The sequence below is a fragment of the Aethalodelphis obliquidens genome, unplaced genomic scaffold (genome assembly GCF_003676395.1).
Source record: "Aethalodelphis obliquidens isolate GAN/ISIS:26980383/991018 unplaced genomic scaffold, ASM367639v1 scaffold77, whole genome shotgun sequence".
In the NCBI taxonomy this organism is placed as follows: domain Eukaryota; kingdom Metazoa; phylum Chordata; class Mammalia; order Artiodactyla; family Delphinidae; genus Aethalodelphis; species Aethalodelphis obliquidens.
In genome coordinates this window covers 1328654-1400742 of record NW_020838021.1, presented here as the reverse complement: position 1 = coordinate 1400742, position 72089 = coordinate 1328654, and positions in this window count along the sequence as shown.

Here is a 72089-nt window from a genome sequence, read left to right as displayed (position 1 = left end):
TATTTGAAGGCTAGTACAATAATTAAGAAGAGAGACAATAGTGATCTGGACCACTTCAGTAGAGGTGTAGGTGATGAGAAGTATTCAAATTCTGGGTATATTTTGAAGGTAGAGCCAAGAGGACTTTCTAATGGTTTGAGATGTCAATTGGAGGTCTCATGTCTATTCACAGATCTGGAAAACCCAGGAGGAGAACAATACTAGAATTATAGTAACACTAGAATAAGGATCATAGCTCACACATAGCATTTACTACCTACCAGGTACTATTCTAAGTGCTGTATGTGCATAAATTCATTGAATCCTTGTAACAACCATATGAGATAAGTACTACTTTAGCCCCAATTTTACAGATAAGGAAATTGAGGCATAAATGATCTCCAAAAGGTCACACAGCTAGTATATGGTACAGACAGAATTCGAATCCAAGCAGTCTGGTTTCAGAGTCCACGCTCTTCAACTCTATGATAAGAGCTAGAGGCCAGAGGAGTGAATGGTTTCCCAGCATGAGCCTAAGAAGGGATTCTGACCGACCTTGTCATGCCTGGGAAACTGGTAGACTACTTACTTGAGGGCCTGAGAAACTTTCTAGGAGAGAATTTTTCCTAAGGAAAGAAGTAGCCAGACACAACCAACTTAGCAGAGAAGCAAAGAGTAGATGAATCTGAGTACAGCAGGTGTATTTCTCGACCCAGTCTATATTTCATTCATGTTTGAGATTTATGGAGAACAAGTCAAAACTGAAATCTTTTGCCAAGATCTCTGTACGATGTTGGGGCATCAGCACCGGTACCAAGGTATGCCTGTAACATAGTGGAGCACAGAGGGGAGTGGGAGGATAGGTTTCACCTTGCCAATGAAACACAATGCATCAGACGTCTTGGGTGTTCTGGTTTATCAGTTGTGACAGAAGACAGTGCTACCCGGCAGACATAGCAATACCTGGCAGAGGGGACAGTGCTTTATAGACATGAGGATACACGATGCATATTTAGTGATAATTGGTGGTAGGCGGCAATGAGCAATGGCAAACTTATTCAAGACTACAGATAAAAACCCTGGGGAACTCCCAACAAGATCGTAGGTGTGACTTTGGATGGGATATGGAGATTCTATGTCATTGACTTGCCAAGAATTAGTGAAATCTGTGCTATTTTTGATGCAACTCAAATGTACCCATAGTCTATTGTTAGAAATAAAAATCAATAAAATGATTAAAATGTTCATAGAGAACAATGCTTACCAACCAGGGTGTATCAATATCATCTGGATGAGCTGAACTGTATATTTTCAAAACATCAAGTCTAAGAACCACCCATGAATATTCTTATTTAATAGGTATGTTCTAGCAAACTGTATTTTGAGAAACTCCTGCTATGATTCTGTGAAATGTCTCTAGATAAAAACCAGTGATATAGAACAGGTGTTATCAACCATTTTTTGGAAAGGACTAGATAGTAAATATTTGGCTTTGTGGGCCATAATCTCTGTTGCAATTGCTCAACTACACTGTTGTAGTGGGAAAGCAGCCAAAGCCGATACATAAACAAAAGAATGACTGTATTCCAATAAAACTTTATTTACAAAAACAGGTGCCCACCCCATGGGCCGTAGTTTGTTTGCTGAGCTCTGCAATAGATGAATGATGATTAAATTAGTGGCAGGTCCTGCATGCCAAATTGACCAATGCTGCTTAGATACAACAGACAATTAGAATTCACTGGAAGTATTGGGCAGAGGAAAGTGACCGCACGAAGATAGCCCGAATGACATTGTTGATATTTTTTCTCCATCATGAGTCTGAAAGGAAAGACTCACATATTCCCAGAAGTTTAGAACGAAGCTTCCTGGCCACATTCCCAATGTGAAACTCTAGGAAAATAGCTTTGGGACCAATAAACTTGTAGTGAACCAAGTTGTAGTGAACACAGTGTTCCAAGACAGGAGGCGCACAGATAATACAAACTGGTTCAAGAAGAGTTTCAATAATTCAGCAAGTGTCATCTCTCCAATGGGTTATAAAGGGAAATGTGGGTTGTCTTGGAGGTCCCTTAACTTTGAGGATGATGTTAGGAAGGGCAGGCAGGTCTACCCCCAAGACATCTTTTGCTTTGGGGTCCCAGTTTTTGTAATGCTAGACTGGATGAAACCCAAGTGGGACTTCTTTTCAGGCTCTTATACAGGAATTCTGATATGGATTGAAAAGCTTCGCTACTGACAGAGTCTGGCTAAATTTTCAGTTCTGAAACAATGATAAAATCCTCTAAGGCCCATTCCAGCTCTAAAATTCTATGATTCCATTATTCATTCTCCTTTCACATCCATCTTAAGGGACCTCTTCATATATCAACAGAAAGCCATCAAGCTGCAGTACAACTGGGAAGCATAACTGAGGAAATGGCTCTCTGCAAACTCCTCTTTTCCTTGAGAAGAAAGAGCCAGGCGCATGGCTAGGCCTTCACTGGGCTGCTTCATTGTTGTTTTGGGGTTTTTCTCCCCCCTTCACATAAGCGCTTAAAGAATGTAAGGGATTACATAAAGTTAAGATCCAAATTTATTATTAAGTCGATGACTGGGGCCCATATCGGAGGTCTGTGAGCTACTCACCTCTGGGGAAAACACCCCCCTTTGCATAATAAACCCCGCATCTCCCAATCCTATTTCCTAATGTGTCCCCTTGCTAATTGAAATAATCACAAATGCATCGTTTCTAACTATCATCTCCCGGTTCAGGCTGATGAACAACTGTCAGTGGTTGGGGGAAGGGGCAACAAGCACTTTAATGACTTTCTTCAAAAGGAAACTTTGTTTGAAGAGTAATTGCGTTTCCCTCCCCTCCCAGCTACTACTTTTCTTCTTTTAAATCTTAATGTCTCATCTGGATGAGCACCTTATCACTAGCCAACAGGGGAAGGCGGTGTTTGTATTTGTATTTGCATTTATATGGCATTTTCATACAGTTTATGTCACACTGCTGACAGGGCACTGAATCACAGGCCTGTAGCACCCTCTCTACATGCATCAGGGGAGCAGTCATCTCCCACATGCCCTACAGCAGCACGCTAATTAATCTTTCTAAATTTTAATTCATAAGGAAGATGCTATGGCCAGGGAAGCATGGAAGAGCGTGTACGTTTAGTTGTCTGTTTCGCCCAACATTCAGGAAGTTAGAAATACTAGCAGAGCGTCACACAAGGAACCACGTTTCCTTACAATCTGTCCTTTGCTGACATGGTTACTGGCTGAATCCCAGGCTGGATGGGTTATTGAAGCTTTTATATTACTTTAGACATTTGCCTTTTAGAAGCTGGTAGCAGAGGAGGGGGGAAGCATATGGATCTGGGATACAATTACTATAGACTCATCCAAAGAATTGAGTTTGGGTATCACATCTGTTCCTCTTTAGAAACGGCTCTCATTCAACAGATATTCATGCCCGTTTTTAAAAAAACAGGTTTAAGGCTCTTTGTCATCAGTAAGATGCTAATGGTAATGGAAGGTCATTGTGGAATTCGTTCTATGGAAAGTTGGGTCCATCGAAGAACTCTGAGGTGGGCATTAATAACTTGTTGCTCCACAGACATAGAGAATGGACTTGAGGACACAGGGAGGGGGAAGGGTAAACTGGGACAAAGTGAGAGAGTAACATTGACATATATACACTACAAAATGTAAAATAGTTAGCTAGTGGGAAGCAGCCACATAGCACAGGGAGATCAGCTCGGTGCTTTGTGTCCACCTAGAGGGGTGGGATAGGGAGGGTGGGAGGGAGACGCAAGAGGGAGGGGATATGGGGATATATGTATACGTATAGCTGATTCACTTTGTTATAAAGCAGAAACTAACACACCATTGTAAAGCAATTATACTCCAATAAAGATGTTTAAAAAAATAAAAATAAATAAATAACTTGTTGCTCAAGACAGAGGTAGTTACAGTATGAGATCAACTTCCCTAATCTCAGAGAGCTGCATTCCGTCACAGACTATGCCAAGTGCCCTGCCAGGGGTTAAACACTGAGATGGCTTGCCCAGGCAAACTGTGATGCAACATTTACTATGTACTTATACAGGCTAAATGGTCAGCAAGCCTGAAACACAAGAAATATGAACATACAGAAGCCCCATTCCCCACAACGTCGACTCGCTCCTGGCTTTCATAGGAGAGGTAGCCTGGGAATTCTTTTGAAATTGCCAACAAGATACAGCCTTGCAGTAATTAAGGAACAACTGAACTTGATCTTTATGGCAGGTCCCATAGGTTTTCACTATCCAGAAAGGACAGAATGTTACAGCATTTAGTGAAATGAAGAATTAGCTGCACATGGTGTAAACATAAAGCCCACTTGTGACCTCTATTACTCCCTCCACTGCCTTGCTGCAGATGTCCTGCCTAGAGGCTCTATTAAGGGTGCTGGAGTTAAACACAGCCTAGGTCTGGATCCTGAGGGGTGAGGCCAAGAAACTCCTCTGGCTGGTACACTTGTAACTCTCAGGACCAGGGCATAGATAAAAATGATCTGCAGAACCTGCAGATGTCATTTAAATTAGGGTCCATGATAGGAAAACAAATGGTTGGGTGAGATGACGGGGGCTTGCGTGGTATTCTGAATTCCTCAGTCTTTACTTTTAGCCAATTAAAATTAATTCCTTCGGCCTCACAGCCCGGAAATCCCAGGTTCCCAGACATGTCAAGTTGTGGTTCAATTTCAAGACAGAGGCAATTCCTCAAGAAACCCCAGCCCGACACAATCAAATAAGCCTTGTCAAAGTCCACCAGATCACAAACCCCGCACTTAATCACATCAGCTTCTTTAGTTCAAACTAGACAGACTCCCATCAGGAGATGCAAGCCCCCAGTCAGTGCAGCCCGTTACTCAACCATCTGAGCTGCAGCCCTCCAGATCCCAGCCCCTCCTCATGACCAGCCGAAGACCGGAATGCTCCTGCAACCACAGCACCGCGTCAGGAACCCGGACCAGACAGTCAATGAGATCGAGAAAGCCGGAGAGGCCACAAGTCAAAGCAAAGGTAAATTTTGTGACAGGGGAAGGGGAGCTCAGAGAAAGGTATGGCTCAGTGAGACCCCTTTAAAAACCATCCTCCAGAGTCTCACGCTAATTAGCACATTGGCACACTTAACCTCAATAGCACTGGTCCTTCCTCACATCTCCAACATCTGCCACTCCCTCAAATCATTTGGTTTAGTGAACCAAGGCCTTCCTCTGCGACGGCATTATGTTACACAGCGGCTTATTATAACTCCAATTCAAATGGACAACTCAAGAGTCTTTTCCCATAGCTTGCTAAAATACAGAGGTAAAGAAGTTGAGGTCATGTTCAACACAGTGGTGTGACAGTATGTGCATGATGGGTTCTGGCAGTAAACAAGTGTTTAAACCCTGTCTCTTGAACAATTCTCCTATATCTCTGAGCCTGTTTCTCCATGTGCAAAATGGAGATAATAATAGAAAGCAATTTATGTAAACTTCTTTCAAGTTTATCTTGAAATAGTAAATGGGACATACATTTTAGGTAGGTAGATGACAGCGAGAACACAGCACAGTGCTTGGTACACAGAATGCATTCTACAAATGCTAGTTTTCCTTTTCTGCTGTATCAAATAACCATCCCTAGGTAGAACCTAACAAAATCTCACATCCTATTAATATTGGATAAACAATGATATCTCCTCTTAGAAGGTACGGAAGTATTATACTTGTGAATCCATAGTATATCTGTTCATCGTCTGTCTCTCCTAAAACTCTATATATTACGTGAGAGCAGGCACTTCGTTTTGTTCACTTCTGTGTCCCCTATTCCTAGAGCAGAGAGTGAAAGTCCAAAAATGCCCAATGTGTTTAGTAAATTATAAATCCAGTTGCTGTCATCCCTCTCTTTACACAAAACCTATCTTCATGAAAACCTGTGTGTAAATTAAAATATGTATTAAATGTTTCTTAATATGTTGGAAACTCCCTATGGTAAAGCCTTTCCATTTATCCAATATTGACTGTGCACCTGTGACATGCCAGGCGCTGTGCTAGGCATAGGAAGTAGTAGTGAAAAAAGACATGTATTCCTTGCCCTCATGGAGTTTAAAATGTAGTGGAAAATCTACACTTTAAAAAATAATCCTGAGTAGTATGAGTGTCTATTTGGAATATTTTAATCACTGTATATTATGTTTACTTTAAATAAAGCCAATCCACATTAAAATGATCACAACCAATGATGGATAATGCCTGCCTTTGACATCTGGGTCTCAGTTAACTAGTCCTGATTCATTCAGTCCAACGTCCAGTATGTTTGAAAGAGCCTTCCTGATGCATATAAACTCTCACTGCCCCTTTATACCTGGGAATCCCCGTGCTGCATTATTCACTCCCTGTGTTTTCTCCAGTCTCACAAAGAGATGTAGTCCTCCATTCAACGCACACAGCTCCACCCGTGCCTGTATTAGTTTCATATTACTGCAGCAACAAGTTATCAATATTACAAACTTAGTGGCTTAAACAATACAAAATTATTGGCTTACTATTCTGGAGGTCAGAAGTCCAGCACTGGTCTCTCCAGGCTAAAATCAAAGCGTTGGCAGGGCTATATTCCACTGTAAAGGCTCCAGAGGAAAAGCCATTTCCTTGTCTTTTCCAGCTTCGGGAGGCCACCTGCATGCCTTGGTTCCTTCCTCCATTTTCCTGACCCCCTTCCTCCATTTCCAAAGCCAACATGGTAGCATCTTCACGTCTTCTTCTGATCCTAACATTCTTCCTTCCTCATCAGGTCTCCTCCCTCTCACTCTTTTAAGGCACCTTGTGATTATACTGGGCCCACTCAGATAACAGGATAGTCTTCATCTCAGGCTCCTCCACTTAATCACACATGGACAGTCTTTTTCACCAAGTAAGGTAACACATTCACAGGCTCCAGAGATTAGGATGTGGACCTCTTGTTTCTTACCTTTGATATTTGAATGTAAAAGTGCTCGTATCAAAAAAAAAGTACTCATATCTTCACTCATTAAAAATAACCCTTCCTTGGGCCATTCTATCCCTTGAGTCCTATTTCTCATATACTTCAAATTACCAATCATCTTGGAAGAAAAAGCTATACTTGCTGTTTCTAATTCCTCAACCTCAATTCCCTTTTTTCTTCTCCCTAGTTCTCATGCTACTTCTTTTTCATTTCTTCTTCAGCTTTTCATTGATGTTTATCTTCTACAAACATGAGCAGAGACCGAGGCTGAGTCCTAGGTTCTCTCCTCTTCTCTCTATATATTGATACTTATTCCCAGACAGGCTATATTATATACCAAGGCTTCACCTAGCCACCTTGATTCACGCACTAAGCAAATATTAATTGAATACCTACTCTGTGCTACTTACTTTTCTTGACATTAGATGGAGATAGTCTCGAAGTGTTCACTTCAGCTCTAATATGTTATGAATCAACTCACTTCTCTCCATCCACACTGTCACTGCCATCACTTGGCCTATGAAAACATCCTTCCGTCTAGTTTCCCACCATTTTCCTTTGCCCTAATCAAGTCCATTCGGTATCCATCACCCAAAGTGACTTTTCCAAAATGAAATGATGATTCAACTTTCCAGCTATACAATGGAATATTACTCAGCCATAAAAAGAAACGAAACTGAGTTATTTGTAATGAGGTGGATGGACCTAGAGTCTGTCATACAGAGTGAAGTCAGTCAGAAAGAGAAAGACAAATGCCGTATGCTAACACATATATATGGAATCTAAGAAAAATAAATGTCATGAAGAACCTAGGGGTAAAACGGGAATAAAGACAATAAAATGTTAAAATAAAGACAATAAAGATGTTAAAAAAAAAACTTTTTAAAGGTTTCCCATCATCCTCAGGATAATCTTCAGACCCCTTAGTACGGGAAAAAAAAAAAAAAAAAAAGCCTTTCACATTCTGGGCCCTGCAATTCTTTTCAGCTTATTTTATCACCTTTCTCTACCCTTGTAGTCTATGCTCCAACCTTGCCAAATTAATTTCTATTCTCTAAAAGAGCTCAAAGCCTTTGCACATTCTCTTCCCCTTAACTCCAACATACCTTTCTTCTCTCTCTGTCTCTCTCTCTCTCACAGACACACCTAGCTAACTCCTCATCCTTTAGAGCTTCTCCTAGAGGTTACTTTGTTTAGAAGCCTTCCCTGAATACCCAAGTATAGGTTAGGTACCCCTCTTCTATTTTTTTCCTATTAACGGCAATAATAACACATGTTTAGCATGAAAATGTGTGTATATTTTCTCTCTCCCTCCCTAGTTGCACGCTCCTTGAGAGCAGAGTGTGTGTTTTAACCATCATTGTATGCCCAGCAGCTAGCACTATGCCTAGTAAAGTAGGGTGGATACTCAGTGAAGATCTGTTGAATGAATGAATGAGTGAATGAAATTATGACACAGAACAAAGACCTCACTAGAATGTCGGAATAGAACAAGAGAATATTTCCAACCGCCCCATCTCTTCTTCCTGCACCATTATGAGGTCATTTCTATCTTTGTCTCTCAGAGTCAACCCTAGGATTCAAGACAGACAGAGATTTCTATCAGTACTATGTCAAGTGGGAAATCCTATAGGAACCCACCTTGGCACACCTCATACCGCAGATCCCCAAATTTTCATTATCATTAGGTCATTACATGTTGTTGAGACAGGAGTTCCAATTCCAATTTCACTTTTAATTGCACCAGGGTAGAGAATCTGTCAAATCATCTGTAGTTGTGGACACTGTCATGAGAACTGATTTACCCCAGGATCACAGCAGATAAAACAGAGCTCCTGTAGGATGAAACTTCAGCCACTACAATTTTACATGAGGCTATGGGGTAGCAAGTGCTAAATATTGAGACCTGGGAGGAGGACAGAGCTTAGGAAAGATAGCACCTACAGTAGCCAGGAGGATTCGGAAGGTATCAGGTTCTTGAGATGAGCCTGGGAAGTGAAATGCTGCTTCAAGGGAAAGAACTGAGCACCAAATCCAAATGCAGCTTTGGCCTTGGTTCGAAGGCGAGAGAGAAAAGGTGCTGATCAAAAATACTCTTTGGAGATTTCTAAAAATGCTATTTAATGGAGGGTGTATTTGAACAAAATAGAGTATTCTGAGTTCAATTTAGCCTTCAGAATTAATCTTTCCACAACTCTAGAGATTAAATAATTATTTGAATCCAGATTTATTAAATAATACAAATTCAGCTCATTGGTAATGAAAATAATCATAAGTCACCAGAGGAAGTTGAGAGATCTGACCTTTTAATTAAAGGTCAGCAGTCTCTAGCAACAGTGTGCGAAAATCATAAAGGCAACATGACCTTTAAATATCTTCACGAAGGATGTAAATGGGATAACTTGTGTGTGTGTGTGTGCGCGTGCGCGTGTGTGTGTATACATATAATGTACTATCCCATTAAAGATGCACTGATCCCCCCAAATGTGAAAAAATCAGCATGGTTCTCAATACTGTTAAAGTAAAAGAGGAAATTGAACATCTATTTTTGCTTAAGATTTTCTACAAAATGGCCTGTGCATAAAGGTCAGTTATTTATATCATCCTCGTAAACAGTAGGCAAATTTCCAACATAAAATATCCACCCAGTTTTAAATATATATGTTAAATAATGTTGCCCTTGTTTATTCCATGTAAATCAAGATGAAAATCAAGTGGCTATCTTATTTAGAATTCATGTGGGCACAAGGAGCAAAAAGACAAACCTGCCAAGTCAAAAAAGGGTTTGGGAATTTATTAGAAGAAAACAGGAGTATGTCAAAGACCCTAGGTTAGGGAGCATAGGTAGGTTTCATGAGCACCTAGAACCAGGAACCGCATAGCTGATCAGAACACAGATTCCTTTTATCTCTTATTCTTTGGAGACGAATGGTATCTTGTCTCTTTTAATCTCTCTCTCTCTCTCCCTACCTCTCTCTCTCTCTCTGTGTCTGAGTCAGCTCAGGCTGCTATTAGACTGGGCAGCTTAAGCAACACTTATTTCTCACAGTTCCGGAGGTAGTGAAGTCCAAGATCAAGGTACTGGCAGAAATGGTTCCTAGTGAGGGCCCTCTTCCTCACTTGCAGACGTCTGCCTTCTCACTGTGTCCTCACACAGTGGAGAGGGCAAGCGAGCTCTGGTCTTGTTCTCTTCTTATAAGGATACTAATCCCATCATAGGAGTCCACCCTCAGGACTTCACCTAAACTTAATTATCTCTCAAAGGTTCGACTTCCAAATTCCATAACATTGGAGATTAGGAGATCAACATATGAATTTGGGGGGCAACACAAACATTCAGTCCATAACACAAACTCTGTCTCTCTCCTTCTCTACTATCTCCTTCTCTCCCTCTCTCTCTTCCTCCCGGCTTTCTCCCCTCCACGTGCACATAGCCAAAACAAGTCTACTCCAGCCTCAGCCTCATATGATGTCCCAGTTTGAGTGGTGTCCTAAAGAGATGAGTTAGAATCTTTGGTCCTGATTCCAACTTCCCAAGAAAGAAAAATCAATTTAACTTAATCAGCCTGTACTCTAGACACGTTAGTAGGTCTCATGTAGGGTGTCAGCCAGGCCATATACCATTCTTTGAAAACTGTTCTCCTAGAGATGGGCACCTGCAGCTTGGTTTCTATTATCCCTTGGACTCAGCTGGCTGGAAAAGATCTGGCCATCTGAGCCAAAGGACACACTGTAACATTTAAAGTTATAGTTACCATCTATAAGCATATTGCCTAGAAGAAAATAATCAATCTTTCCCAAAAATGACATTAACCTGTTAATCTGGAGTCATGATCATTTAATTACAAAGCATTCGTTTCATTCCAGGATACAACAAAATAGAATGCCAGTCACAGAGCTGAGAAAAAGCAAACTTTGCAAGACACTAATTCAAAACTCTATATCTGACTGAAGCAAGAGATGGTCGACCTTAACTATAAGAGGAAAAGCATCTGCATCACTTAGACAAAAACGGTAAGATTTTTTTCCATGTTGACTAGGAGAAGTGACACCTGCTACACTTGGTGATATTACACTTATCTAGCACCCTTCTCTGAAAGGTCAGAGGTGTGATTCAGGCATCATTTAACTAATCCTTAAAATAACTCTCCCTGAAAGAAAAGAAACAGCATCCACTTGCCTAACATTAAACATAGAAATCATACCTGGCGTGCTATTGAAATTCTACACAATAATCCAATTACTATCATCATACCAGTTTAAAGAACTCTGTTTTCTGGCGTGGTCAAGGGACATGTTTAATCTAAGATTCTACTTGATAATTACCATTCTGCCTGCGACAACTTTCAAAGCAGGAGAAGAGAAAATATATTCTATACTGAAACAAAACTGAAGAGGGTTAGAACTTTCTTTTGATGATTCAGGAGGCACTTCATGAAGTCACAGGGTCTCAGGGCTCATGTTATGAGCATCAGTTTCCTTTGAATAGCAATGGGGGAAAGGGAGCAGTTCATGGAGAGCTATCGGTGATGGGAGGCCAGGCAAATCGGCTTTTACTTACACAATGAAATACAGCCATTGAAATATTATGTACGTATTTTTAACCTGTTTTGCAGGACGCTGCATTCTTTGGGATTCTGTTCCAAACTAGATAGTATACAGCAATTTGGAAATCCCCAGAGGTTAAAGAATCAGGGGCTATAAAGAAAAATGTGTGCCTTGTAAGCAGTGTTCCCAGTAATTTGTTTAAGTTGTGAGCAGACAGCCATGCCAAATCAGCAACAAACTATGAAGACTGAGCAAACGTATAGAGAGATCACTGCTGTAATCCAATAAAACATGCAACAAAGTTGTCATTTAATGCACATTAAATGACCTACATAATTATTACTATGCTATGTGCAAACTCATATGTTTTTTGAAACATATATGCATTGAATATTAACTCTGCAAATGCCACACTAAATGTTATGAGTACAAAGATAAATAAGATGCCATCCCAGTCCTCCAGGAGCGAAGTCCAGAGGGAGAAGACAAAGTGATAAAATGATTTAGAAGTACTGTGGTACAAATGCACCACGTGTTTTGAAAGTGCAATATGCTCTGGGGAATGAGGAGTCAATTCTCTCTGGAGGAAGTGATACACGACTTGATTCTTAATGCAGAAGGAGGAGTGCACTAGTAAACGGATGGGAGGGGAGTCAACAGACTCTACAAGGAAAGACAGTGGCAGCGAAAGCACTGTTGAATGGATGTGAGGAAAAGGCAAGCAGCTCATCACTGCTGGTGTATTAAGTGCGAAGTAGGAATAAGGCCTGAAAATTAGGAAGAGCCAGATGAAGAAAGCACGAACAAACAGAGCGAGGACAATGCCTTCATCAATTTTCTTTGTAATTTTAGTGCTTTAGCCTCATTGTGGACATTTTATACTGACCCCATTTAATCACCATCCTCGCTACACAAACTAAAGAAAACCCAAGTCTCAGAATTTAGCCCTTAACTTCTGAGCTTACCCTGCAACCAACTGGTCTTCCCTGCTTTGCTTCAGAACCAATTCTCCAATTCTCCGTGCTTCACCCACTAACAGACAAAGTGCCTGGCTTCTCTCATGCCCTAGGCCCAAACCTTAGGGGATCCAGTCAAATAACCTGGGTGCAGGATGTCCCGAGGCACCTGGTACTCTGGACCATAAGATTTTGAATTGCTTTCTAGGCCTCGGGGATTGGAAATGAAGATGACCACAGTTGTGGAAGGAATTTTCCCCAACATCTAAGAATCCTAGGGCAGAGCAATGAGAGAGGATAAGGCCAGTGTTAATAAAGTCATAAAATATAACAGTAATGATGACAGACAGCTTGGCATGATAATAGCATTTACTGAGCTCATGAAACACTCTGCTAGGGGATAGATAGATACCATCTGGCTTAATTTGATGATGCAGTTATTGTCTCCATTACACGGAAGATGAAACTAAGGCCCTGAGAGGTTATATAAGTCACTCAAGGTTTCACAATTAGTATACTCTGGCAACATTCAAATCCAGGACATTCTAACTTCAAAGGTGAAGCATTCTAAAACATAGCAGTCCAGCAAGTCGAGGGAAAAAGACAAGTGTAGGAACTGATTCATTCTTTAACCTGGGCCCCTACATATAAAGGAGCCACCTCCAGGGACAGCAAGAGAGGTGTTTAAATCTTTCGGGGACAAAGGAAAAAGAAAAGCCTCCCTAGCTCCCAAATACCCTTAATTCCTTACCTCCCTCCCACCCTTTAACTGTAACGAAGACAAAAGATTTGCTCTACTGCTAAAGACTTAAAATTTACGGTATTTGGAGACAGAAAGGGTTTGCATCCCAGCTCCCCTTCAAACTAGCTGTGAAACTGTAGGCAAACTTTCTGCGCCATGGTTTTATTATCTGTAAACTGGACGCTATAATAACCACCTCATCTTCCAGGTATATGGTGAGATTCAAATTACACCATGCAAGGAAAGCATCTATTACAATGAGTTTGGCTTAGAAGATCATCAACAATTCGGAAAAATATATTCAGTCAGGTTCTCCCTCAGTCTCAAAACCCTCACTCCTTTGTCTTTCACACATGTGTTTCAACCAAACTCCAAAATTAAATTGTTTATAAAGGGGATTCAAACCTTATTTAGTCTTTTCCTACTCCTGGGGAACTAAGCATTGCTGGGGAAAGCTATGCATATCATGATGGGGTATTTTACATGAACCCCCGCTGTCCAAACCTGACTGCCTTTTCAGAGCCTATGAACAATGCTTTTATTTTCACCAGTCCAGCCTACTTGGAGAACTTTTCAATGTACCTAGACCAAAGATATTCCACGTTTCTCAACTCCCCCAAGCCTTAAACTTCCAACAGATGATCTCTTCCATCCACTTTTCTGAGGGGAAAAAACCATTTCATATGAATTCTTTCAGCTCTCAGTGATCCAACCACAAAAGTTGTGTATACTTTTATCTTAATTTCCTTTCATTCTTACTTGTTGTTTCAAAGGAAAAAGTGTCCACTTCTTTGGAGACTAATCTCTGAATCTATCCCTTTCAGCTCTCTGGCTTCCTCTAATACCTTAGTCTGTGAGTTCACCCCTTCCGCCTCTTTCATTTTCAGTCTTTTTTCTTTGCATGGATTCCTTCTCTTTGGCCTGCAAACCTATTCAAATCTTCCTTTAATTGGAATATTCCAGCATCCAGTAAAATGTCTAGGAAACAGACAATCAATGGATATATACTAAAGGCATCAAACCTCTTGTGAAAAATCCTTTCCATGAAAAAACTACCCTATAGCTCTCATTTTCTGCACTCCAAAACTTAGTTAAAAGAGTAGTTTATACCCATTTCTGCTTCCTTATTAGCCAATTCCAATTCACTACTCAAATTGCTCTAATCTGATTTCTGCCCTCACCTCTCCAGATACTGCTCTCACCAAATTACCAATAAATGATCTTTTTATCACTATGTCTAGTGCCATTCCCAGGTTCAATTCTATTCAACTTCAGACCATATCTGTCGGCTTTTTTTTTTTTCATCTTTATTGGAGTATAATTGCTTTACAATGGTGTGTTAGTTTCTGCTTTATAACAAAGTGAATTAGTTATACATATACATATGTTCCCATATCTCCTCCCTCTTGCATCTCCCTCCCACCCTCCCTATCCCACCCCTCTACGTGGTCACAAAGCACCGAGCTGATCTCCCTGTGCTATGCGGCTGCTTCCCACTAGCTATCTATTTTACATTTGGTAGTGTATATATGTCCATGCCACTCTCTCACTTCATCCCAGCTTACCCTTCCCCCTCCCCGTGTCCTCAAGTCCATTCTCTAGTAGGTCTGTGTCTTCATTCCCGTATTACCCTAGATTCTTCATGACATGTTTTTTCCTTAGATTCCATATATATGTGTTAGCATACGGTATTTGTCTTTCTCTTTCTGACTGACTTCACTCTGTATGACAGACTCTAGGTCCATCCACCTCACTACAAATAACTCAATTTCAGTTCTTTTTATGGTTGAGTAATATTCCATTGTATATATGTGCCACATCTTCTTTATCCATTCATCCGATGATGGATACCCAGGTTGTTTCCATGTCCTGGCTATTGTAAATAGAGCTTCAATTAACATTTTGGTACATGACTCTTTTTGAATTTTGGTTTTCTCAGGGTATATATCCAGTAGTGGGATTGCTGGGTCATATGGTAGTTCAATTTGTAGTTTTTTAAGGAACCTCCATACTGTTCTCCATAGTGGCTGTACCAATTCACATTCCCACCAGCACTGCAAAGGTGTTCTCTTTTCTGCACACCTTCTCCAGCACTTACTGTTTCTAGATTTCTTGATGATGGCCATTCTGACTGGTGTGAGATGATATCTCATTGTACTTTTGATTTGCATTTCTCTAATGCTTAATGATGTTGAGCATTCTTTCATGTGTTTCCTGACAATCTGTATATCTCCTTTGGAGAAATGTTTATTTAGGTCTTCTGCCCATTTTTGGATTGGGTTGTTTGTTTTTTTGTTATTGTGCTGCATGAGCTGCTTATAAATTTTGGAGATTAATCCTCTGTAAGTTGCTTCATTTGCAAATATTTTCTCCCATTCTGAGGGTTGTCTTTTCAGCTTGTTTATGGTTTCCTTTGCTGTGCAAAAGCTTTGAAGTTTCATTAGGGCCCATTTGTTTATTTTTGTTTTAATTTCCATTTCTCTAGGAGGTGGGTCAAAAAGGATCTTGCTGTGATTTATATCAAAGAGTGTTCTGCCTATGTTTTCCTCTAAGATTTTGATAGTTTCTGGCCTTACATTTAGGTCTTTAATCCATTTTGAGCTTATTTTTCTGTATGGTGTTAGGGAGTGTTCTAATCTCATACTTTTACATGTACCTGTCCAGTTTTCCCAGCACCACTTATTAAAGAGGCTGTCCTTTCTCCACTGTACATTCCTGCCACCTTTATCAAAGATAAGGTGACCATATGTGCGTGGGTTTATCTCTGGGGTTTCTATCCTGTTCCATTGATCTATCTTTCTGTTTTTCTGCCAGTACCATACTGTCTTGATTACTGTAGCTTTGTAGTATACTCTGAAGTCAGGCAGCCTGATTCCTCCAGCTCCGTTTTTCGTTCTCAAGATTGTCTTGGCTATTCAGGGTCTTTTGTGTTTCCATACAAATTGTGAAATTTTTGGTTCTAGTTCTGTGAAAAATGCCAGTGGTAGTTTGATAGGGATTGCACTGAATCTGTAGATTGCTTTGGGTAGTAGAGTCATTTTCACAATGTTGATTCTTCCAATCCAAGAACATGGTATATCTCTCCATCTATTTGTATCATCTTTAATTTCTTTCATCAGTGTCTTATAATTTTCTGCATACAGGTCTTTTGTCTCCTTAGGTAGGTTTATTCCTAGATATTTTATTCTTTCTGTTACAATGGTAAATGGGAGTGTTTTCTTGATTTCACTTTCAGATTTTTCATCATTAGTGTATAGGAATGCCAGAGATTTCTGGGCATTAATTTTGTATCCTGCTACTTTACCAAATTCATTGATTAGCTCTAGTAGTTTTCTGGTAGCATCTTTAGGATTCTCTATGTATAGTATCATGTCATCTGCAAACAGTGACAGCTTTACTTCTTCTTTTCCGATTTAAATTCCTTCTATTTCCTTTTTTTCTCTGATTGCTGTGGCTAAAACTTCCACAACTATGTTGAATAAGAGGGGGGAGAGTGGGCAACCTTGTCTTGTTCCGGATCTTAGTGGAAATGCTTTTAATTTTTCACCATTGAGGACGATGTTGGCTGTGGGTTTGTCATATATGGCCTTTATTATGTTGAGGAAAGTGCCCTCTATGCCTACTTTCTGCAGGGTTTTTATCATAAATGGGTGTTGAATTTTGTCAAAAGCTTTCTCTGCATCTATTGAGATGATCATATGGTTTTTCTCCTTCAAATTGTTAATGTGGTGTATCATGTTGATTGATTTGCATATACTGAAGAATCCTTGCATTTCTGGAATAAACCCCACTTGATCATGGTGTATGATCTTTTAAATGTGCTGTTGGATTCTGTTTGCTAGAATTTTGTTGAGGATTTTTGCATCTATGTTCATCAGTGATATTGGCCTGTAGTTTTGTTTCTTTGTGACATCCTTGTCTGGTTTTCATATCAGGGTGATGGTGGCCTTGTAGAATGAGTTTGGGAGTGTTTCTCCCTCTGCTATATTTTGGAAGAGTTTGAGAAGGACAGGTGTTAGCTCTTCTCTAAATGTTTGATAGAATTCGCCTGTGAAGCCATCTGGTCCTGGGCTTTTGTTTGTTGGAAAATTTTTAATCACAGTTTGAATTTCAGTGCTTGTGATGGGTCTGTTCATATTTTCTATTTCTTCCTGATTCAGTCTTGGCAGGTGTGCATTTCTAAGAATTTGTCCATTTCTTCCAGGTTGTCCATTTTATTGGCATAGAGGTGCTTGTAGTAATCTCTCATGATCTTTTGTATTTCTGCAGTGTCAGTTGTTACTTCTCCTTTTTCATTTCTAATTCTATTGATTTCAGTCTTCTCCCTTTTTTTCTTGATGAGTCTGGCTAATGGTTTATCGATTTTGTTTACCTTCTCAAAGAACCAGCTTTTAGTTTTATTGATCTTTGCTATCGTTGCCTTCATTTCTTTTTCATTTATTTCTGATCTGATTTTTATGATTTCTTTCCTTCTGCTAACTTTGGGTTTTTTTTGTTCTTCTTTCTCTAATTGCTTTAGGTGCAAGGTTAGGTTGTTTATTCGAGATGTTTCCTGTTTCTTAAGGTAGGATTGTATTGCTATAAACTTCCCTCTTAGAATTGCTTTTGCCGCATCCCATAGGTTTTGGGTCGTCGCGTCTCCACTGTCATTTGTTTCTAGGTATTTTTTTATTTCCTCTTTGATTTCTTCAGTGATCACTTCATTATTAAGTAGTGTATTGTTCAGCCTCCATGTGTTTGTATTTTTTACAGATCTTTTCCTGTAATTGATATCTAGTCTCATGGCGTTGTGGTCAGAAAAGATACTTGATACAATTTCAATTTTCTTAAATTTACCAAGGCTTCATTTGTGACCCAAGATATGATCTATCCTGGAGAACGATCCATGAGCATTTGAGGAAAATGTGTATTCTGTTGGTTCTGGATGGAATGTCCTATAAATATCAGTTAAGTCCATCTTGTTTAATGTATCATTTAAAGCTTGTGTTTCCTTATTTATTTTCATTTTGGATGATCTGTCCATTGGTGAAAGTGGGGTTTGAAAGTCCCCTACTATGAATGTGTTACTGTCGATTTCCCCTTTTATGGCTGTTAGTATTTGCCTTATGTATTGAGGTGCTCCTACGTTGGGTGCATAAATATTTACAATTGTTATATCTTCTTGGATTGATCCCTTGATCATTATGTAATGTCCTTCTTTGTCTCTTCTAATAGTCTTTATTTTAAAGTCTATTTTGTCTGATATGAGAATTGCTACTCCAGCTTTCTCTTGGTTGCCATTTGCATGGAATATCTTTTTCCATCCCCTTACTTTCAGTCTGTATGTGTCTCTAGGTCTGAAGTGGGTCTCTTGTAGACAGCATATATATGGGTCTTCTTTTTGTATTCATTGAGGCAGTCTGTGTCTTTTGGTGGGAGCATTTAGTCAATTTACATTTAAGGTAATTATCGATATGTATGTTCCTATTCCCATTTTCTTAATTGTTTTGGGTTCGTTATTGTAGGTCTTTTCGTTCTCTTGTGTTTCTTGTCTAGAGAAGTTCCTTTAGCATTTGTTGTAAAGCTGGTTTGGTGGTGCTGAACTCTCTCAGCTTTTGCTTGTCTGTAAAGGTTTTAATTTCTCCATCAAATCTGAATGAGATCCTTGCTGGGTAGAATAATCTTGGTTGTACGTTTTTCTCCTTCATCACTTTAAATATGTCCTACCAGTTCCTACTGGCTTGCAGAGTTTCTGCTGAAAGATCAGCTGTTAACCTTATGGAGATTCCCTTGTGTGTTGTTTGGTTTTTTTTCCTGCTGATTTTAGTATGTTTTCCTTGTATTCAATTTTTGACAGTTTGATTAATCGGTGTCTTGGGGTGTTTCTCCTTGGATTTATCCTGTATGGGACTCTCTGTGCTTCCTGGACTTGATTAACTATTTCCTTTCCCATATTAGGGAAGTTTTCAACTATAATCTCTTCAAATGTTTTCTCAGTCCCTTTCTTTTTCTCTTCTTCTTCTGGAACCCCTATAATTCGAATGTTGGTGCGTTTAATGTTGTCCCAGAGGTCTCTGAGACTGTCCTCAGTTCTTTTCATTCGTTTTTCTTTATTCTGCTCTGCAGTAGTTATTTCTACTATTTTATCTTACAGGTCACTTATCCATCTTCTGCCTCAGTTATTCTGCTATTGATCCCATCTAGAGTATTTTTAATTTCATTTATTGTGTTGTTCATCATTGTTAGTTTCATCTTTAGTTCTTCTAGGTCCTTGTTAAATGTTTCTTGCATTTTCTCTATTCTATTTCCAAGATTTTGGATCATCTTTACTATCATTATTCTGAATTCTTTTTCAGGTAGACTGCCTATTTCCTCTTCATTTGTTAGGTCTGGTGGGTTTTTATCTTGCTCCTTCATCTGCCGTGTGGTTTTCTGTCTTCTCATTTTGCTTATCTTACTGTGTTTGGGGTCTCCTTTTTGCAGGCTGCAGGTTCGTAGTTCCCGTTTTTTTGTGTGTCTGTCCCCAGTGGCTAAAGTAGGTTCAGTGGGTTGTGTAGGCTTTGTGGTGGAGGGGACTAGTGCCTGTGTTCTGGTGGATGAGGGTGGATCTTGTCTTTCTGGTGGGCAGGTCCATGTCTGGTGGTGTGTTTTGGGGTGTCTGTGGACTTATTATGATTTTAGGCAGCCTCTCTGCTAATGGGTGGGGTTGTGTTCCTGTCTTGCTAGTTGTTTGGCATAGCATGTCCAGCACTGTAGCTTGCTGTTCGTTGAGTGAAGCTGGGTGCTGGTGTTGAGATGGAGATCTCTGGGAGATTTTCGCCGTTTGATATTATGTGGAGCTGGGAGGTCTCTTGTGGACCAGTGTCCTGAAGTTGGCTCTCCCACCTCAGCGGCACAGCACTGACTCCTGGCTGCAGCACCAACAGCCTTTCATCCACATGGCTCAGAATAAAAGGGAGAAAAAGAATAGGAAAGAAAAGAAAGGAAAGAAAGAAAGAGGATAAAATAAAGTAAGATAAAATAAAATAAAGTTATTAAAATAGAAAATATTTATTAAGGAAAGAAATTTTTTAAAGGAAGAAAAACGGACAGATAGAACCCGAGGACAAATGGTGAAAGCAAAGCTATACAGACAAAATCTCACACGAAGCATACACATACACACTCACAAAAAGAGGAAAAGGGGAAAAAATCCTAAATCTTGCTCTCAAAGTCCACCTCCTCAATTTGGGATGATTCTTTGTCTATTCATGTATTCCACAGATGCAGGTACAGCAAGTTGATTGTGGAGCTTTAATCCGCTGCTCCTGAGGCTGCTGGGAGAGATTTCCCTTTCTCTTCTTTGTTCTCACAGTTCCCGGGGCTCAGCTTTGGATTTGGCCCCGCCTCTGCGTGTAGGTCGCTGGAGGGCATTTGGTTTTTGCTCAGACAGGACGGGGTTAAACGAGCCGCTGATTTGGGGGCTGTGGCTCACTCAGGCCGGGGGCGGGGGGCACGATGCGGGGCGGGCCTGCGGCGGCAGAGGCCAGCGTGATGCTGCACCAGCCTGCGGCGCGCCGTCCATTCTCCCAGAGGAGTTGTCCCTGGATCCCGGGAGCCTGGCAGTGGCGGGCTGCACAGGCTCCCCGGAAGGGGGGTGTGGAGAGTGACCTGTGCTCGCACACAGGTTTCTTGGTGGCGGCAGCAGCAGCCTTAGCGTCTTATGCCTGTCTCTGGGGTCCGCGCTTTTAGCCGCGGCTCGCGCCCGTCTCTGGAGCTCCTTTAAGCAGCGCTCTTAATCCCCTCTCCTCTCGCACCAGGAAACAAAGAGGGAAGAAAAAGTCTCTTGCCTCTTCGGCAGCTCCAGACTTTTCCCTGGACTCCCTCCCGGCTAGCCGTGGTGCAGTAACCCGCTGCAGGCTTTGTTCACAAGCTCTTCTTAAGTAGTCATATATTTTGTGTTTTTTCCTTTGAACTTCAATTTCAATTTCACTTTTCCAAAGAATTCTGTTATTGCACAGGGAACTCTACTCAGTGCTCTGTGGTGACCTGCTAGTTTTGGAGAGTCTCCTGCAGAGGCGGAGGTGGCTGTCGCTCACCATGGGGACAAGGACACTGGCAGCAGAAGTTCTGGGAAGTGCTCCCTGGCATGAGCCCTCCCAGAGTCTCATCTGTCTGCTTTTATCCTCTGTGAAAAGTAGTCTTCCCCATTGGCTTCTGTGATATTCATTCATTCATTTGGCAAGCATTTCCTGAGCAATTATTATGTTGAGACAGAATAATGAATACAACAAAACTCCTGTCCTCAAGGGACAGATGGCCCAGTAAGTACACACTTATCTCATTATCACGTATCTTTGACTATCCTTGCTCTAATATCCATCGTGAGCTCTCCTCCCTCCTATTTCCTGAATACAGCAGTTCCACAAGGAAATGTCCTCAGTCTTCTCTTCTCACACTAGACCCTTGTTTTTAGTGATGCCACCAGTCCTGTAATTGGTCACATCTATGATAATGTTTCCAAAATCCGTATTTTTTACTCTGAATTTTCTCCTGCGAATCATACTACATGCATTTCCAGCTGCCTCCTGAATACCTCCATCTGAAAATACAAGTAACAACTAAGCCCAACATTCCCGATCTGATCTCATCACCTATCTCCTCCAACAGACTGCTCCAGTGCTTCCAAATCTGGTTTATAACTTACTTTTCTCCCAGATGATCGGGATTGACATTATGGTATCATCTTTAAATCCTCCCTCCCCTTCATGTACCAATTCTAGTTAGTCCCTAAGATGTTGTAGATCTCCTTCCTTCTGTCTTTTTATCTCTTCCACCTTTTCATCTTCTCTGCCAGTAGACTGGTTTAGGGCATCATCACATATCACCTAAACAATTACAGTCACTTCTTAACTGTTTCCCATCCTTCAGTCTCCCTGACTTCAACCTGAAATTCATAGTCCCATGAGACTGACCTTCCTAAATTAGAGCTCCTCTCTTCAAAAATGACTGATCAATCACTGTTCTGTAAAGAAAGAAATCATTAAACTATTCTCCCTAATAATCAAATGTCTGGTATCACTTCAAATAACATGTTTTTCGTGTACTCTACATTCTGGCTGCAGGAAACTCATCATCGTTCTTGGAACATGTCCTACATTTTGCTTTTAGTGGACCTTTCCCTTGCAGTTCCTTCTGCTCATAATGCCCATCTCCAATATCCACATTTGTTCGGTAATATACTTTCAAGTCCCAATTAAAAACCTAAGAATAACCCACTTCTCACATATTCTTGTTATATTTTGAATTTTGTTTATAGCATATTTTATAGTCTTGTCTGTGAGTTGTCTTAGAGCCTGCCTTTCATCTCTTCTATTTCAATATGAAGTCGTTAATTTCTTGAGGCTGGGACCATGACGCACTAGCCTTTATATCCGCCACATCTAGCCCAGTTGGCACCTCATGGGCAGTAGATGCTCAATAGCCATTGATTGGAAAGGAAGTGAACTACAAACAACACCTGGCAGAAAAGTCATCATCACACGAATGCAGTGAAAGTAAAGTGATCAAATTACTTCCTGGTTAATTAAGGGAGGAAGGTAGAAAGCTGCAGGGTACTGAGAACCTGAAGGAGAAGAGTACTTCAAGGGGCAAAGGGAGCAAAACAGGAAGGCTGAAGCTTCCAAGAAAAACTTGACTGACTGCAGAGTTTTGACCCCTGCCCTGGCTCTCCTTATCTTCCCTTCACCCGAGAAAAAAAGAATTAGTGTACCAAGTTCGCCTGCTGTCCTGAACAGGAAAGCACATGCATATCTTAAACTGATATTTAGACCCAACTTGAATCCATATCCCTCGGTTCTTCCAAATCATAATTTATGCTACTAACCACCAGGGTGAATTATGAAGGTTTGCTCATGATTATAAAGTGACTTCAGTTCCTTGGAAACATTAGCCATAATATTGTGTCCAAATGTATATAATGTTTTAGAATACAGCCATATTCCTGAATTGTCCTGGGCAAATCAAACTTACATAAATTGGATCATACTTTAACTCTACTAGCCGCCACCACAGCACCCTGTCTGCCATCCTCAAAGCTACTCTATGCTATAGGATTTAGAGACAGTACAACTCTGCACTCTGCCCGAGAGAGAAGGCTCCTCTCTCTGCCCAGATAAAATACACACCATTCCCATCTTCTAACTTACAACTTAGAGAACCCTGAGTGGTCTCCCCTGCCCTCTTATCACATTAGCAAAACATCAGAAAAGATCAAGCACATGGTATAGTATTGTTAAAGAGTAGCAAACTTCTGCCTCAGCGCATGAGATCCAACTGGAACCTTTATACATATTTGCATTTATCCATTTAACAAATATTCATCTAGTACCTAAAGTGAGCCTAGCTCTCTGCTAAGCAGTGGGGGTACTGGCTAGACATGGTCCTTGCCTCATGGATTTAATTACTTGTAAATAAAATAACTCTTGTATTTAAAGCAGATGAACTTATTCTTATGTCTTTGTATTATTCATAGAATAACGATTTATTTATTTAACATTAAACAAATGCCCACTATGTACCAAGCACTGGACAAAGGGACATTTTACTTTTTGGAAGGGAGACAAAATAGATAACTCAAGCTCTCAAGAACTACCTATCACTCCAGTTTTTCATTCCCCACTCCAGCTAGCAGCTTTCAATTATTCTACCTCAATACCTAGACTTAGAAAATAGGCTGTCCCTTCATAGAAAATATATCAAAGGTCACAGGCTGACTCAAGGCTCTGTGTCATATCTCTGGTGGTTTGAATTTTTTCTTTTACCTGACTCACTTGTTTGAATGTCTCTGATTCCTGGCTCCTAACTGATTGGCTAACATTCCACCATCTGCTTTCCTCTGTTCTTCTAACTCCTGAAGATCACCTAATATCCAAGTATTTTCCCAGGCTATGACCCCGCCCCCTTGGTTTATCTCTCTGATGGTTTCCATTAACTTGGCTCTTGTGTGATTGGCCTCCTATCCAGAAATTGTCCAGTTCTTCTCTTCTCCAGCCCTGGCTTTTTCACCTAGTGCTGACCTATAGTTTTCCTTGAATTCTGATACCAACTTGACCCTGATCCCCTTAAGAAAGGACCCTGGCTCCTTTCTTGGTGCACCCAATCTGCCACTACTCTTTCACTTGTTTCATCCTTTTTTGTCTAGGTTCAGGTGGCCACCTACTTAAAGCAGTTCAAGGAACTCTGAAGGCTTTCTAAGGGCTCTCAGTGCTATTCTTCTCTGTATAACGCACCCACCCATCCAGCCATTTTAAAGCTATGATTCAAAAGCAAGGAGCTATCCCTGAAAGTTTACTTATAAGGCACTCTGCAGTAGCAAGGTTCTCTATCATTAACACGTTTATCAGTTTAAGCCTAGATCCTTGTTATGGTCAAATTTGTATATTTTCCTAGAACTATAAAATACTAGCTCGATTTACATAAGGATCCTAGGATTTATTAGAGGCTTGTAGATGGTAACCTTGTCACATCCCCTACATAAAATTTAAGATAAACGTCTAGAAGGAGGTGACCAAAAGAATACTACAACTCCTAAGGCCAAATAAGAACTCATCCAAAGCAAAGGGAGATTTGAGTATTCGCGAGTGCTGTCTCAAGGCACTGTCACACTCTCTTGAGAATCAAGCAGAGTCCTGAGTTGTGGCTCATACAAGACTTCTCAGGACAGCTCTAAAGTATGGCAGTTGGACAGCCTTCAAGTTCTAGCAATTAAAGAATACAGTCCACTGAAGAACAGACATGCAGCGGCGTGCAACACAAAGTTAACTATTTCAGTCACATCACCATCCACAGCGACAGCAGGCCCAGGAATACAGCAGGGCGCTCCCAAGAGAGACTAGAGTAGCCTCTAGACAGGTCTGGAATGAAAGCATGGACTGAACTTCCCAGAGACGCTCCTGAAGACTTGGATTCGGGTGTTCGAGGACCAGAGCTTTCTCCCCAATAAAGAGGATGTTGTGCTACAGGGAAGCGACATTCTGTCATTAGGTATCCTGTAGGGGAGGTGAATCAGGCCACAGACACTTGGTATGGATATAACGGGCATGACATGATGTCCCTAAGCTCCAGAGGGAAGACACAGGATAATGGGAAATGCCAGTACGCCAAAGGTACCAAAGGAAGAAATCCAGTAAAGTAGGAGGAAGAGAACCCATATATAATTTCCAGTTGGGAGGTAGACTTCCCAATGATGATCAGATTGGTAGGACCATTAATACACTCGGTCCTCAGAGAGAAATAGAGGTAACTCACTTTCCCATCTAAAACAAACATCTTGTAACATACCCACCAAATCTCTGAAAATTACAAAGCAATAAGCCGTTTAGTCAGTGAAGTTAAAATAATGTGAAAATCTTTCCAATGGCGGTCATCAACAAGCCTTTTGCCTCCCTTTAGCAAGTCAAGATTCTGTAATATTGACAAGGGGAGCTAAGGGAGGGAGACTGCAGTAAGGGAAAGAAAGAAAACGATTTCTGCTCCCAAGTCTCTGCCTGCCAACTTGATCCACCTAACCCTGAAGTCAAAGAAAGCATTTCTAAACACTTTCCCACTTTTGTTTCCCCTCCCCAGTCTCCCAGAGGCTCTCCAGTCTCAAACGGGAGATAATCTTCAGATCAATGAGGGCTGATGTCAAACTCTTAATAAGCCATGTTTTCCCAGCTGGGGGTAAATTCCACTTGCCTGGAAGTAAAACTTCCTAATTAGAAATGTCAAGTCTCTGTTTAACTAGCAAGGAAGGAACTAGGAGTGGGAAGTACTAGGCTATAAAAATTTTTAAATTAACTCTTCCTTCACTCTGAATTTCAAAACTTTGAGCAGTGAAACCTGTAGAGTTAAACTCTGGGTTGATTTTCATTCATTTTCTGCTTGATGGAAATGAGGGCTACGGGAACGGGGGATGACAGAAGAATGGTAGTTAGGAAAACTCCTAAATAATTGACTCTTGAGTAGCTTGAGAAGTCAGTGAAAAGTCCTCTGTCCCAGAATAATGCTAATCCAAGTCCTTACTGCATTGACTTTAAATCTCTAAATTTCTCATTTCCCTGCGTAAAGGCATGGAAGTCCCATCAAAAAGGTAGAAAAATATCTGGGAATAGCAATGAGCTGTCATTATCTGACATTAAAACCTTGCTCCAAATGAATTTTCATAGTAGCCAAGGAGGGTGTGGAGGAAATGAATGACATTTTTCCAAAGAAGACATACAGATGGCCAATAGGCACATGAAGATGCTCAACATCATTAATCATCAAAGAAATGCAAATTCAAGCCACAATGAGATATCACCTCACACCTGTCAGAATGGCTATTGTCAAAAAGAACACAAATAACAAATGTTGACAAGGATGTGGAGAAAAGGGAACCCTCATACACCGTTGGTGGGAATGTAAAGTGGTACAGCCACTGTAGAAAACAGTATGGAGGTTTCTCAAAAAGCCAAAAACAGAACTACCATATGACCCAGGAATTCCACTCCTGGCTATATATCCAAAAAAAACAAAAACACTAAGTCGAAAAAGTACATGCACCTCAATGTTCATAGCAGCATTATTTACAATAGCCAAGTTATGGAAGCAACCTAAGCGTCCTTCAACAGATGAGTGGATAAAGATGTGGTGTGTGTGTGTGTGTGTGTGTGTGTGTGTGTGTGTGTGTGTGTGTGTTGGAATACTACTCAGTCATAAAAAAGAAGGAAATTTTGCCATTTGCAGTAACATGGATGGACTTGGAGGGCATTATGCTAAGTCAAATAAGTCAGAGAAAGACAAATACTCTATGATGCCACTTTTATGTGGAATCTGAAAAATACAACAAACTAGTGACTGTAAAGAAAAAGAGGCAGACACAGATACAGAGAAAAAACTAGTGATTACCAGTGGGGCCAGTGGAGAGGGGCAGTATAGGGGTGGGGGAGTGGCAGGTACCGACCACTGGGTGTAAGATAGGCTCAAGGATGTATTGTACGACATGGGGAATAGAGCCAATATTTTGTAATAACTATAAATGGAATGTAACCTCTAAAAGTTGACTAAAATTTTTTGAAAAATAAATAAAAGAAAAAAATAATGTCACCTTCAAAAAATCTCATCTCATCTCATTCTTTGGGTGGGAGGAAATACTGGCAGTGAGTGACACAAGTTGATCCTATCACCCTATATCATGCCCAGTTCAAAAAGGGTGTGTGGAGCTAGCAACTTGCCTGTTAGCTTGTATAGTTCCCAGGATGGCTAAGAAAGAGCTGGTGGCATTTCTCAAATTCAGAAAGTAGGGAACTTCTCTCGTCCCTGTGCATCTCACTTCTCCAAATGCTTTGGAGCCCATGTCAGAGTGTGATTTTTTTAATGAGTTCCATTACCAGCTGGTTTTTACCATCTCAGCTGTTTGCTCATGCGGCATTGGAAACAATAGGTCATTTTTCCCAAAAAGCTACAGAAAGTTTCTCTCTCATATTTTTGTTTTCCAGAAATAAAGGAGAGCTTGCCAGGTGGCATGTCCAGGTTCAAACTGGGAGCTGGGTAACATTTATCATAATTCGCCCTGCCCCCAGCGCCAGTCTAGAGCAGCTATCCTGTTGAGTTTCCGGCTGAGGTAGGCAAGCCAAGCAGAAGAGGAGGCCACCAGCCTCCTATGCCAGGTCCACCTCATCTGCTAAGAAATATGGAAACCTACAAGATGTTCAATGCATGACAGGAACCTCATTCACCACTGCTTTGGTTGAATGGGGCACCATGACCAGCTCCCTCAAATCAGAAAGAGGGAATGCTTCAGAAGCAAAATGGCTAGTTGCTTTCTTCCTTTAATGTGACTGTAGCAACACTGTCCCTGAATATGGCTTCTTCTTTTAAAAGGTGTTTAGGTAAATTAGGAGCTCAGGTGGAGGTGTTAGCACTACTGGTTCTTTTTTTTTTTTTTTTTTTTGCGGTACGCGGGCCTCTCACTGCTGTGGCCTCTCCCATTGCGGAGCACAGGCTCCAGGCGTGCAGGCTCTGCGGCCATGGCTCACGGGCCCAGCCGCTCCACGGCATGTGGGATCATCCCGGACCGGGGCACGAACCCGCGTCCCCTGCATCGGCAGGCGGACTCCCAACCACTGCGCCACCAGGGAAGCCCCACTACTGGTTCTTTTTAAATGAGTGACACATGGATTTTGCTGGGTGGTGGGGGTGAGTGCGGAGGACATTCAGCACGGCAGGAGCTAGGTGACAATTATACCACGTGTTCAATGGTAGGGATTTGACTCTCTCCTGTTACGTATTTTTTCTTCAGTGTGTACACTGTTGTTGGCTCAGAGTTGCAAGCTTTGACTTGCCTGGCTGAACCATGAGAAGTCACGGAGAGAATCTGAAGTTGTTCTTCCCGAGTTACTGATAAAGTTCGGAGGATGGCCTCCCAAATATCAGAAAATGTTTCCAGAGATTGCATGTGTCAATGTGGGTCAGTAAGCCAGTGCTACACCCTCAGAACCACATCTGGCTGCTGCCTCAGGTGAGGTGTATGTTGACCTACACATCTGGCAGGAAGGCCGTGCGAACCCTAAGGACACTATCACGTGACCTCAAGAAATGGGAGTCTAGTATCTTATTCCAAGACCTAGGGATATTTTACATATAGACTAAAAGGAGGACATTATGAACTAGCTGATGCTGTTATGTGGCTTCCCATACTCACCTACGGAGGGCTTTTCAAATGCACAGAAGTCACGAAGGAAAAAAAAAAAAGCCTGTAATCAATGGGCAGCAGAGGCCAGGAACTTAAGTGTGATTGAGGGCTCAGAATCTTGGCTTCATTGGACCCTAGGGCTGGACTCTGGATTTAGGCAACAACACTGAGTGCTGAGAATGAAATTCATTTCTCTTAGAGGAATTTAGTCCCCACTTGCGGTCAGCAATAGCTTTGGAGAAAAATTTGAGGCAAGCCTCTCTACAACAGCTACCTTGGCCCATCTTCAACAAAGGAAAAGTGACTTTGCACGCTTGTAGGTGACAGAGCTCTGCAAATGACTCTGCCCAAGGCTGGGTTTGTGACAGCAGAAGTGCTATGGCTGGCTTGATTTATTCCAATATTTGGCTAGCTGCTGGCCAGGAGACAAATGTCCTACCTTCTATGTCCTTAACTTCACCTAAGCCCTCACAGAAGTAGAGGGCAAGGAAGGCAAAGCTCTTAGCCAGAGTCAGGTAGTCTATTTTTTTTTAAACAAATACTGAATATTTGAGTTATTTGGGTTTTAGAAGAGGGCTTCTTCACTAGTTTTGCTATCTGACACCAAACATTGGTTGTTTTAGCATCCCCTCATGCTAGACTAAAAAGAAAATTTCCTAGAAGTGTCTTGCATTTTCCCACACTTATCAAAATAAACTAGCAATCAAACGGCTGCCACGTGCACATCCCTGTGCTTGGAGACAGCTGGTTTGCTATGCTAAGAATTACAAAGGCTTTTTGGCCTCAGACCCCTGTACGTGATTCAGATCAAAATCTCCACGGGGACCTTTCTATGATGAATGGTCCCAAATAGCCGAAATAAATGTTTTACTTATATTTAGATGTGTACTGATTGCTGAAAGTTGTGTGAAACTGTAAGTGGTAAATGTTGAAGCATTTGAGAGGGAAGTAAATACACACTGTGTGATTCTGTTCAATGATATGCTGTGCACCTGTACTGTCAAAATGATCGCGCTTGTCAGCTGGAAACACGTAACTGTAGGCTAAGGGGCATGTCAGCTGCATTTAGTCCCTGGAACTTTAAGAAATTTGTTTTAACTTTAATTTACTTTTTAATGATGATCTAGGGGCTGAATGAAGCACGTGGGCTGGGAATTGCTCAGCACAGGATGTGATAATTCAATTTCAAATGACTTTTTACCCATTTCTAAAAAACCTATACTAGACTCTCTCCCTATTCTCTAGAATATGACTTTTTATTATTGTAATATAAACATTTCTCTGTAATTTTATATTTTGTATCTATTAAAGGGTTACAAAGGGACTGGAAAGTTTATTTCAAAAATACTAGCAGGGGCTTCCCTGGTGGCAGTGGTTGAGAGTCCGCCTGCCGATGCAGGGGATGCAGGTTCGTGCCCCGGTCCGGGAGGATCCCACATGCCGCGGAGCAGCTGGTCCCGTGAGCCATGGCCGCTGAGCCTGCGCATCCGGAGCCTGTGCTCCGCAACGGGAGAGGCCACAACAGTGAGAGGGTTTGTGATAGCAGAAGTGCTGCTCTGTGTACCCAGAGATGGGACCACACTCTGCAGTTAGTAATGTTTGTCTTTGACTCTATCTCCTTTTTCCAGATATCCCACTGTAGCCAGTCCTATAGGGTACTGTTCTCAGCAAAGTATTGGTTGATACTGGTTGAAAGCATATTCCTCTAAACACTGTTAACATTTTCATAAGAAACTATGAAATGAATCTCTAATGGTGAAATGTCAAGGAATATGACAAACAGTAAATCTTGGTCTTCATCCTGTTCTAGTAGTTGTGAAATCATGTCCACCAGGCTGCAAAGTATTCTACTTACTCAAAGGTTAAGTGTATGCACAGTCATGCCTTGCCTTACACTCAGAATCTGACTAAGAATACAAGTTACACAGACAAATTCCTATCAACATAGTGATGATATTATGAGATAGATTGAGAAGTTTCCAAACACAGAATTATTACCCACAAAATTCATATATTGGGTTGGCCAAAAAGTTCGTTCTGGATGGTCCATAAGACGTTACGGAACATCCCAAACGAACTTTTTGGCCAACCCAATACTATATTGCATGAAGCTCTAAAACAATAAAAAAAAAAAAAAGTCCAACTGCTACCTCAAGTTCTCAAACTTTACTGTGTTCAGTATCACAGTATCATCTGGACGGCTTATTAAAACACAGATTTCGTTATTTAAAACTTTTTTAAAGATAGCTGGACTCTACTTTGATAATTTTTGATTCAGTAGGTCTGTGGTAGGGCCACAAAACTTGGATTTCTAGCAAGCTTTCCGATAATGCTGGTGCTATACAAGCCGGGCACTACGCTTTGAGAACAACGACCTTTACACAAGGTCTCTCGAAGAAAGGTAATGCATGCCTTCATTTCTTCCTTATTGTTACTGAATTTATCAACTGACTTTCATAACCAGAGGAGCTTAGGACAGCACACAAATATCTGGTAGAAAATGAATGTAGAGAGGGAGAGGATGATTTAGGGAATTGACAGGAGGGAGAGGAAAGGAGAGGCTGAAGTGTTACAAATTTCATTTATACCAAAATTCTTCCGAGGATCAACCTGGTCCAATACAGCCAGATTCCTTAGAATAGGATTGTCTCATAGTACATCAAGTTGAGCAAACATCCCTTGAATGTCTACTATGTGCCAGACATGGTAGGATTGCGTTGAAAAAAATTTGTCCTTCTACCTCACTTCGGAAAGAGAAGCACAGCAGAGAAATGTTTTCATTTAAGTGCAGGATGTAAGTAATGTACAATATTAAGATGACATTGTGTTAGCCATTCACAATTCATGCCATTTAGGGGTTAAATAAGTGAATTAATGCAGACAAAAGAAAGAAATAACTCCTGTTTTTTTGGCTGCAAGTGTTCCCCGCCAGAGCAAAAACAATATTTCTTTGGTGCTTGTGGTAGGATAGGATAGTGTATGCTGCAATAACAAATAATCTTCGACTCTCATTGCTTTCAGTGACAAAGGTTTATTTATGTTTCACTCATGCAGAATGTGCTCTAAGTCCAGGTGACTCTCCAAGGTAGCTGTTTTCTATGTGATGGCTTATTATTAGACCTCTATATCAACACCTGCCTCTACAGTCTTGTCAACAGTGGAAGACAGGGTTGGAAAGCCAGCAACTAAATGCAACCATGCTGAAGTGCTACATGTCACATCTGCTCATATATCATTGCCTAAAGACAATCTTCCCGTGTGTCCAAGAGTGGAGGGAAACCAGAATCTCAGAAACTTCCCTATAGCAAAAAAGATGCAAAGGAACTTTGACACTGGTGTGTAAAACCTGCCCTTGAACCTAATAACAACACTCAAGCTTCTAGAGAGATGATGATTCAGGAACAGAATGATATTAAAAGTACTTAGGCTTTTGGCCCCAAGTGAAAAATTAAAGGATCACCACTTATTTGCCTCACATTAATTGGGAACTCTGATCCAGAATTCTTTCTTTTTCTTCCATAAACATCTACCCTCCCCCCTAAAATAAAGAATAAATATCAAATTTCAGAAAGAACAAAGGAACTTCTCTTACCCTCAAAGGTGATATCAAAGAAAATAATAAGGTGGAAGACAAGCTCCTGGGTGTGAATTTTATTAAAGATGCAAGAAATTCTTGCATAAAGAATGTACTTTCTTTAGTAACGTTTCAAATGTACAAATACAAGCATATGCACATGCGTGCGTGCGCACAGACACAAACACTCACACAGCCCTACATACTTGGCATAGCTTACTGGCTTTAACAACTCTAAGAGGGAAAATGGGAAAATTACTATTACAGAGATAGATGATTTCTCCTTGCCAGGAAGCCTTTCATTAAAAGGTTCTAAATTCGTCATAAACTACTGAGGCCATGACTCAAGCCAGAATATCTGTAAGAGAGGCTGTTTTCATTCATTCCCTCTGTGTCATGCTCAATTTCCATTCCTGAAATTCTATGATTGCACATATACTCAGGACCCAACACTCCCCATTGCAACCAAGAGTAAAGTACTGGTTAAAGCCAGTCTGCTCCATTAAGCCGAATCAATTCAGTAAACATCTGCTGAGTGTGTACTATGTACAGGGCACTGTGCAAAGTGGTATGGGAAATTCAATGTAGGTAGGATTTCCCTCAACCTAGAATTCTCACTGTCTGAAATAAGCTGTTAAGAAGACCAGTCCCCTAATGCTTGGTAGGGCCAATCAGTGCTTTAGATCAGAGTTCAGAACAAGGGAGGATGCACATCTAGCAGCTTCAGTCAAGAAGGACTTTGGAAAGACATAAGGACTGCACCGTGTCTCCATCAATGGATCTGCCATGGTTAGGGACAAAGGAAGGAAGTGGACAGCCTATGCTCAGGGAAGAGTATGGAGAAAGTCACTGAAAGGGAAAACTCAAAGTTGGCCAAATGGGTAGAAGAGATTGGTGATGATTAAAGGAGATTGAGCTGCTTTTTTAAAAAAAAAAAAAAAAAAACCTTCCTTAATCAAAATCTCTGGAGATATGGGCTTCCCTGGTGGCACAGTGGTTGAGTGTCCACCTGCCGATGCAGGGGACATGGGTTCGTGCCCCGGTCCGGGAAGATCCCACATGCCACGGAGCGGCTGGGCCCGTGAGCCATGGCCACTGAGCCTGCGCGTCCGGAGCCTGTGCTCCGCAACGGGAGAGGCCACAACAGTGAGAGGCCCGCGTACCGCCAAAAAAAAAAATCTCTGGAGATAAAGAAGGGTGTCAGGAATTTGCCTTTTTGAAAACACCCTACACACACCAGTTAATCCCAATCCAAACCGAAGTTGGTGACCACTTCCCTGCACTATTTGTATATTTGCCCTTACTAATGTCTCTTTCTGGATTACCCTTTCCCCTCATCTCTGTCCATCCCTCAAGGTCCATCTTAATTGCAGCCTCTTTCAAAAAGCCTTCTTTGATGTTCCCCACCACAATAGGTAGACTAGTCCTCTCCCACTGCCTTGTGGTGGGAGTTACAGGGAAACAAGAGAGCTGAGGTGTAAGGGAGTGTTGAGGGCGCTAGAAAGAGATAGATTTCCAGGGAAGGAACAAAGATTTGCACTTGGAGTATTATTCATTTGTGTTGAGGTTGCTACATGAGTGTAAAGTAGAGGCTTAATCAGAAACAAAGTAAAGCTGTCCAGGCCCAGAATGCGATAGAACATTCACATTACATGTGTTACATCTCTCCAAGCCAAAATTATTAAAAATCCCTGCCAGCTTCTTAATTCCTGGAACATAGAAGGTATCTGATATATATATTTTTTAATTTGAAGACTGCAGTAATAATCAAGGGTCTATATATGCTGTTTGTGAAATCCCTGTGTTATCAAGAACTATGCTGGTTTGCAATAGACAGACCATTTAAAAAATGTCTTAAATCTCAATTCAAAAAACTTTTTTGGATACTTCTGCATATCAGACACTATTGATGGGGTTAAACACAATGATGGGTTTAATTCCTTGCCTCCCCCTTTTCAAGGAACTAATAATGCAATGGAGGAGACACATAGGTACTGTAATGCCAGGCCTAATGAGATTTCTGTTAAATAGAACTAAAAGCAAGTGCTGACGGAGGGTGAATTCTAATTAGTAGAATGAAAGAATTGAGGAGTAGCAGTTTTTGCAGGTTTGTCTGAGATGCATAGAAACCAGTGGTTATCTATCCTTGGTAGATTCTCACCTTTTAGAGCCCTGGTGGCTCGGGAAAAGCCTATGCTTTCTATTTCCCTCCACACCGGAATGAGCATGTGGAGAAATACAAGTGGGATTCTTTGTTGGATCCAATTTGGGGAAAGAGGAGGCCCGGGAAATGCGGACTTGTGCCTGTGGGAAATAGAAGCCAGCGAGAGGGCAGCCATTACCCTGTCAAATCCTGATGGGAAAGTCAGCATGTAATATGAACTCCGTGTTGCTGGTCGTGGGAGAAATGGCAAAAAGAAAGAGAAGGGTTAAAGAGGACACGGCATTCCTAAACTTAATTGAGTCTGAATTCCCCACCTCCAATCCCAAAGCCAGATATGAGCCTATGCAGGGGAGTGCCACAGCTGCAGATCTCATCTGCAGACGGAGGGGTTGGACAAGCTGACCGCTTTATTGCGCTCAAACTCTGGTATGTTATGGTCCTTTTGTATATCCCAGGGTCCGCCAGAAGGGTAAGGGACAAAGCTGATTGGTTCTGGGATTGTAAAGACAAAGCAAAGTACTATCCCAATCACCCAGCAACCTTAGCTATACTTCCTGGGGAAAGCCATAGGAAAGAAAAGGGTAATTAGGAGTTACAAAATATCTGCGAGATCTTAGTTCATATGCTTGGGAGCTGCCTAAGCCCTGGGGACCAACAGTACAGACAGGAAATCAATATTAAATACTCTTTGTACATTAGCTCCTGAAAGTTCACTATCAACTTCTGAAAATGATCCTCTATAAAAGGCAGCTAAACCTTGGGCAACCTTCATGTGGCTTGGTGACACAGAGGCTAAAGAGTCCCCAAGGGACCCATGGAAGTCAAAGAACAGGAGCTACAGATGATTTTTACAGCGTGTCATTGGGGCTCCAGGCAGGGTAATTCAACCCTGCATTTGCATACAATAAGCACTTCAACTGTGTCCTCAATGAGAAGTACTCGCTAAAAAATTGTGAGTCAGCTAAAAGTTGAAGATCTGGCCTACGGGGAAGAAAGTGGGAAAGGTAAGGGAGAGTAAGGAAGAGTCTGCATCAGGGAGACTGTTCGTAGCAGGGGCCTCCCTCAATTTCCTCTAGAGAAAAAAATTCTTCCCCTAAGCAGCTAGTACGCTGTAGGAGAGAGGAAACAGAATGATATCCCTCCCTGCTGGAGATGTGACGATGGCCTATACTCTCTTGTCACTAGATCCTGATCTCCCCATCGGGCTCAATTTGGTCACCAGCTGTTACAAAGCGTGCATGTTTGTGCATCTGTATGCACACGTGTGTGTGAGCTCTTGTGCTTTTGAGAACGTGTGAGTTATTATGTGTCCAAAATAACATAGGAAAAGAATTGAAGGGTAAAGGGTCTCCCTAAGATTAACTGGACTTCAAACGCTCCAAATTCTGAAGCCAAACGTAAGCCTAAAATGGCCCATATACATTCTAACCTTATACATTCTAACCTTATTTTTTGTAATGGAGCCTCTTAGCGGGCGGTCTCAAACAGGGTAGTATACATAACCTTTCATTTGTCTGTTATCAGCTAACAAACACTGTTGCCGTGGTAGATGAGTAATCCAGTCACCTGTCCTCATATTCCCAGTGTTCACATTAAACTAATAATAAAAAAAAAGTCTCAATATTCAGAAAAAGGGGAAAAACAGGCTGATTTTCTATTTATCTTCTCCCCAAATCTATTTCTGTTCCTGCACCCCAAAATACTGACTAGTATAGCTCCCTGAAATAGGGACGGAGACTGTATGTTTATCTTTCCCCTAGTTTAACGAAAATTTGGACTTCTGTCTGTGTTTCCACCACTAGACGTTTTCAAGGCTAGTAACTTCAAGTGAAAGCGAATGAAGGTTTTTAAATATACAAACCGCATTAAATATTTGCAGGGCACCTCTACAGTTTGGAACCTCTCCCTTATGAGATTATTTTTTTTCCAGCATCTTATTAGGCATGCTTTGTACATGACCTTGGGAGCCAGGGTATGTTCCAAAATAACATTATCTTGCACCCCAGGAGTACACTGGCAACCTTTAGCTATTACACTTGGAAATTGAAATCAATTTCCCTTTCCCAACTCTGCCTTTCTGGCCAGGTGTTTGTAAGGTTATTTTGTAGGCAAAAGTGTCTCCACAGTTCAGTGGAGCTGATGAACTGGGATGTGGAAAGCACCCCACTGACAAACCCACGCACCTAAGGTTGAAATGAGAGACGTGCTGTTAGCGGACGGGTTATAGGCTGGCATTCAGATCTAGTTATAGGGCCAGCCTGTGCACACGGAGACGGAGACGCTGTCCACACATTTTCTTCTTAACTGCCCTTACACTCCTCGGGGCATGGGTGATACACATTTGCTTTAATTACCTTGATGGCTTCAGAGTATTTCTCTTAAATGACTAGCAGTTAATTCCTGGGTACATAAAAGATCCTCTCAAGCATCTCCTAGAGACACCAAACTGATCTGGAAGTAGGAAACAATAAGATCAAAGACGACTGAGGTGTCTGTCTGGAATGGAGGAAGGAAAACAATTACAGCAAGGGTTCTTTAACTTATCAGTGTGATAAGAATGCAGATTCCAAGGCCCGCCTTCTTAGAGATTCCAATTCCTTAAATTTAAGACAGGATGTAGAACCCTACACTGTAATAAGAATGATTGTGAGCAATTCTGAAGCAATGGCCTCAGGACCACTCTTTGAGAAAAACTACATTAGAGAAAGAGTTTTAATTCATAAAATTCATAAAAGGAAAGTGGTGATATCGTTTCAGACGAAGCGATACTAAGCTATCAGGAAAGGAAGGCTTCAGTGACTGTGATGGAGGAGAAACAGCCTAAGCAACAGTGGTCCAAACTTGGCAGACCAACCAACCAAAGGAAGTTGGCAAAAGCCGCATAAACTTCATTAAATATCTATAAAAGCCTATTTGTATAGAGATTAATGCCCCATTCTAATCTCACCACCTGCAGTACAATAGCAAATGCAGCAATTACACAAAGTTCAGTGCACAGAACTAGTACACAGCAGATATTCAGTAATGGACAGACTAATGGGTAGAGAGCAAAATGGATTTTTTTCCAGAGCGCAACCTCAAGAAACATTTGGGGTGGGGAGAGGATATGATTCATAGCCTATGGCCACAAAGCTCTCTGCCAGCTTTGGATGGTGGGACCACAGTCAAAGAACAAGAAGTGAGTGCAGCACTTGCGCCTGTTCCCACAATGCCCGTTCCCAAAAGCTATGATGTTCGGCAACTGCACTGAAGACTTCACACTTTCCGGCCCCAGTCTCAAATCCTTGGCTTTCTCTCCCTTTCCTATTTATTACATAGGCAGTACACGTACACAGGATGAACTGCATCAAACTCAGGGCTTTGCCTTGCATAGGGGGCTACATTGGCACACTGGCTACTCAGAAAGGAGGTCAGCTATGGTGCATTTCCAAAGGAAATGACTGAGGATGGAACATGGGAAAATAAGTCCCCTCCATGGGCTCTAAGAACACTTTGTTTTGTCTTATACGGTACGGAGGCAACAATTCCCTCCCCAGATTATTCTGGAACATTATGAAGCAGAGGCAATAAACCTGGGAAAGCAGGGGTCAATGAAGCAAAACAGATGAGCATGTGATCTGAAGTCAAAAAGACCTGGATCTGAATCCAAGCACTGCCATGTGGAAACTGTTAGGCATCGGGAAGGAAATTCAACTCTTCCAAGCCTATTTTCAGATCTGTAACTTGAGAAGGACAATAATAAAACTTCTCTCTTTCATGGTATTATTTTGAGAATTGATTAAATGAGATTAATGCAAAGAATTTAACGCAATACTTGACAATAAGTACTCAACACAAGAAATCGTCTTTATAATGACATGCCATAAGCCATAGCAACATGAGGAGATCGTGTTTGTAAGGACATAGAGAAGCATCCCTACTTCTGTCCTGTCTATGTTGCCTTGGAGATAGAGGAGAGTGGAGAGGGATTTGTGTACTGATGTTAATTATGTATAAATATCTCAGGTAGGTGTTTTTAGTATTATTGCCATCTGCTAGAGGCTCTGATTGATACTTCCTTCCCTTGTCTCCATGTGCTGCCTCTTCAATCTTCTAGCCCCCATAGTAAGTCTGAGCCTCCTTAAATGATTGGGCCTCAATTTCTCTGTATCCTGTATCCAGATCAATTTGGCTAAAATTCAAAAGCTAACTAACATCATGCAAAATCTAGTTAATACCAGTAAGAAACTAGAATAACTAGCAAGTGATAAGATTATAACAAAGTTGACTCTCTCCAACACACTTTAAAACACACAGATTCACTACTTTTACTGGCATTAGCTGTCTCCACCCCATACTCCCATCAATCCAAAGGATGATTTGTAGAGCCTGTCAGGGGGACTGCTCTGGCATTTTCTTGTTTTCATGAATAACAGTTGGGGTTTTGACATACTTTCAGAACTGGTAGCAATGGTACCACCTTACATTTGTATAATAATTGTTTTAGAGTACTTTCGAATAGGCAATCCTCATGATAACTCTGTGGTAGAGCCTTTGAAGAGAAGAGGCACGAAAAAGGTAGTCAAAATATGACAAAGACTGAGAGACTGAGACAAAGAGACAGGCTGCAATAAAGAGAAAGACAGAGACAAGGAGGCAGACACAGAGATACAGACACTGAGAGAGACACCAAATGTGAGATAACAGAATTAAAAAGCAATCAGAAGAGTAAACTAGACAGGAACAGTCAAAGCAGAAAACAGGTGAAATGAAAAGGCAAGGGGGAAAAAAAATCAAAGACCTTATAAATGAATAAACCCTGAGCGTGGCCCTTCAGGAGGGCCAGGGGCTGTCAGCCAAGGTGCTCCTCCTGGATGTCCTATTCAGAACATTGGTGAACTCAAAGGGCCATCAGTCAGGAAAGATGCATGAGCAAGGAAGGCCTGAAAGATAAAGCGTATTTTCTCAAGTAGTTTTTAACCCTTACCTCCTTTTATAAACATGAAACATGACTTCTCCCTTTGTTGTGATAAATCCTCTCTGAGGGAGCTTGCCACCCAACTGTTCGAGAATCACTGACATAGGGCAACTAGAGTGTGTGCTACTGATTTCCATCAGTCAGGAAAAATTGATCAAACTTTGCTTTCTACCATTAAAAATGCTATAACATCAACTATTGTTTTCTAAGCCACACATGTCCCCTGCCCTCTTCTGAAACACTCTTGTCTTCACACGGTTCCCTTTCCCTCGCATCCTCCAAATGCAACAGGGAAGAACAAATCTGACTCCATATTAGATCTGTTTCTTTCACTTGAACCTTTGGATTTTACTGCTTTTGCTTCGAATTAAGAATGTTGTCTATGGGACTTCCCTGGTGGCCCAGTGGTAAAGAATCTGCCTTTCAATGCAGGGGATGCGGGTTCGATCCCTGGTCAGGCAACTAAGCCTGCACCACAACTACTGAGGTCGCATGCCTCAACAAGAGAGCCTGCATGCTGCAGACTACAGAGTCCACACACTCTGGAGCCTGTGTGACACAACTACAGAGCCCACGCGCCCTGAAACCCGCGTGCCACAACTAGAGAGAAAAACCGCATGCCACAACTAGACAGAAGCTCGTGTGCCACAACAAAAGATCCCGTATGCCTCAACAAAGATCCCGCGTGCCGCAACTAAGACCCGACGCAGCCAAATAAATAAATAAATATTAAAAAGAAAAAGAATGTTACCTATAACCTGAAATATACAGGACAGCCCATTCTCAAGGCTCTGACCTTTAAGGGTATACCACTTTTCCATTCATGTAGAGATAAAAAGTTGCAGAACAGAGAATAACATTTGTCTTGTTGGAGGTTTATAGGAACGTTGTGACCTGACCTACGTGGACTGCCGCAAGAACAAAGGATTCCTACACCAAGAAGCCTGCAACGACCAACCACACCCCCTCCCTCACCTTGACTTTAAAAATGCTTTACTGAAACCCTTCAGGGAGTTCGGGTTTTGGGGGGGCATGGGCCACCCATCTCCTTGCATGGCCCTGCAATAAACCTTTCTTTGTTCCAAACTCCGACATTTCAGTATCATTTGGCCTTACTGTGCGCTGGGCACACAAACTTGTGTCCGGTAACACAAACGCACACATGGTGACAAACTTGCCCATCCCTTGAAACTCACTGGCCTGGACAAAGCTCCACGTGAGATGCAGGCTGTAGAGCAGGACAAAAACTTCAAGTGAGGAGGATGCTGTTTCTTTACAAATAGTCAAAGTTGGCAATTGTGCAGTTCCAGTAAGGGTAGATGTCATCTCTCCACCGATCTTCCCGGAATTGCCTTCTTCACAATGCCTTTCCTTCTGTCATCAATAGTCCTGGTCTGAGATCTTATGTACTGCTGGGGCAGAAGCTATAATAAGGAGATTTGATGCCCTTTTTAAGGCTTAAAAGACTGTATTTTCCCTCTGAAAATGCTTACAGTAACTGCAAGAAGATACTGCTGCTATTTCATAAAAGCAAGGCAGCATGCCCATCTCAGTCCATCCTCAGTGGGCGAAGGGGTCCACTGGCAGCGAAGTGAAGCTAATGCCAAAGGAAAGTCATTAGAAACAGAAGCAGGGGACACGCAAAGAGCAGCTTCCAACTGAGCTCAGCTGAGTTCCCCTCCTGACAGATGGGGCAATATTTCTGTGTTGGGGGTGGCGAAGGAAGTCAACCTCTGACTTTGATAAGTCTTCTTCAGATGTTACCAGGTCACTTGAATAATGACCTGAGGCGGGATTTCAAAAAAATTTGTAAAAGCCATATCCCAGTAGGCAGGCAGCTAGGACGCCATACCCTTGCCTTGTCTCGCTGCATCAACAGGAAATCACTGACTGCTGTGCTTGAGGGAAATAAAACAGGTTCATTTTACTACACACTTCACAGAGAGGCAGAAGTAGCGGGGAACTCAAATGCATGGCAGAAGGTGGGAGCAGGAAAAACTGTATTGAACAATTTGAATTGCATTGCAAATGGCATCACGACCAGAAAATTGAAGTCCCTGCTGCATCGCTGGGAACTGGCTAAAGGGCAGTACCGTTAAGTATGGGTATCGTCCCCCTGTGAGACAATGAGTTTACTCTCATCATCATCACTGCCTCAAACCTTCCCTTGGACGAGACGCGGACCCTAAACTCTGACCATAGCCTAAGCCTCTAATCTTGACCAGCTGCTTTAAAAATTACATCGGGGGCCAGACAAAATCGGAAGCATCAGTTTTCTCCATCCCTACAGCAAGAGAACCAATTCAAAGTAACATTTAGGGTCAGTAGGTGGGATGTATTGTCTTTGTATATGAAGAACAGCAAAGAGAAAACTGGGGTTGTAGAAAGGAGAAGGAAGACTTGCCTCGGAAATCTTCTGACAGAAGTTCCTCTTACAGGACCCAAGGTTAGGCAGACTGCTACTTCTGACTAACTGGCTAAAAGTGTGCAGTGCAATGCAGATAACGTATACTCAGAGACTCCCCCTGTATAAGGCAGCATAGAGGGAGTCACTAATTTCTCCCACCTCGTCAGAGAGCCTCATTGTAAGTCAAAGGAAACCTCTACGTGTTGGCCTATAAGCTAACTGAAGCACAACCCTGTGGTTGGAGGATTTGATTTTTTGAGAAAACCAAATTGGAGAAACCTGGGTTCAACCACTGGCTGTCCCCCTTCCTAGGGACAAGACCTTGGACAAGAAAGTCTACAGTCTCTGAGTCTCACAGTCACCATCTACAACGCAAGATTTCTTAGGATACTTAACTTTGTAGAACTAGTGTGAGGGTTAAAGGAGATAATATACGTAGAGTCCGTAGCACAGGTCACAGCGCAAAATAATGGCAGTTATAGTAATTGTTATTATTATTACTGCCACTACTATAACACAGTTCTCTTGAGAGTTTGGAAGCAAGACTTGAGTTTCAGTATGTGCTCCACCACTGCATAGCCTAGCACTTTTGCCCAGGTCACTAACCCCCTCTGTACCTCTGCTTCCTTGCCTGCCTCACAGGACTGTGAAGATTAAATAAACTAGCATACGGGAAACACTTTGAAACAGTGCCCAGCACAGAGTAAGTCCCATATAAATATTAGCTACTATTACTAGTATTTTGGTAAACATCTTGAGGGCTTCACTTACAGGTCCCCACGGTACCTCCAGCTCCCAGCAGTTTCTCAGCCTGTGCTGCTAAACCTACTATCTCCACTAAAAGCCTAAATCTAACCACGAAAACTTCAGCCCACAAATGAAGGTCTGGAACCACATCTGCTTGTTAAGATTCTGTCCGCAAAGGCACGTGCCATCACACTTCTCCAGAATCCAACCCTCTGTCGTCTCCCATTTATGAGTCACTGAGATGCCATAGTTGCACCTGTCACAGTAGATTATGTTATGTCAGGAGGACAATGCAACAGCAGACACAACTGGTTGTGGCATGTAAGAAAATGACAAATAAGTCCCAGGAATTTGAAAAGACAGTTTTCGAAAGGGAGGGCAGGTGCTGAGCCTGGATGTGAAGTGAAAACTACTTACAAATTGAAAGATGGAGAAAGGGTTTCTTCATTCCAGATTTGGCCCTGGGCCAAGTTGGAAGTCCACATAATTTCCATTTACATCCTTCCTTCTATTCTCTCAGTGTACCCAATGTCTGGATCGACTACTATGGTAACCCAATTAGGTCTATCTGCTGTAGATGGGACCTTTATTCCAGAATGTTCCCTCTCAGCTCCCTCCTGTCTTGCTCAAATCCCCTAACTCTACTCCTTCAGTATCTTACCTAGGATATACGAGGCTGATCAGATCTTAACGTGTTACTCTTCTCAGGGGCATATTTCACTGTAAAAGCCTTTAACAGCTTTAGCCTAGGAAAATGTCTCTCCGAGAAAAAAAGGAAGGGACTTTTTGAAAGACAGAGATATGTGAAGAGATTAGACTAGTGCGGGGAGGGGGGGGACCTTCGGAAGGGCCTACTGAACTCACTGGTTTTTTTCAGCAAATAAATATTGACACTATGTGTTAATTCTTTCCCAAGCACAAGAACTTCAGCAATTAAAAAAAAAAAAGAGGTCCCTGAGGTCATTTATGTTCTAGTAGGGAAGAAAATAACCAAGAAAAATATAATTTTGGATTATGTGAGAATATGAAGGGAATTATTTAGGACGATGATAGAAGAGAGGTTAACAGGAATGAGGGCGATTGAAAAATCATATAGTATGCTAAGGGATGATTTCCTATGTGGCATGGGGCAGGTCCTATACAAGCTTCAATAGTAAGGTGAATCAGAACACATTAGTCCACGAATCTTACTTCCTACAAGAGGAGAGTGGAGGAAAGTGTCTGGCATCTGTACACCCTAACTTTGAAAGCTTCATTTTTTTGTGGGCAAAGAACACCCACGGTCCCTAAAATACAGCTTCTTTTCTTACTTTTCTGCTTCAGTTACTCTCTCAAATGTCATAAATGACTTCCTTTCTACAAATCTTGTTTTCTTTTTCTTTTTTCAATACATGATATCTTGGTAACTTATGTAACAATGATCTTAGCGTTTGAAATCTTCTGAAATTATTTCATATGGGATAGTTGTTTTCTTTTTCTATTTCAACTAGTGTTTCACCCACTATGGTCCATAGACTACCTGTTTCTGAATTACTGTGTGAGCCTATAAAAGAAGCAGATGGCGATACTAAGGTTCAGGGGGCTGTTGGGTACACTGTGATGGGACAATGGCCACAGAGCCAGAGAAAAACCGCTGATCTGAAGTTTGACCTTACTCAGCACCATTTATTTGAGGACTATGGTCTCACAGACTTTTGCAGATTGCTTATGGATTCCCAAAGACTCTGGGCTAAAGAGAACCTTAAACAACATGGTCTATTTTCCTTGATACCCCACGCTATATGCAAGTTTAAGACAGTGTTTCTCAGGTTCTCTGTGTGGACAATGTGTGGACCACCTAGGTCATACTCACCTTGTGGCTCTTACTTAAATGTAGATATGAGGTAAATGCATACTTTCTGTACTATCTTACTTTTTCTGTAAATCTAAAACACTTTTAAAATTAAAGAAAATAATCAGCAAAAGAAAAAAGATGGCAGGGTAAACATTTTAATACTAATGATTTGAGAGAAATAATTACCGACACACAATAAAAGAGATGCAGTTAAGAGTGAGAAGCAAAGGAAAGATTCAGTATATGAGCAAATCTAAATAAGTACTGACTATGTAAAACAATAATAATATCTTCTGGGGTTTACATAATACATGTTATTAAAATATGCAGTAATAATAACCCAAAGGTGGGGGTGGTAGATACAGTTAAAGAATCATCATGGCATTGCTTTGCCTAGAAAGTCAGAAAAATGTTAATAACTTTATTCTCTAATAAGTCAAGGATGCATGTTATAACTTCTCTCATAACCACTAAAAGAATAATAAGAAAAAATATATAACCAATAAACTAATAGAAAGGAGGAAAGAAATGTTCAAAATATACTTAATCTAAAATAAGGAAATAAAGTATAAGGGAACATAGAATATGTGGGACAAATAAAAGATAAAAACAACTAGTTAGAAATTATGCTCAGCCCTCCATGTCCACAGATGCAGAACCCGTGGACATGGAGGGCCAACTATATACCACACCATTTTATAGAGCGGACATGAGTATCCACAGATTTTGGTAACAACAAGGGTCCTAGAACCAATCCCCTGCAGACACCGAGGGATGACTGTACACTTAAACCCAAATAGATAAACAGTTTCATTACATATAAATGGCATAAATACTCCAATAAAAATACACAGACCATCAAACTTGATTAAAAACAACAAATATATGCTGCTTTCAAGAGATATACCTTACATACAAGGACACAGAAAGGCTGAAAGTTACGGGACAGAATAACTTAAAGTAAAAGGATACAAAAGATATATTATGCTTCCACTAGAAATAAAGAGCTGGTATTCTTCTAGTAAAACAGAAAAAGTAGACTTTATTGTAAGATACATGACTGATGATAGAAAGAGACATATTTTGATGAAACATTCCAACAAGAAGATATAAAAAGGTTTAATTTGTATGCGCCTACGAATATGGTATCAAAATACTGTATGTGAAACAAAAATTGATAGAACAAAAAGAGAGATAGAAATCAAGTAGATTTATTCCAGGAATGTAAGGTTGGTTTGACTTTCAAAAACAAATCATAGCAATTCAATACATGAACAAAATCAAGAAAAAAAAAGATATTCTCAATAATGTAGATAAAGCATTTGATAAAATTCAGAATCCATTCATGATTTTTAAAAATAACTCTTAGCAAACTAATACTAAAAGGAATATCTTTAGTATAGAAAAGGACTTAACATAGAACCTACAGCAAACATAATGCCTGAAAGTGAAATGCTGAAAGCTTTCTTCCCTGACATCAGGAATAAGACAAGAACGTCCCCCATCACTGCTAGTATTCAGCATTACACTCAAGATACTGGAGCAAGAGGGCAAGGAAAAAGAACTATAATTTTAAGGACTGGAAAGGAAGAAATAAACCCCTCTATATTTTCAGATGACAGAATTGTATATATAGAAAATATAAAGGAATCAAAAAGTAAACTATGATAATACTTAGTACCATGACTAGAATCATAGTCCATATACCCAGAGCAGTTGTATTTCTATATAATATCAACAAATAATAATAATATATATTTTTAAAGGTATCATTTATAATAGCAACCAATAAAAAAGAAAAACCAAACCCGTAGGAATAAATCTAACGAAAGATATATTCTATACAGAAAAACTGGGACTTCCTGGTGGCGCAGTGGATAAGACTCCGAGCTCCCAATTCAGGGGGCCCAGGTTCGATCCCTGGTCCAGGAACTAGATCCCACATGCATGCCGCAACTAAGAGTTCACATGCCACAACTAAGGAGCCCACCTGCTGCAGCTAAGGAGACCATGTGCCTCAACTAAGCAGCTGGCAAGCCACAACTAAGGAGCCCTGGAGCTGCAACTAAGACCCAGAGGAACCAACCAACCAACCAAACAAACAAATAAATAAATCTTTAAAAAGGAAGAAGAAGAAAAACTATGCGGCATTATTGGTAGAAAGTAAAGAAGGCTGAAATAAACGGAGAAATACACCAAGTTCATAGATTGGGACACTCAATATTTTAAAGAGGTTGACTCTCCCAAATTGATCTACCTATAGATTTATTACTATTCCAATTAAAATCTTACAGTTTTGGTGGAAATTAGCAACATAATTCTAACATTTAAATGGAAATGAAAAGAGCCAAGAATGGTCAAGTGCCACTCTTTAAAAGGAAAACAGTGTTGAAGCACTTATACTACCAGATAACCAGTATTATTATGAAGCTACAATAATCAAGACGATATGGTATGGTAGAAAGAGACCAATGGCACATAACATGAAGTCCAGATATAGACCAATACATATATAGATACCTGATGAATGACCAGTGTGGCACTGGAAAGCAGTGGGAAGATGAAGTATTGGATAACTTAGATATCAATAGGGAAAAAGTGAACCTTGACCCTTACTACACACCATGCACAAAAATAATTTCAAGATGGATTACAGATCAACGTGTGAAAGACGAAACAACAAAAATTCCAAAAAATAACATAGGGCAATATCTTCAAGACCTTGAAATAGAGGAAGCATTCTAACCTGAAGGAAAATACAATGGATGGGTATTTATTGAATTGGTAAGTTCTATTTAAAGGAGATACCAGTAAGAAAAAGAATACGCAAGGCACCAAATGGCTTTTGCAACATATAACCGACAAAGGGTACATATCCAGAATAAAAAGAAATATTATCAACACAATGTTGAATGAAATAATCCATATTCCAAAGAGTACAAACTATATAATTCACATTTCATAAAATTCAAAAGGCAGTTAATCTAATCAATCAGAATTAGAAATCAAGATAGCATTTACCTTTGGGGAGGTGGGTGGTGATAATGAATATAGGAAATAAAGGAATTTTCTGGGAGCTTGTAACGCTATTTATATTGACCTGTGTAATGATTATAACAGATATTTTCACTCTGGGCTCATTCACTATCATTTTTATTGTCTGCGTCAGAGAATCACTTCATTTCACATTGGACCTCCTACTAGTTTCTTGGTTGACGGAGTGCCCTCACTAGCATGGCCATCTCTCTATTACGAGCTTCACATGACGACTAGCACAAACCTTAGCATTCAAAGGGGGAACTGACTTTTTATTGATGTGAGTGAGAGAAAGAAAGTAATAGAGCAAATAAGGAAGAAATGTAGGAATCTATGAAGGACAGAATGCATCCTTCAATACAAGACTACTTGGGAATACATTATTAAAAGGCACAGTAAACCAAAACATGGAAAAGCAGGAGCTACGGCATAATGTCTACGCACCTATCACACAGGGTCAGATACAAAAGAAATGAGAAAGATGTACATAAGAACATTCTCCAGATATTTCTTTATATATTTTAAAACCTGTTTCTTTATACACGCAAACACAAACTAACGTATGATCACCACCTTCACCATCCCTGCTCGTAATATCCCCTCCTTTACAATCCCAATGTTAGTGTCTTTGTTTCCCCACTGACAAAACAGTTAAGGTCATGAGCTTTTCCTTAAAACCAACGAAATACAAGCAGGAAAGATTCAGGCAGAAAATGAGTTAGTCTAATGGTTCTCAAAGCCATCAGTGTGAATTACAATCACCTGGAGGAGTTTGTGAACGCACAGTCACAGGCCTTCTCCCTAGAGAGTTTACATTTGAAAATTACCATAGGAGATTCTGCTGCAGGTGATTTATGGGGAGAGATACTGATCTCGCTCAACACCCTACATTTCCTTAGAATTATTGTGTTATCATGCTATATATATATATATATATATATATATATATATGCATACTCTGGGTCTAATTTTTAAAAATTTATTTTCAGGCTTCCCAGGTGGCGCAGTGGTTGGGGGTCTGCCTGCCAATGCGGGGGACGCGGGTTCGTGCCCCGTTCCAGGAGGATCCCGCATGCCGCGGAGCGGCTGGTCCCGTGAGCCATGGCTGCTGAGCCTGTGCTCCGCAACGGGAGAGGCCGCAGCGGTGGGAGGCCCGCGTACAGCAAAAAAAAAAAAAAAAAAAAAAGGAACCCCATTGTGAATCCTTCAAAAGCGAAAAATTATTCCTTGATTTATTTGTTGCATAAATTCAGATTTTCATATCTGAGTTCACCTGCTGGGAAGAAACGTTCTCCCCACTGTCTAGGTCCTCTTGGCTAGCTTGCTGTTCAATATGTGACCTCACAATTCTCTGATTTACATGGAACTATTTAGAAAAACAAACAAGTAGAGTTGCATGTTAACTAGAGTGATTGGATTGAAGGGCTTCCAGGAGCCAGTAGGACAAAAGACAAAAGGAGCATGGGCCTCTGTACGGAAGGAAAACAAAATAAAAGGGAAGAGGTTAAAACCAAGAGAAGCATTCCGTAACTGTGAAGAGATGTAGCTATGAGGCTCAAGAGCCCTAGGCTTGAGATGTTTTTTCCAAGCTGTAGAAGGAATTAGGGGGCAAGACAGCCACTAGTTCCTTCAATAGCAAGGTAAGCTTAGGGAAATCTCTAACCTGATCTAGGGTATGACCACAGAGGAACTAGGAAGTGAAGACTAGTTAGAGAACCAAGAAGGGGAGGATGTAGGTCAGAAACGGGCTATATTTGGAGGATATATCAAGTCAATAGTACAAGGTTGTCTTATTGTTTCTCTGTGCCCTGTGATAGCCTCAGACATACAGTAGATTTGTTAAACTTAATGAAAATAGCCAAAAAGGGTGGTGTCAAAACTAACCACTGGGGACTGAATGGCTGTTATTATCTCTCAGGTCACAGCCCAAAAGGAAGCCATGATGATTAAGTCATAGCAGCAAAGATGGGACTTTTTGAATCATACAGTCTATATATTAGATCAAACAAGAAGCCAACATTTTAGCAAGGAAGTTCCAAATCTCTATCATGAAACTCGTGAAGTTGCTGTGTAAGCACAATAAATAAGATGACATAGAAAAGATTCCAATGATAATGTGCAGCACATAGTAAATTTATAAAATTGTCTGTTCCCTTCCTCTTAATTCCCTACCAATCTCAACTTATTTCCAACAGACAGGACCCCTACCTCCCTTTTTTTTTTTGCCCATACCGCATGGCTTGTGGGATCTCAGTTCCCCAATCAGGGATCAAACCCATGCCCCCTGCAGTGGAAGCGCAAAGTCTTAACCACCAGACCACCAGGGAAGTCCCCAGAACCCCTTTTTGTAAACATGGAATAATACTGTGGCGGGCCATGGACTACTTTGGCGAAAGTTCAATTCAACAAATTATTTCTGCACACCTAATAACTGCCCAGTACTACAGAGGACACAAAGATAAATCAAACGCAACTCCTACCTTAAAGGAGATAATAATTCATAAGTGAAACAAGATGTGCATGAATGACCTCAATTCGAAGAAGAAGCCAAAATGCCATAGATTTCTATTAAATCCCAGGGAACCCAGCGGTTATTTTTAATTACACACAAGAGTTAATCAGAAGAAGAAATGCATAATTAATAGAATTTTATTTTTCTTAATTGCTAGCAGTGCATCAAACCAATCCATCTGAGAGAGAGCTGGGGTCCTGTGTCACATGGTCAGGGGAGTATATGAAACAAAGAAAGAAGATTTTAGGATGGCATCAATGAGTCATCCTAAACAATGAGTCATCCTAAACAATGAGTCATCCTAAACAATCAGCGGCATCATCCTAAACTCAAGTGCCAAACTGTTTGTTATTCACATCTGAGGGAAAATAAAGGTAGGGAACTTAGAGCTGGGCTTCTCAAGTATAGCTCTAACAGCCCCTTTGGCGTGTCTTCCTGTCCCACGCTAACATAGGATACAACAAGACTCCAGAGTCTGCCATAAACAGAAAGGGCTTCTCTTCCCAGAAAAGCCATCATGTTTCCAGAGTCGGTTCTACCAAGAATTAAGCTTCTGGCTTCTTTGGGAACAAATTTATATATCTCCAATTCATACTCTCTTTGGGGGTTAATAAGTTTCAACTGCGAAAGTAGTGGTTTTCAAATTTTACTCTAGGAATGGAACTTTTTTTTGACCCTAAGTGGTCCAGAAATCAAATATGAAAAAGAGATCAAAGTGAAGAAGGTACAGTTGAAGCAGGGCTGTGGATGTGTGGAACCCTGCTGCCCGAGCCTCCATCTTCTCCCCAGTCCCCTCAGTGTCTCCTGAGGGGGCTTTGCAGAACCCCCAAGAAAAAGGTAGCCTTTGAATTATTATTATATCAGAGTCAAAATGTGATTTTAATAACTAGGAAGAATCCCTCAGAAAAGGAATGATAATATTTTTAACAAAATATCTTGATGGTCAACTGGGTGTAAAAGGCTAGATCAGGAGAGCCTGGATCGGAAAGAAAAAGTTTAAAAATACAGCAAGTTAAACTTCCCCGCATAAGAATTAAATAAGAGTTTATGGTGGGGAAAAAGGAAAAAGAATATTTGTAAAACTTTGTGATACTGGTGATGCTGCGAAATTTCACCAAACACACAAGCTTATACTGATGGTCCCTGACTTACGATGGTTCACCTTGATTTTTCAACTTCACCTTCGTGCGAAAGCAATATACCTTCAATAGAAGCCATACTTCGAATTTTGAATTTTGATCTTTTCCCAGGCTAGCCCTGTGCTGTACGATCTGCTCTCCTGATGCTGGGCAGCACAGTGAGCCGCAGCTCCCAGTCGGCTCCGTGATCACGAGCGTAAACAACTGAAACAATTCTGTACCCATACGACCATTCTGTTTTTCACTTTCAGTACAGTGTTCAGTGAATTCCATCAGATATTCCATACTTTACTATAAAATAGGCTTGGTGTTAAATGATTTTGCTCAACTGTAGGCTACCGTAAATGTTCTGAGCATGTTGAAAGTAGGCTAGGCTAAGCTATGATGGTCCGTAGGTGTATTAGATGCATTTTCAACTTACGATAGTTTCAACTCCTGATGGGTTTATCAGGACGTAAAGGCCGTTGTAAGACAAGGAAGACCTGTATAAGTGAGTATTTGTTGTGGAAATCAAAGAACTGAGCTCCCAATTCTGGACTGGCATGGGACAAAGGAAAGAGAAAGAGACTAGAGGTAAAAAGAGACCAGTAACAATGACAATTCAGTGCAAGCAAAAATAAAATGTGAGCCGTTTTAATTTATAGAAAAAAAAAAACTGAGAGGGCAAGGAACTTCCAACAGAAAGTGCGATAGTGCCCTCACATAATTTTATCTAAATTTCAAAGAGCACAACTTAGATTTAGGTCCAAAAACCTATTTGGCACATGAGGGAACTCTGATTTCTCTCTGAGTATGGAATGAAAAATAAAAGATTACTCTCTTGCCCTAATTCTCCAAGTTGTCAGCCCTTCGAGAGAGAGACAGAGACAGACAAAGAAACAGACTATGGGCACTTCAAAGAGAGAGACTGACTACGGGTACTTCCTTAACGCTCCCAGAAAAAAGGTGGAGAAAAGGGAGGGAAGGGTGAAGTAGAAACAAGAGTAATGGAGGAGAAAAGGTAGGAATAAAAAAACAGAAAAGGAAGAGACATGGCATAAACATAAGTAGAAGACTAGGAAAAGACAGAAAAGATAAGGTGAGGGTAAATTTTCTAGCCAAGTCAGGAAAGCTCCTTCCCAAACTCAAAACTCAAACATCCAGTGTGGCCCACACATGCATGTACCTGCTTATGTGCCCTAGTTGTTTTTATCTCCAGAAGGAGACTATCATCTTGAGAAGAGGGTTCCACAGAAATATCTTCTATTTCTCATGGCTCCTACAAATCACGTTCCAGTGCCCCCAACCAACGATGCTCAGTAAATGATGGTTAAATGAAAACAAATCACTCCTTGGTTCTCTCTGTCTATTTGTCCAGGTACATGTCCTTTCACCCTCCATGAGAAATGAACTACCTATAAATCCCTTACCACACTGTGCTATTTCAAATCTCTGGGACTTTGCACATTTTAGGTATTCCTGCCAGAAATGTCCTTCACTCTGCCTGCCTGCCAAATTCCTAAATCCTCATCTTATGCCCACTTCCATGATTTTATTTATCATCCAACACATTCATTATCTGTATATATGTTTGCGTCACCAACTGAACTGTGAGATTTAGATAGATCCTATGTCTTTCTCAGCCCTCATAGCATTCCCAACATTTCTTTCATTCAGTCAACAAGTATTTATTAATCATCTATGTCTATCTTGTTACCCAATCTGTGAACTCCTGGATAGCAATGACTGTATTACTGACACCATTAGATGACTAGAACACAGCACACCCCCTCGCACATACAGGGTGCTCAGAATGTGTTGGTTAAATTAACACAGCAATTATAAAACACTGCCAACCTCTGACTATAACCTGAATGTCTTATGTGTAAAAAGACCGGCCAGTATAAAGATCTTGGAATCGTCTTTAGGCAAAGATATTACTCCGTCCCGGAGCCCTTCTTCTTTCCTCAGAGAGATTATTTTCTGTTTCTGCAACTTAACATTTAAAAAGCTGTGTACTGTTTGTTGTTCACTGAAACACCAGGCTAGTGAAATGATTAAAAGAAAAGGTACTGGGGGCTTCCCTGGTGGCGTAGTGGTTAAGAATCCACCTGCCAATGCAGGGGACACGGGTTCGAGCTCTGGTCTGGGAAGATCCCACATGCCACGGAGCAACTAAGCCTGTGTGCCACAACTACTGAGCCCACGAGCCACAACTACTGAGCCTGCGCTCTAGAGCCCGTGAGCCACAACTACTGAAGCTCACACGTCTAGAGCCTGTGCTCTGCAACAAGAGAAGCCACCGCAATGAGAAGCCAGCGCACCACAACGAAGAGTAGTCACAGCTTGCTGCAACTAGAGAAAGCCCACGCACAGCAACAAAGACCCAACACAGCCAAAAATAAATAAATAAATAAATAAATTTATTTTTAAAAAAAGAGGGGCTTCCCTGGTGGTGCAGTGGTTGGGAGTCTGCCTGCCAATGCAGGGGACATGGGTTCGAGCCCTGGTCTGGGAAGTTCCCACATGCCGTGGAGCAGCTAGACCCCGCGAGCCACAACTGCTGAGCCTGCGCATCTGGAGCCTGTGCTCCGCAACGAGAGAGGCCGCGATAGTGAGAGGCCCACGCACCGCGATGAAGAGTGGCCCCCGCTTGCCCCAACTAGAGAAAGCCCTCACACAGAAACGAAGATCCAACACAGTCAAAAATAAATAAATAAATAGCTGCTATTAAAAAACAAAACAAAAATAAAAACAAACACCTTAAAAAAAAAAAGAAAAAGAAAAGGCACTGGAATAAGATAAATCTGGGTCTAAATTCTGACTGCTACTTATTACTTGTGTGATCTTGGGCAAGTTATCTGATCTGAGTCTCAATTTCCTCACCTATAAAACGTGGAGAAAAAGAAATACCAATTCTCCACATTAAATATGTAATAAGGAAACTGACAGGTAGTAAGTGATCAATTAGCATTAGCCAACAATACTGAAAAGTATAATCAAGGTTCAGTATATATCCTTCCCCCTCCCAAAATGTCACAGGCCCTGAATGAAGCACAGTTATAGCTTAAGTGTAGCCCTTTAACTCCCCACTCACTCCTCTCCCAAAGCCCTTCCCTAGTCAGGGGCTGAGACTAGGCAACTGCCTGCAAATGGACAAGAATATTCCTTTAAGCTTTCAGAGGCTTTGGGACACTCTGATCTGATTCACCAGGCCTACCTCTACTAGGTTCAATGCAAAATATCCCACAGGCCACAAGGCAAATGAGGCAGCTCACTATCTGGAGTTTGGCTCCCTGTGAAGCAGCAGCTTCTCTCCTCCATTAAAAAATACATATCTTGATATATTGTGAATATATGTGCTTTGTAAAATGTCTTCTGATAAAAAATGGATGTGGGGGTCTTTAAAAAATCAGAAGCTAGGCTGAGAATGAACAGAAATAGTGCTAGAGTTATTACTAGGGAGACCAATTGCATGCAGATGGCTTGGCAAATGGTGGGGGGAGGGGGAGGCGGTAGCAGCCTGCAGTGACTTGGAAGCTGGCAGGCAAGGAAAGGGCTAATTGGAAAAGGGCCGTTTCAAGGATTCACTCTGCTGGCATGAAGCCACAAAACATGTCATCTACCTCTTTTTTTTGTTTGTTTGGTTTTTTTTTTGTTCCTTCTGATTCCACTCATGGGGATGCTAGAGGCTAGAACACACTTTAGGCTCCAGGTCAGGGGTTGGCAAACTTTACCTGTAAAAAGCCACACTGGAAATATTTTATGCTTTGCAGACCATATGCTCTCTGTATCAGCTAATCAACTTTGCTATTGAGGCACAAAAAGAGCCACAGACAATAGGAAAAGAATGGCTCTGACTGTTTTCCAATAAAACTTTACTTACAAACACTGCATGCAGGCTAGATTTGGACCAGGGGGTCATAGTTTGAACCACCTTTGCTCTAGATGAATTCATCTATGGGTGCCAAGAAGGGAAGCACAGCAAGAGTATTTCTGGGAAATGGGGACAACATACACAAAGCCAAGAGCATGAGGTTATGGCCATTGGCTAGCCATACGACCTTGGGTAAACTACAAAATCTGTTTATGGCTCAGTTTCCTTATCTGTGAAATGAAATGATCTCTAGGACCCTTTCCATTGCCAAAATTATGTGACTTTCCTGTCACAGTAGTGATCGTCAAACATTTTTCAGCATTCGGTTAAATCTTTTGTTTAACGAAGTCTTCTATAGAAGCCCTAAATGCATAAGAGATGAAAATGGAGGTAGTCTATTTGAAGCCGTTGAAGGCAACCTGAAGTCCTGCTTTTCCTATTATCAATCCAAATTACTGACCATTCCCAAACTCTTGATTCTCATCCATAGTTTTAAAAATCCCCTATCCCAATAAGGGGTTGAATGATGGATAATAGCTTCATGATAAAAATAATCCATCTCCTAATTCTTTACAGGTTATGAATCTCTTTCACATGTATTTTCCCCTAAACCCAAATTTCCCAAGGTACCCTATCTTCACATTAAGGAAGAATTTAACCCAAAGGAATAACTGTAGACATTTCAGGAAACATGGCAAAGGAAAGAGGGGTTTATTTCAACAAAGATGCATGGATATACTTCGGCTTATTTTCCTAAAGATCTTAGAAGTAGAAGAGACTGGTAAACATTTTCTCAAATATTTGAGCTACTTTGGCAACATTAGTCAGAGTTTTTAATGAATGTGACACTTACATGACTAAGTAATCACTGTGTTGGCTTGCCCTAAATAACTTCTGTCACAGAGGCCCATCATGCATTTCTACAATCTGCAATTAATAGGTTGAAAATTGAGCTTTCCTGTCCACCAAGGATGGCTTGAGGACTGTTCACTACCTATATGACTATGTTTTAGCTTGTGTGCTTCTGTGTGTAAGAGAAAGACAAAGGAAGGGAGGGAAGGATGGACGGAGGGAGAGAGGGAAAGAGAGAGGGGGAGAGGGAGAGATATCATTTGCTGATAAAATGGAGGAAGAGGAGAAGAAAGGGGGATTCACTAAGGACAGAACTGAATAATAACTGCTTCTGCAAAGTCACTGGAGTTAAATGCAGCAAAATCGGATCTAAACTGGGATTTTAAAAACCTACTATTATTTCATCTGTTATTCTGAAGACCCTCAAAAAGCCAATAATATCATGGCTAGCTGGCATCTAGGGGGCAATTTTATTCAAGCCAGATGGTTTTTCCTAACAACAACTGCAAAATTAAACTAAATTAACTAGAAGACTATCTCAAATTATTAGCACTGCCTGAAGGGAGTCAAGCAGTGGTGTAGGATGATTTCAGTGACCAAAATAAAGGGATAATATGATCAAACCATCTCACTTCAATTAACTTCACCATTCATAATGGTCACTAAAGGCCAAATGAAAGGTTCTATGATTTAGTGAGTATTTCCATCCCTTCTGAGATCTTACAATTAGAAGCAGATAATATTGCACCATACTGACTGTGTAATGAATGCAAAGAAAGAAGAATTCATATGCTGAGTTGGAGGACTGAGTTGAAACCAACAAAAAAGGAACTGCTTGGAATGGTGTATCATGAAATGGAAGGAACAGTCAACAGGAACCAAATGGGTGAGGAACTAAGTTAGTTTCAGGAATGAAGATAACAGAAGCTAACCAACAGTCTTTTCAGAGTGGACCAATGGATGCAATCAAAGAGCAGATTAGCTGCCCCCTCCATTTACATGGACAATTTATGTCATGTTGATCATATGTGAAACGAAATGTTACGCAAACACAGATTGAAGCTGTTGTCATCAAACCTGATGACCACTTATAACCCGCCCCCAGGACAGATAGTAGTCACTGGACAGCTCTTTGGAATGGATTCTCTGCCTCTATCCTGTGCTAATGGGGATAAGAAAGTCCCAAGACTGGGAATGTGGGGGGAAGGAAATCTGAAGGAAACTCATAGCTATTTTCCAAAGGGGAGGAAATGAATACAGAGGGGCAATAAAATAAAATTAAACTATACACATAAGCATAACCTACATTACTAAGAATCACTTCAGTGACTAAGAACTTCCTATTTCTTGAAGTAGTCACTGTAAGGCTCTTATGATTCTTAAAAATTTTTCCTTACCTTGTACTGAGTTTTCTCATTATAGCTTTAGCCCACCAGCCTACTTCAGCCCTTTTGTGGCTATCCAGAATAAACCTTCCTCTTCTACTCCAATGCATCAGATACTTGGGTCACATTTCCTCTTTCTTTTCTCCAACACTTTTCTTTGCTGGGCTTCCTTAAGTCATTGCTCAGACTCCTTAGAATTGCTCTCTCTTTGCCTATAATGCATAAGTTTTCCTAGATCTTTGCCTGGTTTACTTCTTCACATTGTTCAGGTTTCAGTTCAAATGTCATCTTCTCATAGCGACTGTCTCTGACCACTACATCTAGAGTAGCACCTTCTGAGTTACATTTTGTGACTTAAAAAAATTTTTTTAAATATGTATGCATACAAAATAACATATACAACCTATATGTAAGATATAAATATATGAAATAAAACAAAAATGCATGTCACCATCATTCGCTTTAAGATAAAAGATACTGCCAATAATTTTGAAGATCTCTCTGAGCCCATCTCCTCCTACATTAAGGTAAGTAACTACTATCCTACATCATAATGATTATGTTTTTTCTCTCCTTTATAGCTTTACTAAATTTATATGGGGCCCTAAAATGTACATTTCTAGTCTCACATGTTTTAATTTATATAAATGGAATCATAGCACATGCATTTTTATATGCCTTTCTTTTTTACTATACATCATATTGGAGAGATTCATGCATGCTGATATGTGCAATCATAGTTGATTCTTTCTCAAAACTGTATAGTCTTTCCTTGAATGAATACAACATGTTTTCTTTACCATTCTACTGTCAATGGATATTTGGGTTGTTTTCAGATGTCTGCTATTAAAAACAATGCTGTTGCACAGAGGATTAAGGACATGAAAATATTCTGTACAATCCTATAATGATGGGTACATGTCATGATACATTTATCAAAACACATAGAATAAACAACACCAAGAGTGAACCCTAATGTAAATTATTGACTTTAGGTGATAATGACGTGTCAATGCAGGTTCATCGATTGTGACAAATGTACCACTATGGTAGGGGATGTTAATGGAGGAGGCTGTACTTGGGTGGAGACAGGGGGTTTATGGGAACTCTTGTACTTTCTGCTCAATTTTGCTGTGAGCCTAAACCTGCTCTGAAAAAGTCTATTTAAAAAGTAACGCTGTTATGAACATCTATGCATTTATTCAACGAAGAGTTATTGAGTACTTACTATGAACCAGGAACTAATCTAGGTCTGTGGATTTCAGTAGTAAAACGCAGTCAAAAATGTCTGGCTTCATGGAGTTTATACTGCAGTGGAGGGAGACAGACAATAAACAGGTAAGTAAAATATTCGGCATATAAGATGATGCTAAGTTCTATGGATAAAAATCAGGGGAGGAAAATGGCTTAGAGAGTGTTGGCAGGGTGTAATTTTAAGGTTCACTGAGGAAGTGATATTTAAGTAAAGTTCTAAAGAAGGTGAGGCAGCAAGCCGTTCTCTTCTGGGTAAAGAGTGTCCTGAGATAGGGGCATTTTTGGAGTGTGAAGCAAACAGCAAGGAACTTCACGGGGTTGGAGGTAAGTGAGGAAGGAAGAGAGTAAAAAGACATGAAGTCAGATGGGTAACGAGATGTGGCAGCACAAATTCTATAGACTCTTCTAGGCAATTGTTAGACTTTGGGCTTTTATTCTAGGAGACATGAAAAACTACTCAACATGTATCCCTAGAGTATACAGTGGTACAATGTCTAGTCATAGGGTAGGCATATCTTCAACTTACTAATAAATGACAAATTATTTTCAAATACAACCACATCAATACACTCCCCCTAGCAGTATTCGAAGAATCCCCATAGCGCCACATTTAACCAACATTTGACACTATGAGGATTTAAACATTTTTGCCAATCTGATGGACTTAAAATGATACCTCACTGGGGTTATAATTCTTATTTCCATGATGGGTGACGAGATTGAACCTCTATTTTTTCCATAAAATAATTTTATTCTAACTCTTCGCATCGATTGTTAACATAACTGCTTTCTTTTTACCAAATCCAGAGCCACTTTTAAAATCACATTCTATTTTATTTAAGTTGTTTAAAATATAGTGTTTTTTTTAACATGAGAATGAGGCTTTTGCTGCTAAATTTTATCCTAACACTAAAGTTACCTTTTGATTTTTTTTTATTTCCACAAAGTAATCACTTTCAGCATTTACAAGATATTTTAAAATGGTGGAGTAATTTACCGGCAGTAAAAATGCACAGCCCTTAAGTCATTTTTTGGCAAACACATATAGCTTGTGTAACCAGAACTCTATAGAGTATAAAATATACCACTGCCTCAGAAAGCTTCCTTTTGTCCCTTTTTTGTTCCCACCACAATCCCCTCACCGCAGACCAGAAATACTGATTCGAGCTCTATCACAGTAGAATAGTTTTGCCTATTATAGAATTTAATATAAATATGAGCATATAGTATGTATGCTCGTTTGACCCAGTGTGGTTTTGAGACTCTTCCATATTGTTGCATATTATCAGTAGCACCTTTTAAAATACTGATAAATATTCCATTGTAAGAATGAACAGTTTGCCCATTCTCCTACTGATGGACATCTGGATTATTTCTAATTTGATATTTTTATTAATTAATCTGCTATAAATATTCTTGAATAATGCCCATTTCATACAATGTTTTCACATCTCTTCGATAATACCTAGGAGAATAATTACTGTGTCACAAAGAAGAATCTGTCTATTTTCTCAAGTGGTTTTATCATTTCACATTTCTACCAGCAATGGATGAGCTCCAGTTGCTCCAAAACTTTGAAAACATTTTATACTGTCAGAATTTTTCATTTTAGCCATTATACTGGGTGGTGTCTAATCATGAAGTAGTATCTCATTGTAGCCTATTCATATTTTTATTGGAAGGTTGTGTTTCCTTTTCTGTAAAATGTCCCTCCAAGCCCATATTTCTATTGAGATGTTCGTCTTTTCAAGTCAGGATATTTACATTTCCTGGCAACTGATCCCTTGTCGGTTATATGTGTTGAATATATCTAACTCCGATTTTGGGCATTTTACTTTCATGAAGATGTCTTTTAATGATCAAAAGTTTATTTTACTGTGACCAAATTTTTTTTAACATCTTTATTAGAGTATAATTGCTTTACAATGGTGTGTTAGTTTCTGCTTTAAAACAAAGTGAATCAGTTATACATACACATGTGTCCCCATATCTCTTCCCTCTTGCATCTCCCTTACTCCCACCCTCCCTATCCCACCGCTCTAGGTGGTCACAAAGCACCAAGCTGATCTCCCTGTGCTATGCGGCTGCTTCCCACTAGCTGTCTATTTTACGTTTGGTAGTGTATATATGTCCATGCCACTCTCTCACTTCGTCCCAGTTTACCCTTCCCCCTCCCCATATGCTCAAGTCCATTCTTTACTAGGTCTGCACCTTTATTCCCACCTTGCCCCTAGGTTCTTACGACCATTTATTTTTCTTTTTTTAGAATCCATATATATGTGATACCATACGGCATTTGTTTTTCTCTTTCCAACTTACTTGACTCTGTATGACAGTCTCAAGGTCCATCCACCTCACTACAAATAACTCAGTTTCGTTCCTTTTTACGGCTGAGTAATATTCCATCACATACATGTGCCACATCTTCTTTATCCATTCATTTGTTGATGGACACTTAGGTTGCTTCCATGTCCTGGCTACTGTAAATAGAGATGCAATGAACATTGTGGTACATGACTCTTTTTGAATTATGGTTTTCTCAGGGTATATGCTCAGTAGTGGGATTGCTGGGTCATATGGTAGTTCTATTTTTAGTTTTTTAAAGAACCTCCATACTGTTCTCCATAGTGGTTGTATCAATTTATATTCCCACCAACAGTGCAAGAGTGTTCCCTTTTCTCCACACCCTCTCCAGCATTTATTATTTGTAGTTTTGATGATGGCCATTCTGACCAGTGTGAAATGATATCTCATTGCAATTTTGATTTGCATTTCTCTAATGATTAGTGATGTTGAGCATTCTTTCATGTGTTTGTTGGCAATCTGTATAACTTCTTTGCAGAAGTGTCTATTTCGTTCTTCTGCCCACTTTTGGATCGCGTTGTTTTTTTCATATTCAGCTGCATGAGTTGCTTGTATGTTTTAGAGATTAATCCTTTGTCAGTTGCTTCATTTGCAAATATTTTCTCCCATTCTGAGGGTTGTCTTTTCGTCTTGTTTATGGTTTCCTTTGCTGTGCAACAGCTTTTAAGTCTCATTACGTCCCATTTGTTTATTTTTGTTTTTCTTTCCATTTCTGTAGAAGGTGGGTCAAAAAGGATCTTGCTGTGATGTATGTCATAGAGTGTTCTGCCTAAGTTTTCCTCTAAGAGTTTGATGGTGTCTAGACTTACATTTAGGTCTTTAATCCATTTTGAGTTTATTTTTCTGTATGGTGTTAGGGAGTGTTCTAACTTCATTCTTTTATATGTAGCTGTCCAGTTTTCCCAGCACCACTTAGTGAAGAGACTGTCTTTTCTCCACTGTATATTGTTGCCTCCTGTATCAAAGATAAGGTGACCATAGGTACCTAGATTTATCCCTGGGATTTCTATCCTGTTCCATTGATCTATATTTCTGTTTTTGTACCATTACCATACTGTCTTGATTACTGTAGCTTTGTAGCAGAGTCTGAAGTCAAGGAGCCTGATTCCTCCAGCTCCATTTTTCTTTCTCAAGATTGCTTTGGTTATTTGGGGTCTTTTGTATTTCCATACAAATTGTGAAATTTTCTGCTCTACTTCTGGGGAAAATGTCAGTGGTAATTTGATAGGGATTGCATTGAACCTGTAGATTGCTTTGGGTAGTAGAGTCATTTTCACAATGTTGATGCTTCCAATCCAAGAACATGGTATATCTCTCCATCTATTTGTATCATCTTTAATTTCTTTCATCAGTGTCTTATAATTTTCTGCATACAGGTCTTTTGTCTCCTCAGGTAGGTTTATTCCAAGATATTTTATTCTTTTTGTTGCAATGGTAAATGGGAGTGTTTTCTTAATTTCACTTTTAAATTTCTCATCATTAGTGTATAGGAATGCCAGAGATTTCTGTGCATTAATTTTGTATCCTGCTACATTACCAAATTCATTGATTAGCTCTAGTAGTTTCCTGGTAGCATCTTTAGCGTTCCCTATGTATAGTATCATGTCATCTGCGAACAGTGACAGCTTTACTTCCTCTTTTCCGGTTTGCATTCCTTTTATTTCTTTTTCTTCTCTGATTGCTGTGGCTAAAACTTCCAAAACTATGTTGAATAAGAGTGGTGAGGGCTTCCCTGGTGGCGCAGTGGTTAGAGTCTGCCTGCTGATGCAGGGGACACGGGTTCGTGCCCCGGTCTGGGAAGATCCCACATGCCGCGGAGCAGCTGGGCCCGAGAGCCATGGCCGCTGAGCCTGCGCGTCCGGAGCCTGTGCTCCGCAACGGGAGAGGCCACAACAGTGAGAGGCCCACGTACCACAAAAAAAAAAAACCTAAAAAAAAAAGAGTGGTGAGAGTGGGCAACCTTGTCTTGTTCCTAAACTCAGTGAAAATGGTTTCAGTTTTTCACCACTGAGGACGATGATGGCTGTGGGTTTGTCATATATGGCCTTTATTATGTTGAGAAAAGTTCCCTCTATGCCTACTTTCTGCAGGGGTTTTATCATAAATCGGTGTTGAATTTTGTCAAAAGCTTTCTCTGCATCTATTGAGATGATCATATGGTTTTTCTCCTTCAATTTGTTAATATGGTGTATCATGTTGATTGATTTGTGTATATTGAAGAATCCTTGCATTCCTGGAATAAACCCCACTTGATCATGGTGTATGATCCTTTGAATGTGCTGTTGGATCCTGTTTGCTGGTATTTTGTTGAGAATTTTTCCATCTATGTTCATCACAGATATTGGCCTGTAGTTTTCTTTCTTTGTGACATCTTTGTCTGGTTTTGGTATCAGGGTGATGGTGGCCTCATAGAATGAGCTTGGGAGTGTTCCTCCCTCTGCTATATTTTGGAAGAGTTTGAGAAGGATAGGTGTTAGCTCTTCTCTAAATGTTTGATAGAATTCGCCTGTGAAGCCATCTGGTCCTGGGCTTTTGTTTGTTGGAAGATTTTTAATCACAGTTTCAATTTCAGTGCTTGTGATTGGTCTGTTCACATTTTCCATATCTTCCTGGTTCAGTCTCGGAAGGTTGTGCATTTCTAAAAATTTGTCCATTTCTTCCAGGTTGTCTATTTTATTGGCATAGAGGTGCTTGTAGTAATCTCTCATGATCTTTTGTATTTCTGCAGTGTCAGTTGTTACCTCTCCTTTTTCATTTCTAATTCTATTGATTTGAGTCTTCTCCCTTTTTTTCTTGATGAGTCTAGCTAATGGTTTACCAATTTTGTTTACCTTCTCAAAGAACCAGTTTTTAGTTTTATTGATCTTTGCTATCGTCTCCTTCATTTCTTTTTCATTTGTTTCTGATCAGATCTTTATGATTTCTTTCCTTCGGCTAAGTTTGGGGGGGTTTTTTGTTCTTCTTTCCTAATTGCTTTAGGTGTAAGGTTAGGTTGTTTATTTGAGATGTTTCTTGTTTCTTAAGTTAGGCTTGTATAGCTATAAACTTCCCTCTTAGAACTTCTTTTGCTGCATCCCGTAGGTTTTGGGTCGTCATGTTTTCATTGTCATTTGTTTCTAGGTATTTTTTGATTTCCTCTTTGATTTTTTTTTTTTCGGTACACGGGTCTCTCACTGTTGTGGCCTCTCCTGTTGTGGAGCACAGGCTCCGGATGCGCAGGCTCAGCGGCCATGGCTCACGGGCCCAGCCGTTCTGCGGCATGTGGGATCTTCCTGGACTGGGGCACGAACCCGTGTACCCTGCATCGGCAGGCGGACTCTCAACCACTGCACCACCAGGGAAGCCCTCCACTTTGATTTTTTCAGTGATCTCTTGGTTATTAAGTACTGTGTTGTTTAGCCTCCATGTGTTTCTGTTTCTTACAGATTTTTTCCTGCAGTTGATATCTAGTCTCATAGCATTGTGGATGGAAAAGATATTTGATATGATTTCAATTTCCTTAAATTTACCACACCTTGTTTTGTGACCCAGGATATGATCTAACCTGGAGAATGTTCCATGAGCACTTGAGAAGAATGTGTATTTGGTTGTTTTCAGATGGAATGTCCCATAAATATTAATTAAGTCCATCTTGTCTAATGTATCATTTAAAGCTTGTGTTTCCTTATTTATTTTCATTTTGGATGATCTGTCCATTGGTGAAAGTGAGGAGTTAAAGTCACCTACTATAATTGTGTTACTGTCGATTTCCCCATTTATGGCTCTCAGTTTCTACCTTGGGTATTGAGGTGCTCCTATATTGGGTGCATAAATATTTACAACTGTTATATCTTCTTCTTGGATTGATCCCTTGATCACTGTGTAGTGTCCTTCTGTGTCTCTTGTAATAGTCTTTGTTTTAAACTCTATTTTGTCTGATATGAGAATTGCTACTCCAGCTTTCTTTTGATTTCCATTTGCATGGAGTATCTTTTTCCATCCCCTCACTTTCAGTCTGTATGTGTCCCTAGTTCTGAAGTGGGTCTCTTGTAGACAGAATATATATGGGTCTTGTTTCTGTATCCATTTAGCCAGTCTATGTCTTTAGGTTGGAGCATTTAACCCATTTACATTTAAGGTAATTATCGATATGTATGTTCCTATTACCCTTGTCTTAATTGTTTTGGGTTTATTATTGTAGGTCCTTCCCTTCATTTGTGTTTCCTGCCTAGAGAAGTTCCTTTAGCATTTGTTGTAAAGCTGGTTTGGTGGTGCTGAATTCTCTTAGCTTTTGCTTGTCTGTAAAGCTTTTGATTTCTCCATCAAATCTGAATAAGATCCTTGCTGGGTAGAGTAATCTTGGTTGTAGGTTTTTCTCCATCATCACTGTAAATATGTCCTGCCACTCCCTTCTGGTTTGTAGAGTTTCTGCTGAAAGATCAGCTGTTAACCTTATGGGGATTCCCTTATGTGTTATTTGTTGTTTTTCCCTTGCTGCTTTTAGTATTTGTTCTTTGTATTTAATTCTTGATAGTTTGATTAATATGTGTCCTGGCGTGTTTCTCCTTGGATTTATCCTGTATGGCACTCTCCGTCCTTCCTGGACTTCATTATTTCCTTTCCCATATTGAGGAAGTTTTCAACTATACACTCTTCAAATATTTTCTCAGTCCCTTCCTTTTTCTCTTCTTCTTCTGGGACCCCTATAATTCGAATGTTGGTGCATTTAATATTGTCCCAGAGGTCCCTGAGACTGTCCTCAATTCTTTTCATTCTTTTTTCTTTATTCTGCTCTGCAGTAGTTATTTCTACTATTTTATCTTCCAGGTCACTTATCCATTCTTCTGCCTCAGTTATTCTGCTATTGATCCCATCTAGAGTATTTTTAATTTCATTTATTGTGTTGTTTATCTCTGTCTGTTTGCTCCTTAGTCCTTCTAGGTCCTTGTTAAACGTTTCTTGTATTTTCTCCATTCTATTTCCAAGATTTTGGATCATGTTTACTATCATTATTCTAAATTCTTTTTCAGGTAGACTGCCTATTTCCTCTTCATTTGTTAGGTCTGGTGGGTTTTTGCCTTGCTCCTTCATCTGCTGTGTGTTTCTCTGTCTTCTCATTTTGCTAAACTTACTGTGTTTGGGGTCTCCTTTTTGCAGGCTGTAGGTTCCTAGTTCCCGTTTTTTTGTGTGTCTGTCCCCAGTGGCTAAAGTAGTTTCAGTGGGTTGTGTAGGCTTTGTGGTGGAGGGGACTTGTGCCTGTGTTCTGGTGGATGGGGCTGGATCTTGTCTTTCTGGTGGGCAGGTCCACGTCTGATGGTGTGTTTTGGCGTGTCTGTGGCCTTATTATGATATTAGGCAGCCTCTGTGCTAATGGATGGGGTTGTGTTCCTGCCTTGCTAGTTGTTTGGCATAGGGTGTCCAGCACTGTAGCTTGCTGGTCATTGAGTGGAGCTGGGTTTTGGCATTGAGATGGAGATCTCTGGGAGATTTTCGCTGTTTGCTATTCCGTGGATCTGGGAGGTCTCTTCTGGACCAGTGTCCTGAACTTGGCTGTCCCACCTCAGTGGCACAGCCCTGACGCCTGGCTGGAGGTCCAAGAGCCTGTCCTCCACATGGCTCAGAATAAAAGGGAGAAAAAAAAAGAAAGAAGGAAAGAAGAAGATAAAATAAAATAAAGTTATCAAAATAAAAAATAATTATTAGGAAACAAAATTTTTTAATTAAAAGAAAAAAAAGCGGACAGACAGAACCCTAGGACAAATGGTAAAAGCAAAGCTATACAGACAAAATCACACCCAGAAGCATACACATACACACTCACAAAAATAGAAAAAGTGAAAAAAATATATATATCATTGCTCCCAAAGTCCACCTCCTCAATTTGGGATGATTTGTTGCCTATTCAGGTATTCCACAGATGCAGGGTATATCAAGTTGATTGTGGAGATTTAATCCGCTGCTCCTGAGGCTGCTGAGAGAGATTTCCCTTTCTCTTCTTTGTTCGCACAGCTCCTGCAGTTCAGCTTTGGATTGGCCCTGCCTCTGTGTGTAGGTCGCCTGACGCCGTCTGTTCTTCACTCAGACAGGATGGGGTTAAAGGAGCAGCTGCTTCGGGGGCTTTGGCTCACTCAGGCCGGGGGGAAGGAGGGGTACGGATGCGGGGCGAGCCTGTAGCGGCAGAGGCCAGTGTGATGCTGCACAGCCTGAGGCGCCGTGTGTTCTCCCAGGGAAGTTGTCCCTGGATCCCGGGACCCTGGCAGTGGCGGGCTGCATAGGCTACCAGGAGGGGAGGTGTGGAGAGTGACCTGTGCTTGCACACAGGCTTCTTGGTGGCGGCAGCAGCAGCCTTAGCGTCTCATGCCCATCTCTGGGGTCCGCGTTGATAGCTGTGGCTCGCGCCCGTCTCTGGAGCTCCTTTAAGCAGCGCTCTTAATCCCCTCTCCTCGCGCACCAGGAAACAAAGAGGCAAGAAAAAGTCTCTTGCCTCCTCGTCAGCTCCAGACTTTTCCCGGACTCCCTCCCGCCTAGCCGTGGTGCACTAACCCCCTGCAGGCTGTGTTCACGTCGCCAACCCCAGTCCTCTCCCTGTGCTCCGACTGAAGCCCGAGCCTCAGCTCCCAGCCCCGCCCACCCCGGCGGGTGAGCAGACAAGCCTCTCAGGCTGGTGAGTGCAGGTCGGCACCGATCCTCTGTGCGGGAATCTCTCCACTTTGCCCTCTGCACCCCTGTTGCTGTGCTCTCCTCCGCGACTTGGAAGCTTCCCCCCTCCGCCACCCGCAGTCTCCGCCCGCGAAGGGGCTTCTTAGTGTGTGGAAACCTTTCCTCCTTTACAGCTCCCTCCTACTGGTGCAGGTCCCGTCCCTATCCTTTTGTCTCTGTTTATTCTTTTTTCTTTTGCCCTACCCAGTTACGTGGGGAGTTTCTTGCCTTTTGGGAGGTCTGAGGTCTTCTGCCAGCTTTCAGTGAGTGTTCTGTAGGAGTTGTTCCACATGTAGATGTATTTCTGATGTATTTGTGGGGAGGAAGGTGATCACCGCGTCTTACTCTTCCACCATCTTGAAGCTCCCCCCCACGTCGTGACCAAATTTATCAATCCTTTTCATTTATGGTTTGCACTTTTTAAATTGAGCTTTTTAGTTTCCATGAAAAATCTTGCTGGGATTTTTATTGGAATTGCTCAATTTGGAAAGAATTGACATATTTACAAAATTGAGTTTTCCCCTCCCTGAACAAGATAAATCTGTCAAATTAATGGTTTTGACAAGTTTTAAAATTTTCTCCATAAATATATTACACATTTAAATGGTAGCATTTTAAATAGTACTTTAATCCTTTTTAGAAAACCACTTTTGTCTCTGTGTATCACCTTTATTACTGGATCTCAATCCTTTCTACACATTACAATCAACTGAGGATCATCTTAAAATAATAGTATAATGTATAGTATAGTATAATAATAATGCCTGAGGGTACACACCCAGTGGTTCTGATTTAATTAATCTGGGGTGAGGTCTAACTGCCAAGTGAACATTCAATAAGTATTGAGAACTACTGCTTTATGTAGCACCTCAACTTTTACATTTTGCGCCTATATTTTTTTCTACATATAATACCTTTGCTCTTATCCTACTGCTTTTTTAATTCTTAAGTTGGATGTTTAACTCATTAATTTTCAGTCTTTTTCAACTTCTAATGTAAGCATTTCAGACTCTATATTTCCTTTCACTACCACTTTATCTGTATTCCCCTACTGTACTTTGATATGTACTATTTTATTTAATTTTAGGTTTTAGATGAATTCTATACCTATGTTTTCTTCTGTGACCCATGAGTAAAATACTAACATGCTTTTAAATTTCCAACTATAAGGGGATTGGTTACATTTTTGTTACACATTTCTTACCTAAATGCATTTTGGTTAGAGAATATAATCCGTATGATACTGATTCTTACAAATTTTTACAAATGTGTTTTGTGGCAATTGCACATGGTCACTTTTTTATATGCTTGAAAAGAATTTCTATTCTCTAATTGTTGGAAACAGTATTCTAATTGTATATGTCCACTAGATCAAACTTGTCAATTTTGTTATTCATTTTTTATTCTTTTGTTAGTCTTCTATCTATATCTTTACTGAGTTTTATCTGCTTGATCTATCAATTACTTGGAGAGGTATACAAAATTCTCTTATGATGGTGGAGTGGTCAATTTATCCTGACTCCATGTTTACTTTCTCTTTCCCTATCAGCTCCCTTTCAAGTTGCTGTCCACTCAGGTGATCCAGAAACGGACCTCTAAAGCGCAGAATCCAGAACATTCACACCTGGGATCCATATCTGGAATGGCTCTTTGCCTAGTAACAGCATCATTTGAAATTTACACATGCAGGTGGGATGTCAAAGCCCATATTGGAAGCCGGTGGTGAAACTGAGCAATCCAGGTATTTTAGCAGTTCCTTGCAAAGCATGGAAAGAACTACCTCTCCATCTTCATCCCTATCTCTGATTCAATTCAGGACCCAAAGGCAAAGTAAACACCACAGTATTTAGTCAGTGGTGTTTCAAATAAGGAAATTCTTCTCTTTTTCATATGCTATAAACAGCCCAAGAGATAAAAATAGAGGAAAACTAAACCAAAAAACCCAAGGTGACACCGATATAGAAATCTAAAAATAAATCAAGACCAAAATAACCAGGGTGATTGGTTATTTCCATAAAGTAAAGACAGAATGCCTTATGCACGTGTATCTCAAGACATCAGCTCAAACATCAGGCACCCCAGTTTTGAAGATACATTTAGCTACTGGCAGTCTCAAATTAATTACAAGCTGTTCATCCCTAAAAAAGACATTCAATTTTAAAGGGCAAGTTCTGAAATTCATGGAGGGACTAGGAAGATAGAGAAGGAACTCTGGCTGGTGTTGATGCTGGTATATATATTAGATTGACCCATACATCTTTGCTCCACCTTTCTCAACTTTAACTTTCCTTCCCCCTCTCTACATAAATCTCTCAGGATCCATGTGTCATTTTTTCTCCTACAAGACAGGTTTTAGTGTTTATTATTTCCACTAGATTTGATTTCACCTGAATTGACAGATTGAGATATACAGATAGATAGATAGATAGATATAGATATATTAAATGTAATATATATAATGTGTAATACATGACAGGTAAATATATATAAGCATAAATATATATATATGCATAAATGACTTGATGGGTAGGAGTGGCAGAGATAGCCGTATGTCCCAGGCTCATTCTTCGATGACACCAAGTTTAAAGGCAATAAATTTAACATTAACTACATTTCCTGGGGAAAAAAAATGACAGTCATTAAGCCCCCTCCTAATATGGTTCAACCACTGTTATTAGAATTGGCTTTCCGACTCAACTTGATAAAAAGAGCCCATTGGTGAAGCATTGAGCACCTCACAAAATGCATGTGATAGTCACAAGTTTCCTTTTACCCTTCTCAGAAGAAGAAAAAAAAAAAGCTTTGACAAATAACTATGAAGGACTAGGAGGCTGGACTGTCCAATATTGAAAAGACTTGACCTTGTCTCCCTCTGGGAAAAAAAAGAGTAGAATGAGGCAGCCAGGGAGTAAATGGTGCAGGTGAAGAGAAGGGAACAGCCCACACAGCCTGAGACGCATCACTCATAGACTATTAAGCTAATGCGTGTCATCCTAAGGCTGGGAGATTAATCAGTGCGTACCAGCTCCTGCTAATGTCCCTGGTTCTATAAATCACCAACAGTCCTAATTAGAATCATCTCTTAGGAGACCCGCCATATTACACTGCCTCAGAAATACAGAAGGGAAACCAAAAATAATGAGCTTGTGGTGGTTGAGGTCATCCCTGCCTCTCACTTCTGTAGATCTATTTATTTTTCACTCAACAAATATTTACTGAGTAACTACGACTTGCAGGCATTGTGTTTAGCATAGCAGTGAATGAACTCGGCACTCGTGGAGTTTACTAAGAAAGACATGAGTCCTGCCATCAAGGAGATTGCCAAGAAAGGGACAGATAAAAGGGTGCAAGAATTCATACAAGAAAGATATCAGGGAATCTGTTTATAAAAGGGAAGAAGCAGAAGGCACGATAGTTTTCATACTAAGTACTTCCTTGCTATGATGGTTCCAGGTGAAAAACAGGGTACTTGGTCAAATTTGAGTTGCAGATAAATAAGAAATAATTATTTTAGTAGGCGCATACCACTCGTATTACTTGGGAAAACCTACACTAAAAAAGTATTCATTGTGTATGTGAAATTTGATTTCACACTATACTACAAAGCTACAGTAAGCAAGAAAGTATGGTACTGGCACAGAAACAGAAATATAGATCAATGGAACAGGATAGAAAGCCCAGAGATAAACCCACACACATATGGTCACCTTATCTTTGATAAAGGTGGCAAGAATATACAATGGAGAAAAGACAGCCTCTTCAGTAACTGGTGCTGGAAAAACTGGACAGCTACATGAAAAAGAATGAAATTAGAACACTCCCTAACAGCATACACAAAAATAAACTCAAAATGGATTACAGACCTAAATGTTAAGGCCAGACACTATCAAACTCTTAGAGGAAAACACAGGCAGAACACTCTATGACATAAATCACAGCAAGATCCTTTTTGACCCACCTCCTAGAGAAATGGAAACAAAAATAAACAAACGGGACCTAATGAGACTTAAAAGCTTTTGCACAGCAAAGGAAACCATAAACAAGACAAAAAGACAACCCTCAGAATGGGAGAAAATATTTGCAAATGAAGCAACTGACAAAGGATTAATCTCCAAAATATAAAAGCAGCTCATGCAGCTCAGTATCAAAAAAACCCAAACAACCCAATCCAAAAATGGGCAGAAGACCTAAATAGACATTTCTCCAAAGAAGACATACAGATGGCCAACAAGCACATGAAAGGATGCTCAACATCGCTAACAATTAGAGAAATGCAAATCAAAACTACAATGAAGGGGCTTCCCTGGTGGCGCAGTGGTTGAGAGTCCGCCTGCCGATGCAGGGGACACGGGTTCGTGCCCCGGTCCGGGAATATCTCACATGCCGCAGAGTGGCTGGGCCCGTGAGCCATGGCTGTTGAGCCTGTGCGTCCGGAGC